This window comes from Aphis gossypii, unplaced genomic scaffold (genome assembly GCF_020184175.1).
Source record: "Aphis gossypii isolate Hap1 unplaced genomic scaffold, ASM2018417v2 Contig00124, whole genome shotgun sequence".
NCBI lineage: Eukaryota > Metazoa > Arthropoda > Insecta > Hemiptera > Aphididae > Aphis > Aphis gossypii.
Genome location: NW_026083023.1, coordinates 1 through 72,089, shown reverse-complemented (window position 1 = coordinate 72,089; position 72,089 = coordinate 1). Strand labels below are relative to the sequence as shown.

At 30.6% G+C, this 72,089-nt stretch overlaps 2 protein-coding genes and 1 pseudogene across 2 annotated transcripts; 1 reads left to right on the top strand and 2 right to left on the bottom strand.

The window, feature by feature from the left end:
* Positions 1-56,198: 56,198 nt before the first annotated feature.
* LOC126553288 (ATP-dependent DNA helicase PIF1-like) lies at positions 56,199-57,245 on the bottom strand. The gene has a single exon (XM_050208432.1). It carries the CDS (start codon positions 57,243-57,245, stop codon positions 56,199-56,201), a length of 1,047 nt encoding a protein of 348 aa, XP_050064389.1.
* A 3,420-nt stretch (positions 57,246-60,665) lies between these two features.
* Positions 60,666-63,616, top strand: LOC126553287 (uncharacterized). The gene is made up of 4 exons (XM_050208431.1): positions 60,666-60,917; positions 61,202-61,589; positions 61,800-62,262; positions 62,398-63,616. The coding sequence occupies exons 1-4, from the start codon at positions 60,666-60,668 to the stop codon at positions 63,614-63,616; spliced, it is 2,322 nt and encodes a 773-aa protein (XP_050064388.1).
* A 2,892-nt stretch (positions 63,617-66,508) lies between these two features.
* Positions 66,509-67,380, bottom strand: LOC126553286 (uncharacterized; annotated as a pseudogene).
* Between the last annotated feature and the right edge of the window lie 4,709 nt (positions 67,381-72,089).

Sequence of the window (72,089 nt, the reverse complement as noted above, 5' to 3'; positions counted from 1 at the left end):
TTTTTTCTTGATTCATTTACTGGATTTCTGTGATTGTGACTTGTGTTAAGGTAATTTTCAAATTAATTATTTATAATATTATATACTCTAATTATCAGCTAATTTTGTATTTTTTTTTTTTTTTGGTTGACAGAGGTAGCAGTTGTTGTGTTTTTTTTTTTAAAACTTTTAGTATTAAGGTTTTTTTAGCTGTAAGTTTATTTTTATTTATTATTTTTGTCTAATATATATATTTTTTTTTTTTAAAATGGGACGTCCGAGTAAACGTACACAAAATAAAAAAGAAGCAATAAAAATATCACGCGAAAACATTGTTCTTCATTTGCAAGAACTTGAAAAGGATAATTGAGAAAACAATTAAGCCGTGCGTCTGATGATATTGTTGCTACAAATCAAAGAAAATTGTTAAATTTAAAAAGTACAATAAAACGATTGAAAGGTTTCCCTTGTAAAACCCAGTTTTAAGAAAGCTAATCAGATCGCCAGTCGTAAGAGCATGTTGAAACGAGCAAGATCGGATTAAAAAAGCCACCAGATCGCCAGTCGTAAGAGCATGTTGAAACGACTGCAAGATCCGGATGTTAAAAAAGCCAACCAGATCGCCAGTCGTAAGAGCATGTTGAAACGACTGCAAGATCCGGATGTAAAAAGCCAACAGATCGCCAGTCGTAAGATCATGTTGAAACGACTGCAAGATCCGGATGTTAAAAAAGCCAACCAGATCTCCAGTCGTAAGAGCATGTTGAAACGACTGCAAGATCCGGATGTTAAAAATGCCAAACAGATCGCCAGTCGTAAGAGCATGTTGAAACGACTGCAAGATCCGGATGTTAAAAAAGCCAACCAGATCGCCAGTCGTAAGAGCATGTTGAAACGACTGCAAGATCCGGATGTTAAAAAAGCCAACCAGATCGCCAGTCGTAAGAGCATGTGAAACGACTGCAAGATCCGGATGTTAAAAAGCCACCAGATCGCCAGTCGTAAGCCATGTTGAAACGATTGCAAGATCCAGTTATAAAAAATGCAAACAAGGTTGCCAGTGTGAAGAACAGATTGAAACGAATGGAAAATCCAGTTTTCAAAAAAACATATCAAATTCAAAATGTTCGAAACATGAGAAAGCGAAGATAACCATCAGATAGTAGCCTATGTCAAAATGTATCTACTAAAAAGAAAACACCTAATTCAATATCTTATAAAAAACGAGAACGGCAAAAATTAAAAGAAACCAGGCAGAAGGAAGATGTTTTGATATCTGAATATATTTTGAAAAGGTCTCAAGGTTTATCAGAAAAATGTTATTCGTGTCATAGATTACGTTTCCCATCCAGTGTCAATAAATGCAACTCTGATATCTCCAGTCGATTGGGGATGTCAATTCCAAGTGATGCCAAGAATACTGTGACGATATGTTCCAGTTGTCTTCCGCATATAAAAAAATCCAAAGTTCCTCCGTTGTACATAGGAAATGGTTATGAGTTAAACAGTGTTCCGTCTTCAGTTACGCAATTAAATCAAATAGAAAAGCAAATGGTTTCCCTTAGATTACCGTTTATGAAAATATTCAAATGTCTTCGCAGTGATGGACAGCTAAAAATTAAAGGTAACGTTATCAATGTTCCAATAGATCTGACTAAGACTACATCTATTTTGCCAAGGCGTGCCGAAAATTTAGCTACAGTTAAGATGATGAAGGTAAAATTAAAAAGAAAATCGTGCTTTAAACAGCATTATCTTTATCAAAATGTCAGACCATCATTAGTAGTATCAGCATTGAATGATTTGATTAAAAAACCTCTATATAAAGATGCTGTAATAGACAAAGATTGGCTGGCGCATGTGTCAGAAACAACAAAAAGTTTAGAAAACAGCTCGGATCACGAAAGTGAAGAAACAGACGATGAAGACACAAATATTGAACCAATCAATCCGGGATCAATAGACACGATGATTGAAAACTGTGATTTTGTTTCTTTTGCACCAGGCGAAGGCATGAAACCGTTATCTATTCTTATTGATGACCATGCAGAGGAAAAAGCTTTTCCTGATTTGGTGGTCATCCACGTACAAATAAATCACCTTTAAAAAATTACTCAAAAGTAGTAAGGTCTGAACTGCTGAACGTAGATCGAAGGTTTGCATCGGACTCATCTAACTGTTTTTTAAATGCAAAGTATTAGTTCAAAAACTCATTGCAAGCAATGTGCAAATTGTTTTACGAAAAAACAAAAAAGGAAACACAACTGCGAATGACGTAGCAAATCCAGCTGTTCTAAACAAAATGATAGATAACGATCAAGGATACCGAATGTTACACAACGTACAAAATTCACCTTCATATCTTGCAGCGATGAGAAAAAATGTTTTTGCCATGGTGCGTCAAGAAGGTCAACCGACATTATTCTTAACATTTAGCCCTAGTGAATCAACTTGGACTGATCTGTTAAAGATTTTGTATAAACAGCGTTACTCCAAAACGTTGTCTGATGAAACTGTCCTAACTTATGCACAAAAATCAGATTTAATTCGACAAGACCCAGTTGTTTATGCTACTTATTTTGATCATAGGTTTAGAGCACTTTTTAAATTGATCAAGTCCAAAAATGTTATTTTCAAAGAACACAGTGTGAAACATTTCTTTTATCGTGTCGAATATCAATATAGGGGCAGTCCACATGTACACATGCTATTGTGGTTAGACAATGCACCTGTTTTCGACCCAGCCAAACCAGAAACTTTTGGTGCATGTGTAACACTTATCAACAAATACATTACGTGTATGGTAGACGATGGCAGTCCGGCCCATGAGTATTTGCATAAAAATATTCATAGTCATACACACACTTGTTACAGAACTGACAAAGACAAACAAATGAAAAAGTGTCGCTTCAACATACCATATCCGCCAATGAATGAAACCTGTATATTGACTCCGCTAATAGAAGACTTAAGTAATCCGATCACAAGAAAAATTCGTATACTACAATATGAAAAACTTCTGCAATACCTCAGGGACTTCAAGGACAGTGATTCATCTTCAGATCCAACATTAGAAGACATTTTACAAAAATTGTCAATTAAAGATGTTAATGAATATAAATCCATTATTCGAACTGTTATCAGACGGCTAACAGTTTTTCTAAAACGTACAATAAAACAACGAATGGTTTCTGGATTCAATGAAAAATTATTTCCGTTATGGCAGTCTAACATGGATATACAGTTCATATTGGACGTTTATTCTTGTGTTAGACATGTAATCGAGTATATTGGAAAAAGCCAACGTGGTATATCAAAACTAATGAGAGACATTGTCGAAAATCTTAAGTCTTCTACTGATTTATCGGTTAAAGAACAACTGAAAAAAATAGCGTCAACTTTTTCAGGGAGTCAAGAAATCTCTGCACAGGAAGCAGTGTACACTTTCTTAGGTATGAAGCAATGCAATACTTCAACTGGGTATATTTATAAACACTAGCCATCCTGATAAAAGAACTCGAATGTTGAAACCAATGGCAGTTAGAGGAGAAATGGATCCAAAATCTGATGACATTTTTTTTGACGGTCTCAATGAATACTATTCATGTAGACCACACAGTCTTGAAGATGTAACTTTAGCAGAATTTGGCTCCAATTATGAAGTCCGCGGTAAAAAAAAACCGGCTAACAACAGTTCTGATTCTGACACTGATAATGAACCTGATACCACTTATCCGATTGACTCCACTCTAATCGGAAAACCAAACAAGTATATACATAAACGTAAAATCAGAAAAATCATACGGTATGTTAGGTTTAATGTGGATAAAAATGAACAAGACTTTTACAGAGAAAATATTATGTTATTTTTACCATGGCGCGATGAAAAAACCGATTTGTTAGATATTAACTGTAAACAAGTGTATGAAACAAACATTGATCAAATAAAAAAGTTGTACCAACAGTTTAATAAAGTAGAAGAAACCCAATTAGACAATAATGAAATCCAAAGAGAAGGGGAACAAGGCCGTAAAACAATCAGCTTGTAGACGATGAAGATTGGGTACCAGACGATGTACTAATAAACGATGTTGGAGATTATGTTGAAAATACAAATACATCAGATGTAGATTCACCTAAAGATGGTGGTAAGATAATAGTGCACCTCATAGACAATGAACAGTTTAAAGACTTAATCGGATGTCTAAATGACGGTCAACGCCAACTCTTATATCATACAACTAATGTCATAAGAAGTCAATTATGGGGAAAAGGTCATACTACGATGAAAGTATTTGTCACTGGACCAGCGGGAGCTGGAAAGTCAATGCTTATACGAGCATTAGCACAATCTGTAATTAGGATAGACGATAGCAAATCTTAGACCAGATATAGATGATCTGTCACTTCCTCCCGTATTGCTGACAGCACCAACAGGTAAAGCTGCATATGAAATAAAAGGATTAACACTTCATTCTGCGTTCAAACTACCATTGAATCAATTTGCCGGATTATTACCAAAGTTAAGTTCAGATATTTCAAAATACTACGTTGTCAGTTTGCCAATGTAAAACTTTTGATAATTGATGAAATTTCCATGGTTGGCATAAAAACACTGGGATACATTGATCAACGATTGAGGTCTATATTAAGAATAAATAAACCATTTGGGGACATAAATGTAATAGTGTTTGGCGATTTCTTTCAATTAGCACCGGTATTAGCAACACCATTGTACGATAGTTTTGAATAAATATTGTCTAAATTTCTAAGTGTAGAAATAATATCGATTAAATCTATTTGGGAAACATTCAAGTTTTATGAGTTGACTGAAATAATGCGCCAAAAAGATGACAAACAATTTGCAATGATGTTAACAAAGTTGGCCAGAGGACATTTGGAGGAAGCTGATGTAAAATATTTCCAAAAACTTATAACACACCTAGACATTACTTTTCAACCACAAGTAATGCATCTTTGGGCTACTAATAACGAAGTCGATGAAATGAACAAGAGAGTGCTTAACTCTATGAATCAAGTTAGTTTCATATCCGAAGCCATTGATACGTCTGCAAAACGATCGGATATTGAATCTGCCAAGAAACTGCCACGACAAAAGACTATGGGTTTAGCTTTAAGGTTAGTTTTAAAAGAAACAGCTAAATACATGGTGATAGCAAACATTTCAACCGAAGACGGCATAGTGAACGGTGCAATCGGAGAACTCATGCAAATAAACAAAGGACAGACTGCAAAAAGAGTTTGGATCAAGTTTGATGAGCCAGATGTGGGGTCACTAACCAGACAGAAGATAAAAAACAAACTAAAACCCGAAGGCGAACACACAGATGATATGTGCAAGTGGACACCAATTGAAATTATAAAATTAGAATTTCAACTCGGTAATGCAAACTGTAAATTAACTAGAATGCAATTGCCCTTAGTGGAAGCTTTGGCATTGACGGTACACAAAAGTCAAGGTGCCACATATCAATCTGTAGCATTTCATATACCCCAAAAATTCTTGAAGTGCAATATGTTATATGTACGATGTAGTCGAGCAACTTCTGCTCAAGGTTTGCGTATAGACTACTTTCCTGCAAAGCCACCAAAACCTTCTGCAAAAGTTGAACATGAGATGTGCAGACTCAGGACACCAAGTTGTGCTCTTTTTCCGCGTTTTTCTAGAATTATGACACACAACATGCCACTCTCCTGCATGTCACACAATACAAGGTCTTTAAAAAAATATGAAGCTCACATTAATGCGGATATCGTCCTTTTACAATCTAAAATAATGTTCTTCCAAGAAACTGGTTCAAAATCATCTGACACATATACGATTAAGAACCATACTGAATGCTGTAGAATAGACAGTATACATGCAAATGGTAAAAGTGGTTCAATTTGTTTTGTTGGAGAATCCATTAATCTTAAAGAAATAATCTGCAGCACAACATTGCTTCAAGATCAAAAGAAAAAGACACACTTAGAAGCAATTGAAGTTATCATTGAAAATATTACCTATATTGGGATATATTCATCGCCAAATTTTCCTGTACAGAAGCTTTGTGATTTCATTGAAACGGTAGCTTCCGCCAAAACAAATGTTATTTTTATTGGTGATTTCAATATAAACTTCAACAAACCGCCAAAACAACTAGTTCAAATATTATAACATTTCAATTACAAAATATTGGTTGACGGTATTACTACAGATCAAGGAACAACCATTGACAATGTCATTACAAATGTTGACATTGCGGCTTTGGTGTACGAGTCCCTCATAAGTGATCACAGACCTATTTTGGTTATGGACATAGATACTTTCATGGAAATAGAAAAATATTCTGAGACTGTTGATGACCAAATTGTACAAGAAGAAGTCAAAAACAATTTTATTAAACCAAACGTTTCTGCAATCGATGGATTTCCCGTGGAAAAATCTAAAAAATCGATTAAATCAACTAAGGTCCTGAATAATAATAACTTGGACGATATTGAGTTCATACAGGTTGATAGTGACACTATTTTGGTTCCAGAAACTAAAACTAAATCAACCAAAATAGTTGATTATAATATCATAATTAATGATATTCAATTATTCAGGTCAATAGTAATACTCTCAAAGTTCCAGAAAATTGCAACATAAGGTCAGATTCATTATTAGAAACAATAAGTGATAATGCAACTGTGTCAAAAAATCCAAAAACAATAAAAATATCAAGTAATATGAATAAAGTTGAAATAACATCAAGTAGTATATTTTGTGGCTTTACTAACACTGATGGTGTATCATGTTATGCTAATTCTGTCATACAGGTTCTTTTAATTGCCAATCTCTTGTAAATGAAATTCACAATAATCAACTCGGACCAACACTTCAACATAGCTTACACGAATATACAAGCAACAGTGGTCATGTGATACTCGAACAATCAGAGAATATTTGGACAACGAGACAATATTATATACTCTGCAACAGCAACAAGATTGTATAGAATTTTTAGAAGCACTTATGGACCGTAGTAGACCTACATTTGAATCTTTATTTGGATTTCAAGAATTGTATACCATTCGTTGCAATACTTGTAATCATACAACGGCCAACAATGCACCTACAAGTTTGATTCTACATTTTGAGATTCCACAGCACAGATCACAAACTTTGCAAACATTATTTTCAACAAATCAAAATGTTTGGAATACATTAGACGACTACAAATGCAATAATTGTAATAACATCGGAGGTCTGAAGATAAACATCAGATAATAGAGGCAAATGAGTATATAGTAATTCAACTAAAACTATTTATTCCAACATTTGTAAATGGTCAATTTGTTCCCAAAAAGATAACAGATCTAAAACTTAATGGCGTACCCACCTCTATTTTGGAAATTGCTGGAGCACAATACAAAACTCAAGCTGCAATATTACATATGGGAGAAAACACGAGCTCTGGCCATTACATTGCATACCTGAGACAAGGAACTTCCAATTGGGTTTGCGCTAATGACACAACAGTTGCAGAAAAAAGATGGCCAAACAACAGCAAGGATGTATATGTTATCATTCTAAAAAGAATGTAAAAATATTCCAATTGGAAAAAAAAAAACATAACACAGCTAAAAATAAATTATAAACTTAACCTGTATACAATCTGACTGTTATTGGATTAAAAAGGAACGTGTAAACCGCCAACTATTCACTTAGGTACATAATATATGTATAAGTTGCCAGTCCCAAGCCTGGATAAAAAGTGTGAGGGCACTAACCTTATAATAATTGTTATTTTTTAACATAAGCGGAACCTAGATTTTATTTTTATTTAAATAATATTGAACTATATATTATTATTCTCACTTCTGACCTTAATACCTTATACTATGTATGTTTGTATTCAATCCTCCAAATACAAACTACAATTTTAATTGTGCGGTCTTAAGATTATCAACATTATTATGTATTCGCCTAGGATCATAACATATTTTAATAACTTATAATATCAGTTCTACAGCAAATCCTATCTTCCAGTGTTGAGTATTTAGATGACTTAAGCCTGTATAATAAGATGTTATTTTCCATACATAATTTAAATTGTTTAGGACATGATATTTTGTAATTTTGTGCCAAGTAAATAATTATAATATACAGTGACTAAAAATAAATATATCAGATTTTATTAAAATTTATTTATTCATAATACTTCATATTATTTACATTGTACATTTAAACTATGATACAACTCGAATACTAACAATTTATTGAATATATTATAAACCTACATATATACATTAAAGGTAAAAAGTAAATATTTAAAAAGCCACTTATTATATATGTTTATACTAATTTATTACATTAAATTTGTTATTTTTTACAGATTCAAAATATTTAATCAATTTAACGGTTGAAAGTACATGAATCTTTCATTTCATGGCCTTCATTCGGTTTAACAGTGCAAACATTTTTATTAGTTGATATTGTTGATGTACTAAGAACTATGAATCTTATAAAGAATTTGTCATTACACAATGTGCTGTGTGATACAAAATCTTACTCAATTCTGTATCTATTGAACTTAAAATTTAACAAATGTATTAATCCACTGTTAATTTTATGAAATATAATAAAATATAAAAAAAAAAAATCTTTATTTAATGATTTAATTTGAATTATTAATATTGTAAATAGTCCATAGTAATCTGGTCAAATTTATTTGCAATACCTCTATACTAAAGTCTACCAGTTGAGAGGCAAATAACAATTTGTACTACAATTCACTGAGTATAACATCAGCTGAGCTTGGTTACACTATAATAATATGCACATTTGATGATACAATTCAGCCATTAGTAATATAAAACAATAAACAAAATACATAATTTAAGTAAATATTAAGTAATTTAATGTGATAGGTACTTATTAAACTTACATTAATGAAATCTTTAGGAAATGGCTCGTCTTGATGTTAATATGCAATTGTTACACAAGGAATCAACACGACGTAGAATTATATAATTTAAAACGATTACAATTATTAATACATGGTTAATTCATAATAGAAATAAAATTTTAAAAACCGTAATCAACCAACAACGTCAACATATGAAATGTAAACAAAACATAAAATATCACAGATATAGATAAAGTTTATTATCTATATCGGCAGCTGTGTACAATATTCATAGATAATAAAGATTATTTTTAAAATAAAGATCTTTATTATTGTCGTATACGCCGATTACTCGAACGTATACCAAAATAAAGTTAAACACAAAATAACGCAAATGAAGAACTTTATTTAAACACGACGTCCGGTGGTGCTCGAGTCACACGATCACCACCACTGACTGCCTTTGCTGTCTTCGCCATCTCACTTATATATTACACTTACAATCGAATTACTTATCGATTGTTCTACATTTTTCTATTACTACGTTAAATTTACAATTATAGATACTATGATTATTGTGTAATTGTTATTTTAACCCGATTAGTAAATTATTAAACAAATTTATTTACATTCCTATTATTATATCTTGCTTACTATGCTAACTGTAATATAAAGTTTACTGGCACCGAATTGCACAATTGTTATTTTAACCTATTTCTGTGAATAATTAAGTATTGCTTAACTTATTGAATTTTACTATTTTACTTATTATCTATAGTTTTTCTTAACTTATTCCTTACGTACTAACATCTCTTATAAAATATTCATACATATAATACAACAGTCCCCGAAATTACAAAAAATATGACCTCATATTTTACACCTGTGCCCCGTATATGGAAAAATTTAAGTTGAATAGCCGCATTTATGTCTGTTGGTCACGCTGTTTAGTTATTGATGACTACTGACTACTGACTATGGAATTATGTAGTTGTGTTGTCTGAAATATGTTGACGTAGAAAATGCTTGTTCTTCGTTTATTGTTTTTGTGTTTGCTGATGTGTTTTTTTTTTGATGGTTTAGTAGCTGTTTTGACTTCTTTCAAGTCATTCCATAACCCCGTCTAGTGTGTCTCTGATCCCCATTGTTTCTACCTCCCGCATCATGCCAGCAATTGGAGAAAGTACGAGCATTAATTATGTGTTGTTTGGTATGTTGTATTTTATTGTTTTTCTTCTTTTTTTCTTCTTTTTTTTTTATTCTGTATATTTTATTAGCTGACCTTTTTCCTATAACGGTCACCATAGAATGGCCGATCGGTGCCGAGCCGCCGCCGTATGACGTGGTCGTGGCTGCCCTGGAGGCGGGTGAGGAAGAGGAGTAGTGAAACCAGTGAAAAAAAAATTTTTGCTTGTTTTTTTTTTTTTCAAATAAAATTTTCCTTTTTCTTTAAAAATGACTTGTTTAGTAATTTAGTAACATATTCTTTGGTAACCTATGGGTCTGGGGTCTTCTGTTGTTTTGAGTATGAATCCTGATCTGTTCCATACATGTGTAAATAACTCTTTCTATAGATCTAAATTCAATAATAAAATTTCCACATTAGGTACGTCAGCTCCATTTTCCGTCTTTTTATTCCGGCGAACATGTCGGTGCTGATTGTTGGCGAGAATATCATACAAGTGTAAATTATGGGTTTTTGCTTTTTGGTTTTTTTTTTTTTTTATTTAAATATTGTTAAAAGGGATAATTACAAGTTTTACTTACATTATATTATTTATTATACAAGTGTTAAAAATGTTGTGTCGAAAAGGGGAATTACAAGTTTTACTTATGTTATGGTTTTAAGGTTTAAACAAAGTTTGATACTCTTACATCTCTATCCGTATCATTGGTATTACAATTTTAGCTTAACTTATTACCGAACTATGGTACAAGGTACGTTGTTTAAACAAGGAAAAAAAAATATATATATATATATACTGTGCCGTTTTTTTTTTTTATTTAGGTCGAGAATTATGGACTTGCGTATCTGTGCTGTTCGTTTTTGTTTCGCAGATCACTTTTCGTCTACTTACTTATGGATATCCTGTGGAACGTCTTCATATGCAGCGAAAATAATTAATTAAGTTATTTTTAGTTTATTTTAAGTGTTAGATTTATTGTTTTGGAGGTATAGGTGGGGGTAATGTATGTGCTGTCATAAGCAATTGTACTGTTATGACCACTGGGTATATCTTATAGCAAATAAAAATTATGCTTATAGTTAGAATGGTTAGCCAAGTTATATAAATAATGTCTCCTAAAAAGTCATCTATTAATCTGTTCGGCATCCCGTCTAATGTAATGTCTTTGAATGATTGGTCATAATTTTTAATTTGTTTGTTAATGTGGAAATTTGGTATATCTTTTGTCCAGTCTGTGTTTAATATTTCTGTTAGGTTAGTAAAATAAATGTTTTCTTTTTGTTCTTCATGTATTATTTTTAGTGATTTGATGTTTGTCCATGATATGGGTAGCACTCTCTGTATAGTTAATTTATTATTGTTGCTTAGTTCACAAGGGTACATTTTGGGAATAAGTATCTGTTCATTTCTAAATAATTCGTGATTGCATGGCAATTTTATTTTAATTTTTGTTGTGACGTTGTGGTGTTCCCTACTTCTTTCCTAATAAATAATGTTGGTTGTGGGTTAGTTATTGCGTATGTGTTAACCCCGATTTGTTTAATAACTGTTTCTTCATTGTTTATTTGCGTTACGCATTGAAAGTAACAATATTTGTTTATTTCTTCCAGAGGCAAATTTTTGAAAATTGATTCTACGCATCTCGGTGTTAGTGTTAAGTCTGAGGGGAACCTGGGTGTGTAACATAGGTCTGTTAAAGGAGGGTCACAATGTTGAAGTCCTATTCCAGCTATTATCCTATGTTCGTTATTGATTGTATTTACTGCCATGTATGTTTTTCAGAGTGTATTATGCATGTTGCATTTTTATATTTGAAATGGGCTGGCACATATTGAAATAATTTCCAGTCTGACTTATATTCACGAATTGGAATTTTTAATTTTTTAAAACTTGTGTTTTTGAGAACTGACATTCAGTTATTGGTATATTGTAGTATAATGAGAGGTTATCTATTTTTATTGCTAGTTCAAATCCATCTTTCCTTAATATTTCCGAAAGTTTCTGTAAATCGGCGTGTAGGGTGTCTATAGTGATTAGTCCTGGTGGTATTTTCCAATTTTACAATGTATTTGTGTACTTGTGTCTCTTTCATAATTTATAATTTTCATAACTATTGCTAGTGTATTAAAGATTATTTCTTGCATCCCTTTTATCTCTTTATCAGTTTTAGTATTTTCCATTAATTCATTTTTTTTTTCTTCGGTAAGGTATGTTTTAAAGATATTTTTTAAATTTTCTAGTTTGTTACTAGTTGCAGCTGTGTAGTTATTTAATTGTGATGTGATCTGGTTTAGATCTTTGTGATCTGATACGAATACGTCCCTTAGTTTGTCAGCTTGTTGTTTTAGTTTGTCTTCGTTTGTATAAAAATTTTTTATTTGTTTTTCGGTTGCTATATCACAGCAAAAATTGTAAAAATCTCCTATGAATTGTATGCCTCTTTTCTTGTTTTTTTTTTTACTATCTCCTACTATTTCTGCTAATTTCTCCAGATTCTTGTTTTCATTAATATTTATGTTAAGGGTTTTTAATAAGATTAGGGATTGTTGTACAATGTAGCAGTAGCTATTTTTCTTTTTTCGCAGTAATTTTCTACTTCTAATAAGTTATCTACGTTATTTTCCTCTTCTATTATTGTTTTTTGTGTATATATAAGAGGTATAATTTTCATATACTATTACTTCTGGTACTTCATTGAAGAAAGCTCCTGAGGATATTGTTATGCTTATTTCTCCTCTGCGATGGCGCTTGCTATTATTAATATCATGAACTGAAACATATTTCTAAAACAAACATGTAATTATATCATTTGATTATTATTAGTTTTTATAGTTTTATTTTTAATATATATTAACATGTGTTTTTTTTTCTGTCTGTAAAAGGTTTTATTCTTTGTACGTGTATGACGTCCGTGGTTGTTTTTCCATTTAATATTAGTTCTATCTCATAATTTACGTCAGATATCTTTTTAATTATTTTAAAAGGTCCTCTATACCTATATGCTAAATTTTGATTTGTTTGCTTCCTGAAATTGGAATTTTATCAATACTTTCTGACCGGGTAGGTAGCTAACAGTTTTATGCGTTTTATCGTAATTTAATTTTTGTGTTTGTTGTTCTTTTTGTATTATATTTGGTATTTCTTTCCTAATTTCTTGCAATGTTTCTAATGATTTTGCTAGATTAAAATTGTCAATGTCGGGTATAATCTTATTATCTAACGGTTGGTTGGCCTCAATGCCATGCAATAGAAAGAAAGGGCTTACTTTTAGCCTTGAGCTCGGGCATGTATTGTATGCAAAAACCACTAATTTATAATAACAACACCCAGTCTTTTTGATTTTTATTAACATAGTGAGTTAAACTATTGCATATTATTTTGTTCATTAGTTCTGTCATTCCGTCGTTCTCTGTGGGTGATATGCACTAGAAAATATTTGAACAATACCTAAACTTTTACATGCTTCCTCTACTTCTTTATTTTTAAAATGTGTGCCTCTGTCGCTACAAAAATATTTTGGGACCCCGTATGATGTTATTAAATCCATAAGAAATTTATTGTTTCTGCTCCCGTTGCATTTGCTACTGCCTTTGCAAAAGCCATTTTTGTTGCATTGCATGTTGCCACAATTAAGTATTTCTTTCCGTGGGATGGTGGTAGTGGTCCTAAATAATCGAACTTTAATCTTTGTAACGGTTTTCCTGAATCTATAGGTATTGGTTGTAGCAATCCTGATGTTTTACCGACCGGTGTTTTTAATAGTTGACAAGAAATACAAGACTTAATAAAATCTGTGGTGTCTTTTATCATTGTATTCCAATGATATTTTTGTTTTAATTTTGCAATTGTCTTGGTTATTCCGAAATGCCCACTAAAAATTGATTCATGATATGATTTTAGTACAATGTTGACTAATTTTCTTGGAATTACTAGTAGGTTTAGCTGTATATTTTTATTCCATTGTTGTAATATAGTATATTTTTTTTTTTCACAGTATCTTCGTGATTTCTTTTTAAATTTTTCTTCTCCTTCCCCTTTTAGTGTTTTTAACATATTTGAGCAAAATTCATCTTCTGCTTGTGCTAGTTCAATATCCTCCATACTGATTTCTACATTCGTATTTAGTTTTTCTATCTCTGTTAAATTTATAGGAAACCTGGAGAGGCTGTCTGCTGCTAAATTTGCTGATCCTGCTTTATGTTTAATTGTGAAGTCATATTCGATTAATTTAAAAATGCTTTTCGTTATTCTTGATGAAGGATTTTTCATTGTTTTGAAATATTGTAAACTAGAATGATCACTGTATACAATGAACTCTCTTCCTAATAGGTATTCCCGAAAATAGTTAATTACAAAAACAACTGCTGCCATTTCTAACTCTGTAGTGGAAAAATTTTTTTCCCCCCCTTTTAATTTTCTAGAAGTGTAACCTATGGGGTGTTTTTCCCTTGTTCGTCCTCTTGTTCCAGTATTCCTCCTAGTCCTTCCAATGATGCGTCAGTTGTTATATAAATTGGTCTTCCTTCTTTAAAATGTGCCAATACTGGGGCTGATATTATTGCATGTGTTTGTACCTCAAAGGCGTTTTTTTGTTTTTTTCCCATTTGAACCCAATATCTTTTTTTGTTATGTCTATTAAAGGATTTGCTATTTTTGAAAAATTTTTGATAATTTTCGATAGTATGAACATAATCCAATAATGCCCTAACATCCTTGATTTTAGTTGGTTTGGGAAATTTTTTTACTGCTTCAATGTTTCTTTCTAATGGTTTCAATCCGTGCTTAGAAATTTTGTGCCCTAATAAATTAACAGCTTCCTTACTATAGCGATCTCCCCTGTATCGTTCTGCTGTTTTTTCTCGACTATGTTCTCTGCTGTATTGATGTCTGTTGCTGTAATTGTACTCTCTAGAATTGTCTCGATCTCTGGAATGTGATCTGTTTCTGTAACCTCTACCGTTGTTTGTATTTATGTTAGGATCTCTATCACGTGAATTATCTCTGTGTTCATAATTTTTTTTGAACGTATCTATAACTTGGTTTCCTTTCATAATCTTGATTTGTGTTAGTCTCATTTTGTATATTATTATAGTAGTGTCTCTCTCTAGAAAGTGATCTGTCTCTACCATATTGTCTATTTCTGCTGGATTCTCTACTTCTGTAGTTAACTCTTCTGGGTATGGACTCTTATCTCTGTATTCACGTCGTTGTCCCCGATAGTTTGTTTCTGTTCTATAACTTCTTCCCCTGTCTTCATTATAATTATAATGTTATTATTATATCGATTATTTATTTCTTCATCGTCGAAATTTACCGATTTATTTTTCCTTCCTGTAATGTTGATTTGTTGAATATTTTCCCTTAGCTGGTTTATCTCTCTCTTGTATTCTCTATCTCTCTCTATTAACTGTCTTTTTAGTTCATCAATTTCTTTTCCCTTTTCTCTTGTTTTTTGATTTAGTTGAGATACATGTTCATTAAGAATTTCAGTATAATCACTTAATTCTGTTCCTCGATTATTGATTCGAAATTGCATCAGTTCAAATTTCTTTAGATTTTTTTTTAATGCTTTTAAATTACTATTGTCATGTAATGAAATCGCATGTAAGACTGTTTCTTTTAATCCTTTTAAAATATATGTGCAAATTTCGTCTTCATTCATATTTTTATTTAATTGTCTACATATATTTTCTATTTCGGTTACAAAACTCATTATAGACTCTGTATCTCCTTGTCGTCTAGTTTCTAATCTAGCTTTTAAAATTGTATCGTACCCAATTGGTTGAAATTCGTCGAGAAAACTCCTGTTTCAAATTATTCCATGTCCAATTATTATGTTTGTCCTCCAAATTCTCCAAAAATGTACTAGCTGTACCTTTTACGAAGGCTGATAAAAATCTTACTTTATCCTCGTCCTTCCAACCATTTACATCTGCTGCTTTTTTCATATTGCTTAAAATATTTTCTCACATCCTCATTACCTGAGAAATGGTCTGGTCTGATCATTAGGATTTTATCGTTCATTTTTTGTGTTGTTGTATTCAATGAAATAGAATGAATATCGGAATTTAAGTTATTGTTTGTTTGTTTATTTGTTATTATTATTGTACTATTGTCATCGAATATTGTTGTTTCACTTGTTTCATTAGAATTAAAATTGTTTGTAGATTTATTTAAATTTATTAGTTGTCCTCCTTATTTTCACTATTTTCTGTTGATTGAAAATTAATTTTTCATATATATTATTAGAAGTATTGTCGGTGTTAAGATCTTTAAATGTATTTTGATAAGTCTCAGGTTTTTCTATTTGTAAATTTTTTGGTAAGTTGTATTTGCGTTTTCTAATATACTTTCAGTTTTATTTAAAAATGAACTTGTACTGGTATTTAGGTTATCATATAACCTTAAGTTATCTTTTGTTATATCCGAAAAACTGTCTGGAATTGATTTATTGTCTTTACTTATTATGTCAGGGCTTGAATCGCTAGATTCGGATATTTCTGCTGCTCTTTCTAATTGCTTAAAATCGATTTTATTAGCCCCTGCCTCAATTAAAATTAAATTACGTTCCTCTTCACTTAAGGTATTATCTATGTCGTTCAATGTTATAGTGCCTTTCAAATATCTACTAAGCCTAGCTCTCAATTCATTAGTGTTACCAGTTGACTTTAATTTTTTATTGATACAATATTGTATTAGAAATGGTTTCTTTTTTGTATATATTTCTGTTGCTATATTAATTGTAATTGAAAGATCGGATTTGGTGTTTTTTAAATCATTCATCTAAAGGTATGAAAAAAATTATATATATATAATATGTACTAACCTTGCTGCGTTGTCTGAAAACATGTACTGTAGATCCAGACGAAATTGTGTATAATCACTCCACACACAAATGTACACACATACACACACTCTCGGTCTCTCGAAAAATTGTGTATCTATAACACACACACACACACACAACTGAAAAAATTCGCGTGTACTCAACGCACACAACTGTAGAAATCTAAAAAATTTCGCGTGTACTTAATACTCAACACACACACTGATCTCTCGAAAAATCATGTATAATCAAAACACACACACACACACACACACACACACACACAAAAGAAAGCCGTAGATTAACGAGCCACGAGTTGGGCGCCACTTTGTCGTATACGCCGATTACTCGAACGTATACCAAAATAAAGTTAAACACAAAATAACGCAAATGAAGAACTTTATTTAAACACGACGTCCGGTGGTGCTCGAGTCACACGATCACCACCACTGACTGCCTTTGCTGTCTTCGCCATCTCACTTATATATTACACTTACAATCGAATTACTTATCGAATGTTCTACATTTTTCTATTACTACGTTAAATTTACAATTATAGATACTATGATTATTGTGTAATTGTTATTTTAACCCGATTAGTAAATTATTAAACAAATTTATTTACATTCCTTATTATTATATCTTGCTTACTATGCTAACTGTAATATAAAGTTTACTGGCACCGAATTGCACAATTGTTATTTTAACCTATTTCTGTGAATAATTAACTATTGCTTAACTTATTGAATTTTACTATTTTACTTATTATCTATAGTTTTTCTTAACTTATTCCTTACGTACTAACATCTCTTATAAAATATTCATACATATAATACAACATTATCTATGACAATATTATAATAATATGTGATTATATCTAATTCCGTGTACTATACAAACTACATAATATTATGGTATTCCTTTTTGTGTAAACCACGATTGTAGATAATAATATATAATATAATATAATATGAGATAACTACAATCCTAGCTACAATCATGCTTGTAAACCAGGACGTTTATGTGAATTATATGATAACTACATGCAATGTATTGGAAAAATTGATTAACAATGCCCACGGACTTATCTTATTCCGTGACCATGCCATATGCAAATGTGTCCTACCTAGTGGCAGACGCGGAGGGGGGGGGGGGGTTCAAACCCCTCCGAAATGAATGGATGATTAATTTCAAACGTAGTTATTCTCACTAATGAATCTTCAAAAAATTCTAATTTGTTCAACCCCCCCCCCAAAAAAAAAAAAAAATTTTCTGCGTCCGCCCCTGGTCCTACCTAATTGAAAAATAAAATATTTGTTTCAAAATAGAATAAATGACAATTTTTAAATATAATATATCCTAAACTGACAAATCATCTCCGTTCAGAATCGTTTTTCGTATACAATGATACCTATCATTGCATTCAAATTTAACCTACCCTAGTCCGAGGTCCACCCAACCCCTTAATGTACAGCAGAACGGTACCCACTTGCCCGCTTTTTTTATTTAGTAATAATAATTTATTTATTGTTATTTAATGGTAAATTTTATATTATTATTATTATTATTATGTATTTATTTTTAATTACAGTAAAATACAACGAAATGTAATATCAAAAAGAACACGTATGAACGTAATAGGAAGCGGACTTATTCAATTAAATCGGTTTAAAAAATGTTCAAAAACGTTTGTTTTAAAAAACGATTATAATTTCATAGACTTTAATCAATTTTTTGACTACGGTTTTGAAATGATTGTTTGTAAATTAAAAAAAATGACACAACAAACTAGTATTAAATTTAACTTATATCTCGACTGTGTTTATGTACATGTGTTAACACAGGAATACCCAGATATTTCATTTAAAACAGTGAATGTGTTGGCATATACAAATTCAAATTTCGAAAATTTATTAAAAAAAATGTTTGATAAAATTAACAAAGAGGAAAGTAATTTTGTAACTAAAGGAAGTGGTTGGAGTTTATATTCAATTGATGCATTACAATTAAGAATCAATATTGTAAACCCTTTAACCGGATCTTCTTATGTAATTTTACCAGAATGTATAAGGAATAAGAAAGCTGTTATAAATGTAAAAAATAATGATAACAAATGTTTCAAATATGCAATTTTAACAAAATATAATACTCGTTCAGATAAAACTAAATTTAGTAATCAATATTTTAAAATACTTGAAAAAAAAGTAGATTAAATTTTTATTGTATCGATTTTCCGACACCAGTTAATCAAATTAAATCATTTGAACGTTTAAATAATGTATCAGTTAATGTTTTTAGTTTAGATAATAAAAATGTTGTTTTCCCATTATATATGAATAATGTGGAAAGTAAAAACCATTTCGATCTGCTTTTAATTAATAATGGTATAACGTCACATTATTGTTTTATTAATGATTTTTGTAGACTTATTCGTAATCAAAAGACGAAACATAAATCTAAATTAATTATATGTAAAAGATGTTTTACAGTTTTTAATAATATTCCTTGTAAATTCAAACTTTGGGGTATTGATGGGTTAAAAAAACATAAAAAAATTTGTGGAAAACATAAACTTGGAAGACCTGTAATGTTTGATAACGGTGATGACGATACTATTTATTTTTAAAATTTTAAAAGATCTCAACAAATACCTAAAGTAATTTATTCTGATTTTGAATGTTATTTAAAACCTATAATAAACAACCAAGACATTAAAACTAAGACATTGATAACTCATAAACATAAACCTATGAGTTATGCATTTTACGTAAAAATAGATTATGACATTATACCTAAATATTTAATAAAAAAAATATAAAATTCCAACAAAACTTCAAGTTTATAGAAATCGTAATGCAGCAAAACATTTCATAAAGACAATGATAGATATAGGTTCAAAAGTGTGTAATCTTTATAAGATAAATATACCCATGGACAAATTAACTGTTGATGAAGAGCATAAATTTCAAAATGCTAGATTATGTGAATGCTGCTTCAAATCATTTAAAAACGATAATTTATTTAAAGTAAGAGATCATAATCATTTTACAGGACGTTTTAGATCAGCTGTTTGTTTAATTGTAATTTTGAATTAACTAATGTTTCATTTATTCCAATATACTTTCATAACTTAGTCTATGACAGTCATTTTATTGTTCGTGAACTTGGTTGTAATGAAAATGATATTCATGTAATACCTAATTCATCAGAAAAATATATATCATTTAGTAAAACTATTCAAGATAAATTCAATATAAAATTTATTGATACATTTCGTTTTATGTCAGAGTCTCTTAGTTCACTAGCTGATAATTTATCTGAAGACAAAACTAGATTTAGAGAAACATTAAAAATATTTTCTTTGTCGACATTAAATTTAGTTACACAAAAGGTGTGTTTCCTTATGAATATATTGACCATCCTAATAAATAAATGAAACTTGTTTACCACCAAAACAGTTTTTTTATAATTCATTAAAAGATGAAGATATTAGTGATGAAGATTATGCGCATGCTTATAAGGTTTGGAAAAAATTTAATATAAAAACATTAGGAGAATATAGTGACTTATACTTAGCAACAGATGTATGTTTACTTTCTGATGTTTTTGAAAATTTTAGAGATCTTTGTTTACAAACACTTAAACTCGATGCTTCACATTTTATGACCGCTCCAGGATTTGCATTCGATTGTATGTTAAAACATACTAATGTTAAATTAGAACGGCTTAAACAGTATGATATTCAAATTTTTCTGGAGAACGGATTACGTGGTGGAATTTGTCATTCAGTTAAAAGACATGTAAAAGCTAACATTCCTAATATTCAAAATATTAATTATGATTCAAACAAACCTGTAACGTGGTTAGCTTACTTGGACTGTGTAAATCTATATGGAAAATCAATGCTATCTGCTTTACCTCATAAAAATTTTGAATGGTTTAACGATTTGACAATAGATATAACACAAATTGAAGATGATGCTGAATATGGTTATATTTTAGAAGTAGATGTTATTTATCCAAAACAATTACATGACAATCATAATGATTTCCCATTTTTACCTGAGAATAAATGTCCTTCCAATTCAAAATTAAAAAAACTATTAACAACATTAGAATCGAAATTTAATTATGTAGTTCACTATAGAAATTTGAAACAGGCCATCGTTAATGGATTAAAAGTGAAAAAAGTTCATAGGATTCTGCGTTTTTCACAATCTCGTTGGATGGCATTATATATAAATTTATGTACAAATATGAAGGTTAAGTCAAGGAATGAGTTTGAGCGACAATTCTGAAAACTGTTAGTGAATTGTGTCTATGGAAAATGTATGGAAAATGTAAGAAAACGTATGTCAATGTTTCTAGTATCTAACGAAAAAAAAAGCACATCGATTAATGTCGAAAACAACATTTAAAGATCGAACTATATTCACAAAAAATTTAATGGCCATTCATATGAATAAGGAAAAAATTAAATTTGATAAGCCTATTTATGTAGGATTTGCAATATTGGATATTTCAAAGTCAATAATGTATGATTTTCATTATAATGTAATGAAAAATATGTATAGAAATAAAATTAACATTGTGTATTCAGATACTGATTCGTTAGTTTACGAAATAAGAACTTCAGCTAAAAAAAAATAATAACAGCTAGTTAACAATTATGTAAATCTATGAATTTTATACAATCAAAACACCATTTTGTTTATTCTAAATCTATAGATAAAATTGCTCTTAGTGCGAATGACGATAAAAGGATTATTATGCGTGATGGTATTAATACTATTGCATATGGTCACTATCGTTTAAAAAATAGTTTTTTATTTTTTTTTTAATTATGTAAAATTGATATAGTATTCAATAGAAATAATAATATTAATAAAATAAAATATAGGATAAATACAATTTAAAAAAAACAAAAAACGTTATTTATTCATTATTTTTATTTTTATTACTAAAATGCATGTTTAAACAATTAGCTAAACAGTATAACATTTAATTTTTCAGAATGAACAAACCTAGAATATTCGTTCAAAACATATAATTCCAATTAGAAATCGATATTGAAAATCTGAGTGAACTCTATTTTATTTTAGACAAAGTTTTACATCGATTGCCAGATTAGTAGGGATATGGTAATAAAAAAATTAACGGATTTAATTTAATTATAACATTCGGTAATCAATTAAAAAATAAATTAACATAAAAATGAAATAGATCCAAACATTGTAATAATAAAATGGTTTATACAATTATAATAATAATATTGATTGATACATTTCGTTTATTTACTATTTTAAAGTATCGTTTACATCAATCCACGAATTATGACTGTTGTTAAAACCTAACCATTTAACATATAATTTGTTTTTATTTTTTTTTATAATACGTTCAATGAGAAAGGTGTCAGGAAAAAATGTTTTTTTTAATTCTTGTGTATAAAAACAGCCTAATATTATATTATTTGAACTATATTTTAGTTGATAAGTTAATGGATCTGTATTTAAAATTTTAGAAATAGTGAACACTTCTGTTGACCAATTTGGTGTATAACCTTTACTGAAATTATGTTTATACTTAGATATTCTTACTTTGTCATTAATTTTAAATTTAAGTTTATTTGATGTATTAATTTGTAATGTTTTTCTTTTAATTGTAACCGGGTTGATCCGAGCTTCGTGTGGTGAATATTTTATTGTTGAATGTTTTGTATTATTATAATTATATACTAATTTAAAAATTGAATTTCCAATTCCATGAACCTGTTGATGTAAAATATTTGTAAATTTTATTTTTTATTGTTCTTATAACGCGTTCACCCATACCAGCCTTTATACTGCTGTATGTTGAATAATGTTTAATATGATACTTATTCATTATACTTTGAAATTCATTATTGTAAAATTCTGTTCCGTTATATGTTTGTAATAATTTTGGTTGATTTTTTTTTAATATTTTATTATACCTTTTGTACGCCCCTTTGCTGTTTATTTTTTAGTGCTTCTACCCACACATACTTGGTAAATGTATCTATAATAATTAAAATGAATTTAAAACCATTATTTTGTCTAGAATGTGGTTGCATGTCTATTAAATCAGCTTGCCAGAGATCATCTTTAAACCGTGTTACTACGCTTCGTCTAGGAAATATTTTTTCGCTGGTCCATGTAACTCCTCAGATAAACTGGTTAAGATTGTCATTATACTATAATATTTCTCTCGCGTAATTCTTCTAAAATTGATATAATTTCATTATTGACACCAGTATTACCAACATTTTGTGATGATGTTAGAAGATTTAATCTAGTTACTAGTTCATTCGGATCGTCATAATAAACTAATTGTGTTTGAGGTATTACATCTTTATATAAACCAGAACTTCTCTTAACCTTTGGGGTTGCAGTAAAATTAAACATTTTTTCATTTTTTGGATCTGTAGTCATAGAACTGTTTGCTGTTGGACGAAATTCAAATGGATCATTTGGTATAGTTGTATTATTATGAATATTACTACGTTTAGTGTTAGATCTAGATAAATGATCGGTAATTTGTGCTAAACTTAATCGAGGAGTTCTTGAGTTATTAATTTTATCTATTTCTTCGTTTAATTGCTTTTCCTCATTTTTCATTCTATCGTATAAAGGTTTTACAACATTCGTCCATTTATGAAACTTTGAGGTTTTAGGTTTCCCATCTGCTTTTAAATGAGCTCGTGAAGTTTTTAAAATGTCGTAATAAGATTCCATATCTTGTAGAGTTGTATTTTTGGTTCTTTCTCACTTAGTAAAGACCATAGTCCTTCAGTCCATGGATAGTATTTATTAAATAACTGTAAGTTACTATGACTAAAAGTTACAGAGTGGCCTCCTATTTTATATGAATCACTGGCTTTATCATAATACATACCATATGATTTATCATATCGGTTTGATGTAGGACATTTATTGAAAAAATTTGAAAATGATGAATTTAATTCGTTATCATTATCATCATCACTAACGTCTGAAGTTTCCGGTTTTATTTCATCAGCCGGTTGTGTATTCTTTTGTGTTTGGTTGCTCAATGGTTCTATTATTGGTTTAAATGCTTCACGAAAATAGTTGTCGGAATCTATGATACCACGTTTCATTTCCATTATTTTTCGTTTTATATTTTTTTTTTGAGGTTATTAAATTTTCCAATAAAACTTTTTCTTTAATCATTTCAAATAATAATGTGAATATAACTGTATCGTATGACTATTGACAACACAATGTATATAATTTCAGTTATACTTTATATTTATAATTATACTTACATTTATTTTATTTTAATAAAAGTATGAAAACCACATATATACCACATAATAAACGCAATGAAAGCTAAAAGAAAAATAGGAATGGGTTGTAAACGTAAACGGAAACGTACTACAAAAATAAAAATAAATGGTATAATGTTAGCGAAAAAAAAAACGTTAAAAAAAAATGTTGGTAAAAGGTTGATTTTAACACCAGGTCAGACAGGTGGTGCAATTCCCTTATAGCTATTTTTGCAGGATTATCAGCACTTGGTAGTTTAATGTCTGGAAGTGTCAGTGTGTATAATGCAATACAAAATTCAAAAAGAAAGAAAGGTAATGGATTATATTTAAATAATAATGGATCAAGGAAAAAAAACTGATGAATACGCTACCTAACAGACCACTAACTTCTAGAGATATTATAAAATACGTTACAAAGTTTAATATCAGTCATTTCCGCGGAGTATTTTCACGTGATAACTTACCTAAAAAACCTCTCGCAATCGAATGTGGTATATTAAACTTAGACGTATCTTCCGGTAATGGAAGTCATTGGGTAGCGTTTATAAAAATTAAAGATAAGGTTGAATATATTGATAGCTTCGGTGATTTACCTCCACCGATTGAACTACAAAACTATTTTAAAGGAAACAAAATTAAATATAACTACACAAATTATCAAGATTTTAATTCATTTAATTGTGGACATTTATGTCTTAATTTTTTACAATGCAAGAATCAGTTACTTTAAGTTTATCTGGTAATACAACCACATTAGCTGTACATTATTGTCCACCAATTGATGTAGGTATACGATGACTCGGAAATTGCTTTGTTAAATTTGCAAACATATAATACATTTGCAAACATAAACGAAACTAATAACAACTTCGAAATATATTTAGAAAACCCCGATCGTTTACTAAATAATAATAAATTTCCAATCTGTTCTATCACACTGAAAAAGGGGTGTTACGATATTAAGGATATTAAAAATCAAATTTTGACCCAAATAGATGACTTTAATAATGATAACGATTACTTTAGAATAAAATCGACAGAGAAAATGACTTTTGATATCGGGATTGATCAAATAGATTTTAGAACAACCATATTCAGTAATGGTATAATACGTTTTAACGTAAAGAACAGTATAGGACCTTTATTGGGGTTTGAAAAAAAAAGTTATGAACCACACAATATGCACATTGAGGGTCATCGATCACAGAAAGTGACAAATTTAATCAGTGTTAACTCAATAAAAGTAATGTGTAATATAGCTCAAGGTTCATTCAACAACCACATGTCAAGTCATTCAATTTATGAGTTTTCCCCTAGTGAGAACATAGGGTCTAAGCTGATTCAAACACCAAATAACCTAACATATTACAAATTAAATAAAACAAATATCGATTCAATAACTATACAATTAGTTGATCAAGATCATAATCCGATAAACATTTAGGTGAGAAATTAATAATCAATCTACATATTAAACGTTACGGATCTTAATATGGGATTAAAATTTAATATAAGCCCATTACATAAAATAAATCTTGTTAGTCAAAAGACTAAAGCGGTACCGGTAACATCGAATAAAGTAAAAAATAACAACGAAAAATAAAACAATTTTAAAGGCTTTAGGTTATAAATTAAAGCAGAATGCCTGAAAGTGATAATTTAGATATAAGTTCGCCGTTTGAAACCGATTCTAAAATTACGAAAATCGAATATCATTCATATACACCGTATACAACTTCATTTAATAATAGCGATGAAATACGTATATCAATTCAACAAACAGATGTTTATCCATATCTGAATGAAAGCTTTATATATTTAGAAGGTCAAGTATCAGATGCTGGAAAAGTAAAACTTACTAATAACGGTTTTTCCTCCTATCTCTTGATCAAATACGACTTGAAATCAATGGGATAGAAGTAGATAGTACACGTGTACTTGGTATTACCAGTTCGTTAAAAGGTTATCTATCAGGTACACCTGATAACTATAATTGTTATGAAAATGCTGGTTGGATTTTTAAAAATAGTTCAAACCCAGCAAATAATAATAGAGAATTTAGTGCATGCATTCCGTTGAAATATTGGTTAGGTCTATTTGAAGACTTTAAAAAGATATTAATTAATTCTAGATTAGAACTAATATTAACTCGATGTCATAGCGATTTAAACGCTCTAAAGGTAATAACCAGTGCAAGTACAAATTCTGGAAAAGTTGTTTTGAATAAAATAGTTTGGAAGGTTCCACATATTACTGTTGATGATGAAGAAAGGTTAAAATTATTAAACTTATTGAAAAAGAAAAAAGTTTGTTTATCCCGTTCAGATCTTTTGAAACTTTTGAATATCCTGAACTCGGAACCACAAAAAAAGTAGTGTGGAACTTGAAGACAGCATCAAAATTAGAAAAACCACGATTTATCATAATTGGATTACAAAGAGGACGTAAAAATTCGTTAGAAAAAGATTGTAGTATATTTGATCACTGTAATATAACAAACGTTAAGTATTTCTTAACTCAATAGCTTATCCAGTTATCCATATGATAATTTGAATTTAGATTTTACGAAAAATAATTTCACCTTATTATATGATATGTATACATCGTTTCAAGAATCGTACTATGAAAAAAATATACGAAACCCCTTATTAAGTCCCTCTACTTTCTATCGAACGCACCAATTGTAGTTATCGATACTTCAAAACAGAACGATTCGGCTACAGCATCATCAGTAGATGTGCAATTGGAAATTGAAGCATCGGAATCTCTTACAGGTGTAACTGCTTATTGTTTATTAATTCATGATCGCATTGTTGAATATGTACCTTTTACTAGAGAAGTAAGAAAACTAGTGTGAATAATATTAAAAAACTGATTTATTTAAAATACTTGATGTTCAATACTATTAATTAATTTAAAATAAATCAACAAAATGATAATAAAAAAAATGATTTTATTTATTTCAGAAATTTAAACGAAAATGATTCGTTTAACTAATAACTAATCATGTTTTATTTTCAGTAAAAGTAATAGGGAGATTTTTTATACTGAAAGAAGGACATTCCGCTTTAAACATTTTTCGTGTCCCTATAAAAATGGAGCCAAACGCCTCATGGTTTCCCTGAAACAACGTGGGGCGACTGACTCCATTTAACAGCGGGAATTTCTTACACTGCAAGGGGACAATACCTCCTCAAATTTTTTTCATCTCCGCTGAAAAATGGAGCCAGACGCCCCATATTTATACTACTTGTAACAAATGTAGTAAATGAGTTTGACTATGGCGATATCACGTCAGATACCACAGAAGGAATAGAGGATAGAACAAATATAACTAGTAAAATAATTATTAATAACACCAGCACACAAATCGTAACAAATCCAGAAAATCCTAAATTTAAAATACATTATTATAAATTATAATATGTGTAGGAGTAAGCATTCTAATAATGACCATTGTACTACTAATTATTAGTATACACCATAATTGTAGATGTGTGAACAGATACAGATACAGATATGTAGTAAACTTTATACACGAACAAGGAACAGAGTTAAACACGATGAGGGAAACTAGTATATAAAAAAATATATAAAAAAAAAAATAAAAAAAAAAAAACTAAAGATAGTAAATCAGATTTATTTTAGTATTAAGGTATACATGTTACGCAAACTCGATAACGTACACGAAATGGCCCACTCGCTAGACGATGTAGAAAAAATGATAGACGAGGAAATACTCAGACAGTCCGGAGTGGAAGTACAAAGTAATACCAATTCATTAATGATGTATGCAATTATGGCATTATTAGTATTCTCCATGTTTCTTTTGGCGTTTATATACATAAGTTATAAATGCAAACTGACCACTATGAGGGCCATAGGCCATCGAACAAGAACTATGGATAACGATAGATCGAATAAAGAAAGAGAAGTCATACATGTGACGTCATCGGCAAAAGGGAATGGGGTTAAGGAAAAGCTACTAGGTGACACACCAGATAGACTAGCCCTAAGTAATATGCCTCCCTTACTAAAAGAACAATAAAAATGTATAAATTGAATATATAAATATTATAAAATATAATAAGGAATAATATTAATAATATAATATAACTTAGTAGTAATTATATAAGTTATTAACAATCACATAAATATATGAGTATGTAATAAATGTATAAATAATAAATATAAAAATATAATCATTAACACAAAAATGTTTAATTATACAGAAAAGAGACACTTAAGTTCGTAATTATGGACTTCAAGTTCTCAATGGTGAACAAGACAAGCATGGTTGTCATCTCCGGAGCTATATCCAATAGCTTAGACCGATTTAAGATTAGGAAACTGGAAGGACGACCTCTTTTGCTACCAGTTAATGAGGAAGCTCGACCTATGGGTGATGTGGAGCTTCAGGTGGCAGTGAGATAAATCAAGGGAGTTTTCAGGGTCAAGACCGATTTGAGAGATGCTTGTTTAGACCAATTGAAACAAAGTTTGAGTTCAATCAGGAATAACTTAACACGGGGATATATTGACAGTTATATACGTAGAGGTAATAAGGAAAATGTAATAGTAGTGTGGAACGGACATTCAGACAAAAATATTTTAAAAAGATTAGATTTAGACCATTATCCTATGCTAAACATAACGTGTTACGACAAATATTTCAATAAAAATTTTTATATTCAGTTTGAAAAATTAGGCAATAGAGAAATAATTTTCGAAGTAGATATCGGTACATATAATAAAACAGGAAGGCTACTTAATTTAGTAGAGACCCAATGACCCATGATATAATATGTAAAAAGAAACACCATACTACGTATGCGCATGATCCCGAGAATGGATGTCAAATATACTAAATGTATATTTGATTATGTGATACGGAAACAGCGATATGAAAATCTAGTAAAGCATTTCTAAAAAAAATATAATATAAACAATAACAATAAAATAACAATAAAACAAAAACAACGGTTACATTAATAATCAAAATACGAACGTAAAATTTCTTTTTCAAAATCCATAATTCTATAAATTACAAATCAACTCTACGAAATAAATAATAATACCCAATAATGGATAGAATGGAGCAATTAGCTTCGGCAATATCGTTTAACATAGAAACGCAATTTCATATTAATCCAACACGGGAAAATGGCATAATTACACAGCTTGTTTTGATTTTCATATAGTTACCGCTAATGAAAATATACTCGTACCTTACGAGGACGAAACTATATTGGAAATGATTGAGGCAGCCAAAAGATTTTTGTATGATATAGCGATAGACAGAGAATTTGGTGAACTATACTGTTATGAATTAAACTATTACCTCGAAATAATACAGAATCCACGAGATATATTGAATTACAGTAGATAAATGTATGTCTAGAATGAATTGATCAGGTAAAACGAAGTGGTTGAGGCTGTACGAAACACCTATCGACATAACATTTGACATATGATCGATGGGGTGGATTCTATCGCATCCCCAATGAGTAAAGAGTGATCAAGTAAACGTATTAATCAATTAGGGTTGTTGTCAATGTGGACGACGTACTTCAAATGATTAGTATGTCATTCCATGGGCAGCGAATCTTGATTGAGTAAATAAAATAAAAATAACATACAGACTGGAATAATAATAAATATATATATATGCACTTAGAGTTAAGAAAACATACTGTACGAATAAGTTACTATTGGGATATGGAAATAAATTTGAATTGTGGGGAACTTTATAGATTTTGTATTACTAATATATTATAATAAGTAAAAATATTAGTTGTATTAATTAATTTACCATATGAGAAACTATTTTAATCAACACATTATACTAACCACATATTTTATTGGAACTATCAAATCAATTATAAATTATAAGAAAACTAACCAACATATTTAAACATTGAATTATACTATAACCAAAATATTTAATCAAACTATTTAATCATTATATTATAATCTTTAATCAAACAATATTTAATCAAAACTATGTATAAAACATATACGTCATATTATATAACGAAAAAATTTTTAAATGTAAAAGCATACAGAGAATTGTAATGTATGTCTTATTTCAATAACTTGTAATTGATTATTGTAAACACTATAACATTGTAATGATTTGTAACTTAACCATTTTGTACTAAACTTTGAAAGATTTCTGTCCTTGAAGACATAAACCTTTTTTTTCGTAGGGAGGTGCAACGTGCTCTGATGTCTCATACATTAAATATAATATACAAAGGTACTAAAACGTCGATAATAATGACCAAATCCAAATTGGGAAGTATTCCTAGAACTCATGGACGGGTTCGTGGTAGATAAAGACCAGTAATTGTCAATAATTGTATGCCTAAAAGTGAAGGGAAAAAACCACTCAAAACCATAGTTAAATTAATAGGCGAAAGGCGCTGTAGGCCTATAACGCTTATAAATTAGAAGCAGCGGAGCAAGCAGCTTTTCTTGGAAATACTGGCCCCGCATCCGTAATAACATAATATATTATCACACACTGTATAGCGGGATCGTTCATGGTCATACGCGACATCATCATACGCGCGCTTGCGATTTCACAGGAAATCATCGATATATGATTGACGCACAACACCGCAGAGATAATGCAGAGGCGTGGGAAGAAGCGGATGCAGGTGCAGATGACCAGCAGGGACCTGAAGGACCGCAGGGGCTTCTGGACGATATATAAGGGGGTCCAGATTAGGCACATTTTAGACGTGATCCACCAGAGTTAGAGCAAGCACCTTCACGTCACCCAGTTTAATATTTTATGTCTCCTGGACTTAGAATATTTTTCACAAGTTTAATTAAATTAATTAATTGGACTTAGAGTAATTTTTAAATAAAAACACTTAGAATAATTTCGAGAGTTTCATTTATTTCACAAAACCTTTCCGATTCGACATCATTCAACTGATTGAACGTGGCACGTTACATTATATAGAATTGGCATTTTTAACGGGCAATGAAGTGCACGTAGTCAGCTAGAATACTGATGATTACTAATGAATACCCGTTCGAATTTAAACGAGTCCAATTTCCTATAAAGCTTTGTTTTGCTATGTCTATTTTTGTTGTTATAGGTGGTTGAACTTTAAGATACCCAACTAAATTATTTTCCAACCTTGCCAACTTGTTGTCCAACAGCTTCTCAATTTGACTTAGAGTCATTGCCTTTTCAACATCCTTTTTCTGTATTTTTTGTTTTATTAATAAGTATTAGTTTAAGTTATTAGTATTAGTAGATTATTAGATGTTAAATTTATCTTACCAATTTCATAACTTTTTGTTTTAATTGTTCATTTTCATTAAGCATGATATCATGCTTATGTTGTATTGAATGATTTTTCTTCTTCAAATCATCCTATAGTTATTAAATATTTAATGTCAAAAGTTGTTTTAACAATTATAATGTTAGTTTTTTTCAATGTTGTTAGATATACATATATGTATAAAGAAACCAAGTTTTGATAAACTGTAGAAACATTTCATGTATAGGTTCATAAATATGACAGCAGCAGTTGAGATAAAACACAGTTAAACGTATTTACTGCTGCTGATTCAATGTATGTTAGTCTTATGAGGAAACAACATCTGCATATGTTGTTTTCTCTATTTTACAAGTACGTAACAGAATATAATATATGCTCAGCAGATTACGTTAAGCTCCATTAGTTAAAAAATTAGTGTTTACCTATTATGAAACTTAATGGTAAAAACATTATCTGTGATTTGTATATGTGTGTATTTTTTTACGATTATTCAGTTTTTATGTGAGTTATTAGCTTTTGTTAGCTGTAAAATTAAACTATTGTAAAAAAAAAAACAATATACAAACACAGATAATTTTCTTACCATTGAATTTCATAAAAGTTTCATTCACTCTAATTTTTAAACTAACGTGTTCTGCTGAGGGTAAATTTGCTGTTAAGCACTTGTAAGACGGATACATCACATGCGGGTATTGAATCCTCTCAAGTAAAAATTATTAAAATCTGAATTATTTACCAATTTTAAAACACAGTTGCTAATTTCCTCCTTAAGTTTTTCGCTTAATTCAGTTACTTCACTAAAGTCTGAGTGCAAAATATCATTTTTAATTTTAAAATTATGTGCTTTCTATGAATAAAACATTTTAAAGTTTAAATTGATATTTTTTAAATAATAATAAGCATTAATTAGCTAATTTTAAGTAGCAGAGTAGGAAATTAGGAATACTTTACCTGTTTTTTAGCTTTCAAAGAATCAAATAATAATGAATAATGAATATCCGTGCTTTTAAAACTCCAACTCTGATATACCATCATTGGAATTCATATTTTGATATTCTTCATAAGTCTTTGGAAATTTATCCATTTTAATTTAAAATTTCAACCGTTATAAGTAAAATAAAATTTAATGACAATATCAGAAGTATATTTTAAATTAAAATGTTCGTTTATTGTAGTGTAGACTTAAGATACTAAACCATTAAATATCATATATTAAATGCATAAGATAATTTGTAAAATAGATCATTTTTTTATATTTAGGGAAAACCTAAACTTTAAACCTTATCTAATCACATATATTTTATTTCTCTGTACATAATACAATGATGTTTAATTGTGTATTTATATTGTGTTAAATGAAATATACATGTACCTACCTATACATTATTAATATACTATTCTTATTGTATATTAATATACATATATATTTTTTTATTGATTTTTTTGTTTATTATTGTACACAACTTTTCAAAATAAAGTTGTGTGAAATAATAAAAATTGTAAAAGCTTATATTATGTTTCAATCATTTAAATTTAATTTAGATATTATAATGAAGAAATCATAGGAATAAAGGTGTATCACTACATATTATATCCAGTCCAATTATATTGGATTGCATATATACAATAAATTCTAAGCAATCACAACCGCAACAATATTTTCTGATGATTATAGAAGTTGGTATGAAGATCTTTGTTTATGATTAATGAAATAAAATGTAGGTACTTATTAAATTATTTATTGTGTTAGATCTATAGGCTAAACATTATTATTGAAGCGTCTTACTAAAAGACCAAATATTTTTTTGTATATTATTGCATAAGGTGTTCAAATTGATGCCCAGCTTCTTGTATACAGTTTTCGAAACGTTCCATTAACTTCCTTTCAGTAACATGTTTTAATGTTTCTTTGGACAAACTTAAACATGCAGGTCTTATTTTTTCTTTCATGTCATTGATGTCTACAGATTCAGTTTCATACACTTTATCTTTAAGGTAACCCCATAAGAAAAAGTCTGGACATGTTAAATCTGGAGACCTTGGAGGCCAGGGAATCGGTCCTACTGTTCCAATCCATTTTTCACCAAATGTATCATTTAACCTTTGATAACGCGCGTGGGGTAAATAATGACCCCAGACAAGTTAACTATTGCAATACCATCGTTATCGCAAAAGATATCACTTAATGACTTCATATACCTTCCTAAATATAGTTTGTCAATAGTTATCAAATAATTCCACTGTTATTTTATCTTTAGTGTCGCCGCTACGGTCAGCCGTTACAGGTGAAACCCGAATCCGGCAATTATTTACCCCACGCGCGTAGTTGTGTTATGGTTTTTGTATTAGTTCGTAGTTCGTATTAGTAGTATTACAGTTTAGTTTTACCGCACGCACGTGTTATTCGTTATTGTATTAGGCATGGATGATTTTGAAAAAAGACGTATTGAGTTCTATTTAGAAGAAACTGACCAAATTACTGAAGTTTGGGGAGGTGAATCTAGCGGTGACGAAAATGTCGTTGAAAATGATAATCGATCTGATCATGATACCGACTCGGAACAATCTGTCTATGATTTAGAATATGATCATGAACGTGATGAAATAACGGTAAACGAGATGGACTTCGACAACAGTTATAATGAATCAGATGATGATGTCCCTTTGAGTATGAGAGTTCAATATTTCGTTGGTAAAGATGGTACCAAATGGTTTCGTAAGAACCCTACTCAAAATATTCGCACTATAAAACAAAATTTAGTAACTGAAAAATCAGGCGTAAAAGGTGTGGCCAAAAATGCGAAATCAGAAATGGAATCTTGGGAAATATTTTTTTCCAATCCAATAATTGAAACAATTGTAAAAGGTACAAATATATATATCGCTAAAGTCCGTTGTAACTTTTCTCGAGATCGCGATGCCTTGGATACCAACAATCGTGAAATAAAAGCACTAATCGGTTGCTTGTACATTATAGGTAATTATAACATATTTATCCTAACATTATAATATTTTTGATTATTTGTATTTTCTCGAGACAAAAATTTTACTTGTAATAATTTGTGTTTAGGAGCTATCAAAGGTGGACATCGAAGTACATTAGATTTGTGGAAAACTGACGGACTCGGAGCTGAATTAATACCATGTGTGATGTCCGAAAAGCGATTTCAATTTTTACTAAGATGTATTCGTTTTGATGATATTCGTGGTAGAGATGAAAGAATCAAGGTGGATAAAATAACACATATAAGGTGGGTATTTGAACATTTTGTTGATAATTGTAAGAACGCATATTCAGTTTCGGAATATATAACAATCGACGAAAAACTACAAGCTATTCGAGGTCGTTGTAGTTTTAAAATGTATATTCCCAACAAACCAGCGAAATATGGTATTAAAATTTTTGCCGTATGTGACGCCATAAATTTTTATACAAGTAACTTGGAGATATACGCAGGAGTTCAGCCAGATGGCCCATTCAAACTTGATAACTCAGCATCAAGTGTAGTGAAACGGTTAGTACAACCATTTAGAAATACTGGACGCAATATTACAACTGATAATTGGTTCACTGGTGTACCACTTGCAATTGACCTCTTCAATAATTACAAACTTACTCTAGTAGGAACAATTCGAAAAAACAAACGACAGCTTCCAATTGAATTTACATCTACAAAAAATCGTCCTATTTACACGTCTTATTTTGGTTTTAGTGAAGATAAAGTTACAATAGTATCATATACACCTAAAAAAAATAAAATTGTTTTGCTATTGTCTACTATGCATCACAGCTCAACGATTGATGAAAGTACAAAAGAAATAAAAAAAACCAGAAATAATCACTTTTTATAACTGCACCAAAAGTGCTGTAGACACCATGGACAAAAAAACCGAAAATTATACAGTCGCCCGAAAAAGTTGTCGTTGGCCACTAACTGTATTTTATTCAATACTGAATATTGCTGGACTTAATTCACAAATAATCTTTCAAGAAAATACAAAAATTAAAATGTCACGCCTAAATTTCTTGAAAACTTTATCTCGACAATTGATGGAAGAACAGTTAAAATATCGCTTGACAATAGATTTATTGCCCAAGACCATTAAGTTCAGACTAAAACAATACGCTACAAAAACTAATGAAGCCGCTGGTACCAGCCAGCGAGTTCGAGCATCAGGAAGATGTGCATTTTGTGAAAGGGCCAAAGATAGGAAAACCACTAAAGTTTGTACGAACTGTGCGAGATTAATTTGTCGTGATCATTTAATAGAAACATGTCCGGATTGCTTTATAGATATGTAATAAAATAACCAATTTAATTTAATAATTTTAGTTTTTGTTAGTTTAAAATTAACATAGAGGATCTAGTTAATATTATTTTCAGCTTCATTTTTTAATATAAATATTCTATTTATACAATATGTATATAATATTAATTGAAATAAAATATATAAAAGTTCATATGTAATGTATCTTTGTTAAGTAAATTATTTTTGTAAATTGCGTAAATTTTCAATTGATTTTCATATGGGGTATAAAATTACCCCACGCGCGTAGTTACGTTTCTAAAAACCACGCGCGTTATCAAAGGTTAAGAATGATTTTACAATATTAGTATTATGAGCTGGGCAACCATCTTGTTGGAAGTACATATCATCCCGTATGTCAAGAGGCACATCTTCCAATAATATGGGTAAAATATTTTTTAAAAAGTTTAAATATTTTTCCCATTTAATATACCTGAGTAAAAAAAATTAACGTTTAATATTTTTTTACAGATTCAGCTGTTTAATATTTTATCTAAAAAAATTATACCTTCAAAAAATATGGCCCTAATAAAGTTTCACCTACAATTCCACACCATACATTTGTACTCCACATAACTTGAAAATTACTTTCCCTCATCCAACAAGGATTTTTGTCACTCCAATAACGAGAATTTTGACGGTTCAATATGCCATATTTTGGAACTTACATTCATCTGTCCATAATACTTTTTTTAAAAATGAAGGATCATCTTCCATTTTAATCTGTTTAAATTAATTATCGATGTAATAATGTACAAAAAGATAACTAAATGTTATGAATGTTCTAAATAAAAATGTAATGAAATTTTTTTTTTTTTTTGATTATATTATGGTTACTAACCTTAAACCAAGCAATGAAATTCATACGCCTATCATAATCAGTTACACGGAGATGTTGAACTATATGTATTTTATAAGGAACATATTTTGCCTTTTTAAAACTCTATGTATCGACGTTTTAGGTATACCAAGATCTTTAGATGCTTTGGTTATACAATTGTTTGGAAACGCTATAAAATATGTAACAATATTTTCTTCTGCAGGAATATTAGTAACATTTCTTGTGTGAAACTTGTGTTTTCCATCTGGAAAATGTCCAGTTTTCCTTAAACTGTCTACCAAACGTGAGAAAATCATCCGAGAAGGTTGATTTCTGGTAGGAAATTTTTCCTTGTATAGCTCCAGTGATTTCCGACAGTTATTATTACACTCCCGGTATATAAAAATCATGTCAACTTTTTCATTGGCGGTAAATAATGACATGGTAGAATTTAATTAAATTAAATACAAACTTTTGAAATTAAGTTGTGTAAAATAATAAATATAAAAATAAATAAAAAGTATATATTTCATTTAAACTAATATCAATACATCATTTTATTATTATTGTGTTATTGTACAGAGAATAAAGATTATGTATGATTACATAAAGTTTAGGTTTTCCCTAAACATAAGTAAAAATGATCTATTTAACTACATTATCTTATGCATCCAATAGTGGTTCCCAACCTTTTTGACACTACAGACCACTTAGAATTAATGTCACAGAACATCAATTTTAGACCTATTTTTGTCATAATCAACCAGTTATCTGGTTCATCAGTACAGTTATCATAGGTTGGTAACCTCTCGCCTAATACAATGGTTTAGTATCTTAGGTCTACAATGTATGTACATTCTAATTTAAAGTATACATCTCATATTGCTATTAAATTATACGACATAGTACAACAGAATTGGACTTATAAGCACAGATTTTCATTATTATTCCATTCATTGGAAGCTGAGGAGGTAAAGTATTCCTACTCTGCTACTTAGCTAATTAATGATAAGATTTAACTCTAGTGATAATCTTAAGAACATTGGAAATTCTATATTGAAATTGGTATACAATTCAGATTTTATAAATTTTTAATTAATTCTAACACACATTGCAGCTGTAGCAGCAGCAGTAAATATATCGTACAAGTTGTATCACAACTGCTGCTTCTACATCATGTATACCTTAATACACTTAAAATGAAATGTTTCTACAGTTTATCAAAACTTGGTTTCTTTCATATCTAACATAATTAACAAAACAAAAAAAAACTAACATTGTACCTAATTATTAAAACTACTGTAATGAGAATGATCATTTAAAACAAAAATGTGTGGAATTGGTAAAGTAAATTGAACATTTAATAGTCTAATCTTTTGGACAAATAAATTGGCTATATTGAATAACAATATTATAGGATTGTTTCAACCCGATTCTTCCTCTAAAGTGATTCCCGAAGTGAAGTGTACAAACCGTTACAAGGTCATACCAACAGAACTTCTGCAACCAGCAATGGAAAAAACATTTAATGTAGATTGTATGGAGTTAGCGAAACAGGTAAATAGTTCGCATTTAATAAATATCAACACCACAAACCCATTTGTACTAAACATGTTAAAAAAAAAAAAAAACACTTAAATAATATTTAACTATAGTGTCCACGGAATGTTGGTGTCCAATCTCCGAAGCATTCAGATTTTAAATCTGGTAAAATTGATCAAACCGACATTCCGAAATGTGCTATATCCAGTCTGTGGATCTAGAAAAACTTAACAGCCAATTTTTCAAAACTACAAAATTAAGAGTTAAAAATGATAATCTTATATTATAAAATATAAATACTTACTGGATACTATATTATGTATACGTTGTTCTTCAGATAATAAAATTTAAAATCTAATGTATGTTGAATCACATTTTTATATGTATATGAGAAGATATCTTCTCTACATCGTGATGAGAACCAACAACCAACGTTTTAAACGTTTCTAAGGTTGGAATTCGTAAGCGCTTGATACGGTATGGGCATTAACCGTGGTATAAGCCATAATAAATAATTTATTATATTACGTGATAAGTCCGCGATTAATAATAATAATAATAATAAGGATAAATGATTACTGTTTAGGTTTCATGTGGTGGTTTGTTGATAAAATGATAACACATTTTTTTTTAACATTTAGTTACTGACTTCTGAGTCCTGACACCTGAGTTTCTGACTTCATAATTTTTATGACATTTACAATTTAAAATTTAAACTAAATTTAAATAGTTATTAGGTACATATCTAATTGTTTCAATCAAGTTTATATTTTTGAATCATCATTATGTGAATTTTTGTCAACGTGTTATTATCGTCTGGAAATTGTTGCGTTAGTTTTAAACTGTCATCAGAAATTCAGAACATGTAATTTTGATAATTTGGTACATTTATCTATAAACACTTAAAAGGTACTTTATAATTATTTAATATTTTATTTAAAACGGTTATAGGATGTGATCAATAAAGCAAAATGTTTAATTAGTCTCAGTCATTGTACACCATTTATTTTGTACCTGTCTAAGATTTCAAATTTCAAATTAGCTTTTTCATCATAGTTCAATATGCATTATTCAGTTATTTAATTTTTACTTAGCCTATTGATTTAAATTTAAACTTTTATTGCATATGATCTATTTTCTTGAATCAGTTTAAGACAAAAGTTTATTGAAATATAATATGTATGATAGGTAACTAATAAGTTAGAATAAAGCAAAATATTTAGTTGGTCCAAATGTCATTGTACATTTGTACCTGTCTAAGACTTAAAAATAAATGTGACATAAGTTTTTTTATTACCTAAATTATATTTTTTATTGATATTTTAAAGTTTGATAATTGATTTTTATTTTCAGCAAATTTCAGCACCTAAATATTGAAATTTGCTATTATATTTGACATTATTTTACCTTATTCTGATTCACGGGCAATCGCTCCATAGAATTCAACAATTTATTTAATAAATATTTTCATTTATGATTTTTTGTTAGTTTGTGTCAATAAAATTATAAAATGTATAACTTTTAAAAGTCTATATTTTATAAAATCATTCATACAAAAGCTAACACTGTGATCTTATGAATGTCTCATTTTTTTCTACTAATTTGTTTAAACACTGTTCGCATGTAATGTTGCATTAATATTTGGCTTGGTGTGGTCGGTGCTTCCGATTAATCACGCAATGTGATTCAGAGTAAGCTCCGGCCGCTTCCACTAGTTACCTTGGCATGACTTGTCATTATATTAATAAAAACAATTATAATATATGCTCTTATGTATTAGGATGTAGACGTGTCAAAGGTAGCCATACATATTTAAACATTGCAAAAGGTATCATTGAAATTCTAAAAACATTTAATATTAAAAATTCTAAAATTACACATTGTGTGACAGATAACGCTTCCAATTTTGGAAAAGCTTTTCGAACATTTTCTATGCAGTCACAAAAACCATATGTAGCGCCAACAACAATCTCTTTAGAAAATTTTAATGAAAGTAGTTCTGACATAGGATCTGAGGAAGATGACACAAATTCAAATGTTGATGTTGTTGAATTATCAAACATTTTTTTAGATTCTAATGAACTAGTGAATGAGTATGATGATGATATTAGTTTACCAGAACATTTAACTTGTGCTGCACATACACTAAGCTTGATTGCCACTTCAGACATAAGTAAAATTTCAGATATATCATATAAAAAAATATCAAAATCTGTATTTGAAAAATTACAGTCATTTTGGAATATTATAAGTAGGAGCTCTGTTGCATCAGACAAAATTTATGATATCTGCAATTGCAAGTTTCCAGTACCCATCCTGACAAGATAGAATTCTATGTTTAATGCAGTTAAAAAAATTCTAGCTAACAAAGAAAAATTGTTGTGTGGGTTTGATGAGTTGAAAATAAATAAATTAAAAATTATTGAATGGAAATTTCTTGAAGAATACTGTTTAGTAATGGAACCTTTAGCATTAGCCCTCGATAAATTACAAGGGGAGAAATCCATTTTCTTGGGTTATGTAGCTCCAACAATAATTGCATTAAGACTCAGGTTGATACAAGCTTCGCATTTAACACATTGTAGACCATTATCTTTATTAATTATTAAAAGTCTTGAAAAGCGGTTTGATTATATTTATAAATTAGAAACCCCCCCGAGTAAAACTTTTATCTTAGCTTCTATCAGTCACCCTAATTTCAAACTTAATTGGGTGCCTATAAGATATAAAAAATTATGTAAGCAACTATTTCTTTCTGAATGCGATAAAATAAATGCAGTTGAAAAAATCACCGAAAATGCATCTGAAGATGAGAATGATGGTGCTAGTGATAATGAATTCTATAATATTCTAAATGGGGCTGATAATGATTTTGAAGGATGTAATTCTGGAGATACTGTAGGAGAAAACAGAAGGGAAAAAAATAATTTGGCTAGTGTTCAAGCTCTTTCTTATTTGGACTGTAAAAATAAAGAATTATCATTATTAGATAACTTTCCCATAGTCAAACAAGTTTTTTTAAAGTATAATACGTCCCTCCCATCGTCTGCTCCTGTTGAGAGACTATTCAGTAGTGGTTCTCAAATATTAACTCCTAGGAGGAATAGACTCAGTGACACAGTATTTGAAATGCTATTATGCTGTAGATGTAATCAAAATAAATGATATTTTAAGTTCATTACATTTAATCATTTGTAGATTATATACAATTTAAATCTCTAGGTTTTTTTTTTAATTTTAAAAACATCACAATTGTTAATTACATTTGACTTAAATGTAGATTTTTAATATACTTTTTAATACTCCACATTTCTATTATTAATTATTAAGATTATATAATTATCCTGATAAGAAGAGATTGTAATTTTATAAATTAATGCTTAGTTTTTTTAGTTAATTTGAAAAACATTACTCCTGTTAAATTGTAATTCAAACAACTTAGGTATTCAAGTATGTTTAATTTAGTTTGCTACTTTGTTAGTATATATTCATTTATATCATTATTATATTATGAACGTTTCAAAATTATCAATTTTATTATAAATTTATGACCTGTTAGCTATCTATTTCAAAATTACAGGTTAAGTATACTGTTCTGTATTTGTTATTTTATTTATTTATTTATTTGTATGACTTTACAATGAGGCATGAGCGGTTTATTTGTTATTTCATTAACAAATAATAATAATTAATACATAAATATAATAAAAAATACATGGCACATTTAATCTGTATTAGGCACTTAGGCTGTATCATACTATAATATAATATAGCTAGGTATAGAAATAATGCTGTAGACTATATGGCAACAGTAAATAGAATAATAAAAGAAAAACTATATTGTTTGGTCAGATTATATTAAAACCATTTAAAAAAAAAATTGTATCTTTTTTTATATCTAGATAAAAAAGTATTTATCTTTATCTTAATCTAGATAAATATGAGTTAAGTTATCTTTTATCTGTATCTAGATACATTTGAGTTGCATTATCTTTATCTTTATTTAGATACAAAAATACTTATCTAATCCGAACACTGGCAGTTGTGTATAAAATGTGCAGTTCTACATAAAAATGTATAGTTCTTATTTAAATGTTGTGCAGATCATAAAAAATATTATGATTTGAATTTTCAATAATTAATTTTATACTACCTATGTCTATGAACTTGTAACATATGACATAGGTACCATTTGACATTTTGTTTCCTGAATTTATTAGAAATTATGATTAAAACATTGATAGTAAATATTTATCTATAATTATTAAAAGATTAAAATTACGGTCATAAAACGGTTCTAAAACCGTGGTCATGACCGTTACGTTATGCCGCCAAATATTGTGATTGTGTTCAAATTAAGGTCAACCTACACTATGAATAATTGTGATAACATATAAACATTCAAAAAAATAATTTTAACGTGATTACTGATTCTGTTCATGACAATAAGTAGATGCAAATTTTAATCTTTTTTTGAAAAAATATTGTTCATTGATTGTCGATTGATCAGTCTTCTGTGTTCTGCTATTTACAGTGCCATTATGGAGTCAAAAAAGGTATGTAAAGCAGTTTTGTTTTCTTAGATAGTTAGTGTTTTTTTTTTTTTTTTACCAAATCATGTATAAAGACGTGTATTATCATGTACCTATACATTATATAATACAAATTAATGATGAAGTTATGGTTAATATTGTACACACTATACACTATTCACTATTGTTTATAAAAATTATGTTTTATTATTTAGTGTACCTATTTAATTCAATCCAAGGATTTAGCTTTGATGATTAATATTTTTTGTTTTTATATCATAATACAATTTGCAACATTAAATATTATATTGTGCACTGTACAGTACAATATTTTAACGGAAAGTTTGATATCACTTTTCATTATTTTGGCATGTATATTATTTGCTTTTTAGGCTTTAGCATATATTAGGTACACCGTCCTTTCATCGTCGCTATTTCATCGCGAGCCTATTCATCGTGCGTCAGTTCATCGCTCAAAACATCCTCGCCATCATTTCATCGTGTAACAGTTTATCGAATACATTTAATCGCATGGCATATCATCGTGTATGATACTTCATCGCAATATCCATCATCGTATTCCTACATAATTTGATTTGTCATTCATAAATGATTAATTATTATTAGATTTTATTATAAAATGTTAGTTAATTTATTAGCTTTATTAGTTCAATAATAATAAAAAAAAGTTAAATTATTAGGTACAATTTTAAAATAAAAAATACTATACAATTCTAAAAATCACTAAAAATCAAATATATTAAAATAAAAAATATTATACAATTCTAAAAATCACAAAAAATTAAATTTAAAATAAATAGTAATAAAAATATTCAATGTTTTTAGATATCAAATTTGAAGGCCAATCCTTTTAAATAGAACCAGATTGGTTTATTTCCATAGTCATCTACAATCCTAATAATTCTTTCTGCTGTGTTGCGGTATGTTTTCTGCCCAATCCGCGGAAGTCGACCAGCAGTTAATTGTGTTTGCGTCTTTCCGTTAAACTTTGGGATTCCTTTATTTTGTCCAAAAATTTCCAAATATTCGAGTGGTGACAATCCAGCAAAGAAGAAAATTTCTTATGCCAACCTTCAATATAATTATTGGTTTTTGGAAGTTTTTCCATTGTTCCTTGGTATTGGTTCCACATATCCAAAGGAAAAAGAGGAGCACTTCGTCCTGTACCACGACGATTCGGACGACCTATCCAGGTATCTTCGAAGTAGTTCACTAATGGGCTTAGCAAATTTTCATTATCCTCGAAGAAAGAAGTTTCCAATAATTCCATAAATTTTTCGATGACATCTGGTACTGGAACAAAAGCGAGAGACATTAAGGTTTTTAGGTGTATTTGAAAATCTGGATCAGTATCGTCACGATATTTAGCTTGAATATTTGGTTCTTGCTTAATTCTTCTCCAAAAACATTAGTGAAAGTGGTAGAAGCAGCCACGAATTCGAACTCCGGGAAAAGCCGATTGGAACGCAGAATACTACGCAGTTTCGTAATCTGTCATTACTGATACTGGTTTCAGTTCTCTTTTTAAATCAATAAGTTGTGTCAAAATTCGATGGTAAGTAGACCTCTGTTTATTTGGTACCAAAACATAAACCATTGGAAGCACTGATTCATCCTGCATTGAATGAATGGTAAGTACTTGTGTAAATAGTGGAGGAGTTGACTTGAAAGTTCCATCACCAAACTAATGATCCGATTGTGCCAATGTATCTAAGTTTCTAGCTGTAGAGAAAATAAAAAAACGATTCGCATCATATACTCCACTATTAAATTGAAGAAATTTTTCTCCGTTAAGTGTTTCTGAATATGGTTCTTGGATAATCAGTTCTGCTAATGATGATGGTGTTGTGGGAGCTTTATTTATAGTTTTTCTGATCCGTTGTGTAGTTTTAGAAATAGCACGATCTGATGGCAGTGCTGCTTGTGCGGATTCTGAAATTCCAAGTGATGCTACTGCAAGGATTTGTTGAGGCTTATCATTTGACTTAATTGTAGCCTCTCTGATTTTTGACATCACACGTGCTGCTCCACTTTGACCGCCCCTTACTTCATGGTTATGTTGGAAATGTGTGTGGTCCCTCACTACTTGACTCAAAGCTGTATGAACACGACCTTTGCATCTCATTGTGTAATATTCTATACATTTCCAATAAGTCTTATTTTTCAATTCTCTCTCTTTGTTGTAAATAAAACCGCGATAAATAAGTTGATCCTTTCCTTTCGTATTTTTGACAAACTCCAACTCCATACCTATCATTAATAATTGAATTAACTTAACTTAACCTCGTGAAATTCAAATTCAATCAACATTTAAGTTTTTTTTTTTTTTTTTATTAAATAAACACATTTTTATGCATGTAAAATGTAATAATCGTGTAGTTGTACATTTTTGCTCAGAATCTAAAATTAAATTAAAATCATTTTAAGTACATTTTATACCTACTATAATTTTTGGCATTTTATATTGCATTTTTTTTGCATTTTTAGTGCATTTACACCCAATTATGATTATTTGACTTATTTTAAATTTTAATAATTATAATTTTCATACAAAGAATATAGGGGTTGATATAAAATTAGTTAAAAATTATATAATTATGTACTTACTTAAAATATATTTGGTTACTTTTTTATAATACGACGAGTTGACGAAGATGAACAAATAAAATACACGCTGTCACTATAATACGTACCTACATGTATAACTCTAATAGTCTGATCTATACCTACCGAAGTAATGAATTGTAATCTTCCTATAGGTAATTTTCCATAATGATATCGAGTTTTTTTTTAAATTTTTATTATATAATAGTTATTTTTATAATATACCTAGGAATTACACTTCGTATTTGATTTTACGTATAATACGAATAATACGATGATAATCTTGCGATAAAGTGAAGCACGATGAAATTAAACGAGCGACGTTGTGTTCACGATTAAATAACTACGACGAAATATTTATAAGATACTGCACGATTATTCAGCATGCGATAAAACGTCGGAGATGATTTTTCGCGCGATAAATTGATGCGCGATGAACTGTCGCGGAATCAGTATATTATGTTGCAATTGTATGTACACTTTATTGCTAGTTTAGTAGGTATTATTTATTAGAAAAGCTATATAACCTAGTATTTAATAAACATATTTTTAAGCATTCGGTCAAAGCATGCACTAGAATAGTTAAATGAGGTTTTATACTTGTATAGAACTGGGAACTTCAGAAGAATTTAATTATTAAAATTATTAAGTTTGTTTTGCTTAGTTATTTGATTATTAAAAGTATATACTTACACATTTTTTGAAAATTGTATAGACTAATAAAAAAGAAAACAAATGTACTTCAAATCTGTTGAATGCATGGCTGTTGAAAACAAATACACATAATTCTGAAGATATTCAAGGTATAAATACAATAGCTACTTACATATTACCTAGTGAATATTTTAATTCTGTAGTATATAAATTTAACAATATTAATAAATAAAAATGTAATTATTGTTTATTTTAGTTGATAATGCCGATAAGCCTCATACTGAAATCGATGTACAGACCTACACAACAACTACATCTAATGATTCAAATATATTAGAACAACATGTGTCTCCTGTAACCACTGTAACCGATAAGTGTATTGAAAGTGTAATATAAAAGTCATCATTAAATTGCACTACTAATAAAAAATATTTGTTTTTTAAACATTTTTATATCAAAAGTAGACATTACATTCGTTGTACACCATGTTATGAAGAACCAAACTTAATAAAAAAATACACAAATAAATCAAAAATTCCTGAAATTGCTCAAGTCTCTGGAACAATATACCGCGAAAAAATTGTTAGTGAACATGTATCTACCTTGTATCATATTGAAGCAGTTAAGGTAAATAAATTTAAAAGTTTAAATACTTCTGATTAAATGGCTGTAACACCAATGGGGAAAGCTATCAACTATTCTAATGAAAAATTGGCTAAGAAAATAGGTACTTTATTAATACATGTTTATAATGATGCAAAAAAACTAACATTATCTGCATATTAATTTCCTAGTAGAGTTGTTGTTTCCCTTAACGCACACTCGTTTTGTACAAATGGAGATATGGCTGATACTATGGATGAATATGAACTCCAGTATCTTACTCCACATGGTCATTATGATTTTCTTCAATGTATTGTTGAAAGTCATCGGTCTAGATTTGTCGAAGAAATCCTTAATGATTCGTTTGCATTGTCATTAAGATGTGATGGGAGTGTCGATCGTACTCAAATTGATAAAATGTATGTATTGATTAAATCAATATCATTAAGAGGAGAGGAAAAACTTTATTTCCTTGGAGCTACAGAACCCATTGAAAGAGGAGCTAAAGGTATATATGATGCATTAAAAACAGCATGTATCAAAATTTTAGATACTGAAAATGTTAATGAAGTTTTAAAAAAAAAACAACATCTATTGTTACTGATGGAGCAAGTTCCAATATTGGAGAAAAATCAGGTTTATGGACTCTGACAACAAATTTAAAAAAAACTCTTTGTGAAAATGAAGTTATGTCTCCTTTAATTACGCTATGGTGTGCGGCCCATAGATCTAATTTAGCTTGGGAATCAGTAAGCTCTTCAGTATCAGAAGTAAATTTACTGTTTCAAACACTGATTGGATTGACAACATTCTTCCGAAAGTCAGGTTTGCGAACACGAGAGTTTAAGAATATTTCTTCTAAATATAATCTTCCATTGCTAAAACTGCCTAAAATATTTGAAGTTCGATGGTCACAGTTCTCATACACTCTTCTAAACAATGTATTAGTTTCCTGGTCTTGTTTAGTACACTTTTTTAAAGACTCAAAGGATAAAGTTTATATTGGCCACTCTAAGTTTCTTACTCAAGAGTATAATATTCGCCTCATAGCATCTTTTTCCGATATTTTATTATTATTTTCAAGATATCAACAGCAGTTACAGTCAGATGATTTAAATATAATTTCAATGGAAGAAAAAACAAAAAAATGTATCAATAAAATCGAAATATTAAAATCCAGCTCACTAATAGGTGGATGGTTAATGGCTTTAGATAATCAGTTGAAAACTGATGAAGACGGATCAATTAAACTAAATTCAATCAGCATAATAAAAATGAATACTCAACGTCAATCTCATCACAAGTTCATAACACAATAGAGGAGTCTAGAAGCTGTAAATTATAAAATATTGTGTTCTCTTTGTAGTGATCTCTCACTATCGTTTATAAATGAGTGCTTGACGTTTGCAGTTGGACCAGTTTGGTCGGAAAGGATTAGGTTTTTAAAAGTGAGACAAGACACAATGTTAATAGAAATGTTTATTAAAGTTAAAGTTAAACTTGTTAATAAAATTGTATATAAATTTGAGGACAGCACGTTAAGTAACTGCCCGAGAAAATAGTTAATCTAAAATTTGGTCATAGACTAGTTCTGTGTAGATGTAAACTAATTCTAATTCTAAGACGGACAGAGACCCGTATTTATATGGTTCTCTGTACCCCCTGGTTGTACATGATAGAGATTAGGAGATGGACAAAAAGGCGAGTCAGTGATTGTTGTTATTGTAGCTGCGAAAAGTGGTTTTACACCTAAAAGTTAATTAACCCTGGGTTGGACTTGTTGTGCTATTACGCTAAGGCGTGCGGATTTGTAATTTATGCGTACGGCTTGCTTGTTAAATCAACTTCTTAAATCGAAAGGTTGTTTCTGATTGTTTTTCCCATACGCCTTGATTCTTAAAAATCGCCAGCAAAATTAATTACGTATGGCTAAGAGTTTGTTAATAAAGTATTTACATGCGAAGGTCATGTAAATGAATTAAAATAGAAAAAAATAGTGAAACGACTCCGTCAGTTTACTACATCTTCAAGAATTTTTAAATCAGCGTTTTTCAATCGATGAGAATCTTCTTACAACTATAAAACCATTTGTCCATATTTCACCACATACAAACATACAAGATGTCCATAAATCTATTGGCGAAGATATAGATTTACAAGAATTAGCCATAGAGTATGAGGAACTACTATCTGTCGAAAACATTGACCAACTCCGAACTATGAATCCAAAAGAACTATTAAAAACATTATACAGGGTGATTTTTTTATCGTGAACCAGTTAATATCTCGGGAAGTATTAGGAATTTTGAAATAATTTTTTTTTTTAATTTTCTAAGTTTTACTATTTTACACTTTGTTACAATTTTGATAATTTTAACTTCCTCCCTTATTTGATAAAACACTATCAACTTTCGATTTTCAAATTGCAATACCTATTTTCGATAACGAAAATCTATAAACATACTGAAAAAAATAATTTTAACATTTATAGAATTTAATTTGAGTAATCCGTTTGCAACTTATTAATGCTTCAATATTCGTTTAATTTACTGCTACTGGACAATTTCACAAACCCAACAGTAAAAACCAGAAGTCAAAACGAAATTTTATCTCAATTTAACAATACCTATAACGGTCATAATCGATAATAACACAATAGATAAACAATACTATGTCCAATCTTCACTCCCACCGGAACACCGAGTGTCAGTGAACGACTAGCCAGCAGCAGCTCGGCTGTATCAGCTATAAAGTATAAAAATAACATTTTATAATTTACCATCATGGTTACACATGGTTACTGATTCGTGGTATAAGTTCTTATCACTTATATTAATTCATATGTATTATGTATAGTTAACAAATAATAAACTTAAATAAATTAACAAATTATACAATATTATATCTTCTTCAATATGTATAAAACATAAAGCATTGGGTTTTCCAAATTTATATAATTTTTGTTATCTATATACATGCTTATATGTATATCTACACATCACTATAAAACATAATTGATTGAATGATGAACATGACATGTTTCACATAGGTAAAAAAGATAAAGATACCCATCCATTTCCTATATTTATAGTATTATTGGTTTTTCACATTTTATCTGTTCTCCGTTGAGTTAACATCTCACAGAATTTCTTTAAAATACAGACAGTTACTGTTTTAAATTTTATTTCATTTTAAAATATGGGTAAGATGGATGAATTTCCGAGTTCATATGAACAATTTTTAAAAGTTCAAAAAAAAACTGTATCGGATGTGTCCGAAGCAAAATTTTATAAACAGGGCTATTTGTCCATTGTTGTTCTGTTGGAGTCGACTATGCAAGTAAGTTTTATCATTTTATTTTATCATCAATAGAATTTGTTAGGCTATTGACAATGCTACTAATAAGTGATAAGAACTTATACCACGAATCAGTAACCATGTGTAACCATGATGGTAAATTATAAAATGTTATTTTTATACTTTATAGCTGATACAGCCGAGCTGCTGCTGGATAGTCTTTCACTGACACTCGGTGTTCCGGTGGGAGTGAAGATTGGACATAGTATTGTTTATCTATTGTGTTATTATCGATTATGACCGTTATAGGTATTGTTAAATTGAGATAAAATTTCGTTTTGACTTCTGGTTTTTACTGTTTGGGTTTGTGAAATTGTCCAGTAGCAGTAAATTAAACGAATATTGAAGCATTAATAAGTTGCAAACGGATTACTCAAATTAAATTCTATAAATGTTAAAATTATTTTTTTCAGTATGTTTATAGATTTTCGTTATCGAAAATAGGTATTGCAATTTGAAAATCGAAAGTTGATAGTGTTTTATCAAATAAGGGAGGAAGTTAAAATTATCAAAATTGTAACAAAGTGTAAAATGTAAAACTTAGAAAATTAAAAAAAAAAATTATTTCAAAATTCCTAATACTTCCCGAGATATTAACTGGTTCACGATAAAAAAATCACCCTGTAGTTTTATTCGCCTTAGTTAGTAGACGCAAATTACAATTTTTTATTTGTAGACATTGGGTGTCAAGGTCGAATTTCCGACGGTGGATTATTTAAAAATACAGAACTCTGCAGAAGAATGGAAGATAAAACTTTGAATTTACCCGATCAACAACCTCTGCCTGGCAGGAATATACCTATACCATATGTATTCATTGGCGATAAAGCTTTTCCACTAGGTGAAAACCTCATGAAACCATATTCTGGTATTCAACCTAAAGGGTCAATTAAAAGAATCTTTAACTATAGATTAAGTAGGGCAAGAAGGGTAGTCGAAAATGCGTTTGGAATTGTATCTTCAGTTTTCAGATGTTTACGAAAACCATTATTATTACAACCAAAAACGGCAGAAATTATAGTTATGGCTATCGTCCATTTACATAATTTTTTAAGAAAAAGCTCTGCTTCAACCAATATTTACTCGCCATCAGGGACTTTTGATTTTGAAGAAAATGGAAAAATTATGTCGGGTAACTGGAGGTTGAACGAAGAAGGAATGACATCAATGTTACCTCTAAGAAATGTACCACGTAGAAATACAAATGTGGCTGAAGAAATAAGAGATGAGTTCGCCGATTTTTTTATAACTAATGGTAAAGTGACATGGCAAGATAATTATGCTTAATCTATATTAAATTTGATTTTGATTTGATACCGAAATTTTATATATAAAATAATGTATTTTAAACAATACTTTATTTGTTTTTTTTTTAATTTGTAGTCGTTTAATTTTATACGTGAACAATATACTGAGGAAGATTATTTTGAATTACTGATAGGTTTTATTTTTGTGTACTTACCTTACTATAGATCTAGTTCATAATGTTACATAAATAATACGTACTACAAATTACTTTACCTAATATTTTAAATTTTAATTAAATTAAAATGTGTATTGTAAATGAGGAAATGTCTATACTCTATACCTATATAGCATATATATATATACCAATATAATATAGGTACTTAACTAATATTACAGTATTATTATAACTATGAACTTACATTTATTGTTTTCCTTGGTTCGTCTTTGTCGTTTAAAAACTGCATATGCATAAATCCAAACCATTTTGTCTTATAAATATCATCTCGACCTAAGTTAACAATATTGATGTGAATAAAATTTAAGAGCGTCTTACAATAATTCAAGCATTACGTTACATTATTTCTTAATAATTATTTTAATACCTTGTTATAATATAGAGTACAGAGAAAATTATAAAACATTTATTATCTTTTCCTGTACGTAATGAATTTTTGATTTTTGATTTTTCTAGCCTGAATAACCCCAATAGACTGGTGTAGTAAACCGACGTTTTTAGTATAAAACCGTAGTTCCGAAGTCCAGTGGCCTATGACTATATCACGCCACCGAGTCGGACCACTAATGCCGTTTCCTGATTGGATTAGACACATCACGCCACTTCATAGACGTAGATCATCCGATTCTCCATCACGGCATGTTCCATATAAATATGAGTCCTCATCATAGATTTAATTAGAGTTAGTTAGAGTTAGTTAAGAGTCAGTTAGACCAAGTTAGTGTTGTCACTTGCTCTCCGGTAGCTAAGTACTTGTGCTTACGCTAACGAAAGCCTTTTCATGATTGTTTTATAAGTTAATAAACGTATCAATTGTCTTATTAATTTATTGTTAACTTATATATACCTCAACTCTCCAACCTACGACGGAACGTGCATTCGTCGTAAAAGAAGCGTGCAGTAACTATCACTGGTTACTACACTGGTCATTTTTTTTTTAATTACATCTTCATCTTCAGCCATTTCTTTTCCTATGCTTTTCCATGCGTCGTTTTTCAAATTTTTATTATAATGTTGCACATTTTGAGCATCCCACAGTATGGGATTGCGTTCATATAGCTGTATTAATTTTATATATTTATCTTGATCCCAATCAATAGACATTATAATTTATATAAATCTAAACTTCAGATTAATGAACTGTATAACACTGTATTGTAACACGACTGAACACTGAAGTTATACTAAACTGATATAAACTATTTCACAATCGATTTTGTCAAATTATTATTAAATATAATATATAAATGACTAATCACAACATTCACAATACACCACAAAATTATTTAAAAATAGAACTGTTTACAAATATGTTTACTATTAATATAGGACTTATATTAACTATTATGTACTAAAATATTAATCAAAATTTATATTTAACATTTAAAAACTTATACCAAAAATTATACATTAAATTTATAAATTAAATGTTTATTTAAACAATTATAAAGGTTAATATTTTCAAAATTATATTTGTAGTCCCTGTGTGGCAAATACACTGTCTTACAGGCAATGGAATGCCCATGTTATTCCTACTTATTATTTAATTAAATTAGGTAATAATAATAAAATAAATAAATACAACTGTCAACTAGTAATTATTTCATTATATTTAAATGTAATAAATCTGTTATAGCTATTTTTTATGCTATATGAAGGCATTTGAATAAAATAAAATAATAATTCAATACAGTAAAACTCTATTTAGCTCTTAAATCCGTTCGAATATGACGAGCGAATTCAGCTCAAATATCAATTAAATCCTTTGAGCACAACCATGATACCGACAATCTTTGGCTCGCGGTTATTGTGGTTCGCGAGCGAAAAAATTTAAACTGAGCCGCTCAGCTCACCGTTTACACACACGAGCCGCTCAGTGCTCACTCGTGCTCGCGCTCATATGTAAACGCAGCTTAACATAATTTTAATTCAATACAATTTTTAACGATAAAATACTATGTATACTATAATAACACTATGTATACCAATTACTAGTGTTCTATTTATTATTTTATTATTAAATAATTACAAAATATCGATATTTTATTTTGTGGTGCACTCGTGAATTGTATCTTTGAAATTCGTAAATTTTATTGTAGGTAGGTATAATTGGTATAAAAGTATTAAATAAAATAAATACTATAGTAAAAAGGTAGAATATTATAAATAATTCTATAAAAACTAAAACGTTTATGTGGTAACAGGTACGGTTAGGTTAAGGTTAGGTTAGGTAAATAGCGCGGCGGAACAGAATTTTGTGATTGGTAATTGTCTATAATACGGGTGGCGCCGCGCTGGCGGAAAGACGAACCGCTTCACGTTTTCTTATATAACTAGCAGGTCAGCCTGCTAGCCGGGTGTGCCTCGCTCTGCTGTGAAATTCGATCTAAATGATATTCGGTCTAAGTGATATTCACTCTAAATGAGTACCCTAGATCGGAGACGGGACTGTAAAGAAAATATCGTAAAAAGTCCAGTAGTCACAATTTTAGTTAACCTAACCTCCGGTGGTTTGGTAGGAGCCGAGGGGGTCCTAACCTAACCTTCGAGAGGGTCGGTGTGCCTCGATTTCTGGGCTGGTGGAAGCCGCCTTCGGCGCCTTCGAGGGGGTCGTGAGAAAATCGTGCTATCAAGAATTCGGTCGGAAATTATAATCGGGTGTCTAGAAAAGAAATCATACACTAAAAAAGTAAAAAAGTACTGAAGTCGAGTAAATAAATACGAAAAATGGTAATTGAGTGTCTAGCTATCAGTCCTTAACTGGTGTAATACCGTTTTCCATTGCATGCCCTGTTCTTTTTGTATATAAAAAAATGTATTTAGCGAAAATGATAGTCGAGTGTCTAGCTATCAATCATCACATCACGTGATGCCTGCGCCTCCGACGTCGAAAGTCTAATGTTGTATTGTAGGATAATAAGTATAAAGTCGAACAACATGTGAGCATTCAAGTCGAGTTGCCAGTTATCATTGGGAAAAATCGAATTAAACGCCATTAAACCCACCACGTAGGCAATCCGGACTGCGTCGGATCGCGGACGATGTGTGAATAGTAGGTTATGATACCAATATAGTATAATATGAACAATCTGATACCGTGTCCCGTACTCCCGTCGCATGCCTGATTCTTTTTTTCATATTATAAAATTTATTTAGTGAAAATGGTAGTTGAATGTCTAGCTATCAGTCATCATAATATATGATGTAAATCGATGTCCGAAAGTTAAATCCATAATTTTCATACCTCCTAATGTCAAAGTTCAGATATATCAGATATATCAGATGTTGTTTTTGATATGTAGGAAACTATATAAAACATATCAAATGTCATAAAAATTCAAAATGTACTCCATTAACGCGTTGTAGTACTACACTTTATATTATTATACTAATAATAATCGTAATAATATGGTATTAAAAAAAAATCGTAGACGTATGTATTTTATCGTATAAGAGAAAGCAATAGCTTTAATTTTCAAAATTCAAATTAAAAAATCAAAAAATAACTTGAAAAGAATGCAATAAATTTAGAGCGTTCAGGTGGCCGTGTTTATCAAATCGCCGCAGTAGGATCGATTATAATATGTATTATGAAGAATTATTAAAATTGGCATTAGTTACAATGAATACAACAATAAGTATTTGAGTTGACTTTTCTACAATTTTAATTTATTTTTTTATTTTTTATTGTAGGTATTTGAAATATTTGAAATTTGATTTCAGAATAATTTTGAAACGCAAAAGAATTACACGATAGAATAGAAATTAAGTATTTGAGGGGGGGTCTAGCAATCAGTCATCACCTAAAGTAAATCTTTGTAATATGTACTTTTAAATACATCATCATTTACATAATACATTTTAAAATAATGTAATAATATTTTACATAATTGACCAGTGTCACGTATTCGTTATATAGTCAGTATTATTAATATATGTGAAGGAAAGATAAATAAAATAAAGAATTGTTTGATAATTATAATTTATAACTCAGCATTAATCAAATATAATAAGTAGTTAAATAAAAATAAGACAATTTATTGTAATAAAATGTATTGGTTTATTCAGAACCAATTAAAATCAATAATGCTTTGTAAGTGAAAAGATGAATGAGTATGTATAATGTTTAGATAACTGGTTTACATTAAACCAGCATTTTAAGCATAACGTCTCATAATATATAAGTTAAAAAAAAAACAGTAGTACAAAACATACATGGTGCTTAGATGACAGATGTTTTGTGATGTACAAATTAATTACAATATCACAGAGTCAAACCGATCAAATATTGTATTATATTATATATTATAATGATAATAATAATAATAAACAATTAGTTATACAGTTGAAATGTGAAATACTTGTTCGACTATTAGATACGAATCCGCTTTGTAGCTGATTCGCATCCAGATAGAACCACGTGGAGGTTGTCGAACTTTCTCCCCACAGTGCACAGTGAATAGCAGCTACATGACTGTAGAAAGAACCCAACTGTACATGAAGTACCTAAGAATATACGGATCCCTAAGGATTAGGTACTTCAAATGGCCATCGCTCGGTGGATCAAAGAACCATGATCGGTATACAACCAAGTTGTATATAAATAATGCTGTAGTCTCCGGCTAGAAAGTCTCAAAAAAAATATATCAGAAGTAAAATGTATAATTAAGAGTGACCAATACTAAAGCGATGTTTAATGTTTAGGAACAGAATACTATATTTAATTTATTTTAAATCTGATATGGTCTTTTTGTGAAAAATTTCACCGTCGCTAATACCTACTACCGTGTTAGTAGAACTTCCCTGTGCACAATGTTCTTTGTGACGAATCGACCGTTACCATCATCGTACATCCCGACTTTGACAGATTGAGCGTTTCTGACTCTGGAAAATGCAACGTACAGTTGCCCGTGAGTGAACACCGGCGACAGTAGGAGCAATCCAACTCGGTCGAACGTTTGACCCTGAGACTTGTTGATTGTCATCGCAAACGACAACCTTACCGGGAACTGAATCCGTTTCATTTTGAAAGGCAGGTCGTCCTCACCACCGGCAGTCATCGGTATCGCTGGTATGATAACGTCGTCTTGCGCACCACCATCACCAGACAGCACCCTCGCTCTGAAGTTGTGTCGCCGGAGTTCGGTGACCACTAACCTCGTACCGTTGCACAGTTTTCTCTTTGGATCAAGATTCCTCAGCAACATGACGATGGCGCCGACCCTGAGCGTCAATTTGAACGGCGGCAGTCCGTTCAGTTCCAGCAAGTTGAGAAACTCGGTAGGAAAATTGGCTTCCTCGTCGGGATCGTCGATCACCACGGTGTCTATGGCAGTATACGTCCTCTCAGCGCCCTCAATGCGCTGTAACACTGTACGATTGATTTGTCTGCATTCGTCGTTTCTGGGACACAGAACAATTTTCCGAGCAAAATCGTCAACGTTAGCCAACGATATGTGCTGCGGGTAAACAAAATCAATTAATTCGACAACGTCACATACCATTTCCCGTGGGATTTCAACGGTGTCTTGAACACCGTCGACCGTTGGCAATTGACCGCTGCCGAGCAGGAGCAACCAATCCGCGAAGTCCGCATCATTACCGGCGCGCATGTTTCGCGTCAATTCAAACTTCTCCGAGTTTTGCCACAAAGAGTTGTGCTTAATCGACGACATGACGATGACACTCCTGCTTCCCCGGCGGACGACGGGCAATATTTGCCTGAAGTCGCCCGCGAACAGGACCGGTTTACCGCCGAACGGAGATTCCGATCCCATGATGTCCCTGAGCAAACGATCGACCACCGCGAGTTGTGGTCCCGGTGACATGGGCACTTCGTCCCAGACGATAAGCGCATAACGTATCCTTTGCGCGCGTTTAGACTGCATGGTGATGCTGGACGTCTCGTCGTCGTTGAACGTACCAAACGGCAGTACGAACGTTGAATGCACTGTTATGCCGCCGTCCATGAGCGACGCCGCGATCCCAGTGAATGCCACGCACAATACCGACCGCCTCCGGTTACGAAGCGACCATATGAGGCATCCGTACAGCGTCGTTTTACCCGTTCCTCCGGGTCCGTCGACGTAGAACACCTTTTGGACGTTTCGGTTGTCGTTGACGGCCGCTATCACCCGATCGTACACCATCCGCTGTTCATCGTTCAGGTCGTCCACTCGTCGTGTCCATAACGCCGCCGCGTCTATTGTCCCGAACAGTTGTTCGTCCGGTTCGGGTTCCAGTATAGCGATGTCCGGGTTGGGCAATCCGTATTCGGCAAGCGTTTTTCCGTGCGCACGAAGAAGGTCTCCAATGGCGTCCAGACTTGCCGCCCTGCTACGGTCAACGTCTTGGAAACGCCGATTGAAGTCCTCCATCATGGTGGCCTCGCTCGCTTGGTAGAGCGCCAACGGTTCTGCGGGATGGTACATCACCAGTATCGTGACGAAGAGATATCGCAACTGTCGAGGAGTGTCAAACATCGCAGACTCGTCCATCGCGAACCACGCTCTATCGGATTCGATGAGTCCCATCGTGACGGCGGCAGCCGCGTAGCTCTCATACACGACTCCGTCGACCGTCCTCATGTTTCGGAAAGACTGTGGGCCTCTCTTGTGCAACAGCAGCATTCGCAAGTCGAACCGGTCTCGGTCTAGAGGGTTGACCACGTACATCCGAGCCAAAGTGTCGTTGACCATCCGCCTTCGCCTCCGGGTCCATCTTCTATGTGACACTTGCCACGCGTATTGGACCGGTATCTCGTGGTACAGATACTGTCTAGCTTCTGCGTCGTGTGCATTGAGCGAGAAGAACTCGGTTAGTTTTGTACGACGTTGAACATCGTCGTGTACTCGCCGTTCGGCTTGTCCCGGAGCGAAGTAAACGGTCTGTTGATTTTCCAAGTGGACCGGAAGCCTAACGATCGTATGACTTCTCTTGTGCATTTCATATGAAAACAACCGCCAAATCCTTTCTGGCGGTGTCGTATACGCCACGCAAAGGCTTGGTGTATATAACAGATATGTTTCGGTTTCCGATTCTCTAACCGTCAAACGAGTAAATTATCGACACCTGCTGTATGAGTTTAATTTAAGTTCTCCTTTTGGTGACCACGGTAACGAGTGCTGCGCAATAGGATAATTAAATAAAAGTCCAACAGGATTTACATTATACAACTCTAAGGTTATTTTACTCCCGAACAACTGACCACGATAACGAGTACTGGATGTTCGAGGGTGAGTTATCTTTTACCTAGACAAGGTCTTACTCTTTCTCGACTGACCACGATAACGAGTGCTGGCCGAAAAAATAAGTACCACAATGTCTTACTACCTGTTTTTTAAAAGTGTTATTCACCACAACGTCTCTGTACCCACTCGTAAGAAAAAATATTTTTCTCCTTTGAAAAAAGGAGTAAAGAAAAACAGTGACGCTTTTTTTTAAAAAAAAGAAATCAAATATAATAAAATATGTAAAAATAAAATAATATAAAGAAACGTAAAAGTACTGTAGCTCGTTGGCTACCACAATAAGCGAAACAAACAAAACAGCCCCCATCCCGTTGCAGACGTCGCCTTAAGTAGTCGTGGCAATTTTGCTGACTCGGTTTGATTGACTTTCTGCTTCGTATGTTATTTTAATATTTTGTAATTTCATTATATATACAACAGCGGGCTGACGATACGTGAGTTGATGTAACTGAAACCAAAATGAGTTTTGATTATGTAATAAACAATAATAATAAAAATAATGTTAATAGTGCTTCGCAAATATATATATATATATATTATACTAGCTGACCCCGTGCACTTCGTTGCCCGTTAAAAATGCAAATTCTATATATATGATTCGAATTTTGATTAATTTTTATTTACTATTCGGTTTAACGGTGTTCAAACTTAGACATTTTCATTGACTGTTTTAATTCTCAAAAATCTTGTGAAAGCACCACTTTAATATGCGAATTTTGTAAAATGCTTTCTTATTACACACTAAATTTGTGATACGATTTTACGAATGTACCGTGTAAATTGTAAGCATCGATCTATCATTGTTCAGGCTCTACGTTTATCAGTCAGTGAGTTACTCAAGTCATAATATTATAGTCATTCTGCTTACCGTTGCCGTGAGACTCTCTTATGATTATGAGAGCAGTATATTATCATGTAGGCAATCCACACGTGGTGGATTGCGGACCCCGCGAGATGTGTATAAGAAGTTTATAATTTCTAACACTTAAGTTTCAAGGTATGTCATTTTTTTTTTTACTACAGTGGGTAAAATACAATAATGTGCCATCTCGTGGTTTTTGTATTGTTGCCTGTTGGTAAAACAATAAAACTTAGTATAACTTGTTATGTTAGTCTATTGCTGTGAATTTGAAATTTACTGTGACAACGAATCATCAGTTCCAGAATATTATCGGCGCACGCCCCATATTATTAATAATAAATATTGAAAAAAAAACTATTCTATCTTTTAAGTTGGACCAAATTACACGCGTTGTAAAAAATTTCATCAAAATCGGTTAAGTGGCTTAGGAGTCCATTGAGGACAAACATTGTGACACTAGATTTATATCTCGATTTATATTCAGATATATAGATATAGATATACTAGCTGACCCCGTGCACTTCGTTGCCCGTTAAAAATGCAAATCTTATATATAAAAATGAATCGCAAAATGTGTTGGTATTCGCATAACTAAACAACCCCTGGACCGATTTGGCTGATTTTTTTCTTCAACTGTTCGGAATTGCCAGGAGAAGGTTCTTACGGACGAAAAATTTGAAAAAGTTATCAGGTTTGAGAAATATGACGAGATGGTGATGAAATTACAGAGGCGCCATCTGTCCAGGTTTCAAATAGTAAACTAAATTTTTTTTGGTAGTCAATGGCAACCATTTAAATAAAATAAATAATTTATTTAAAATGTTATAGCAAGGTTTTGATTTGAACCCGATACCGTCAAAATATAAAAAATAAATTAAAACTATAATATTTTTGTGTTGCCATGGAAATATTATAGACAATATTTATTCAATTTAATTGTTTGAATAAAATATAATCCTAATATAAAGTCCTCAAGAACGTGACGACCGAAATGAACGTGAAAGAATTCGGATATCACAACGCGTGAAGCGCGAACGCGAAATTCAACTAATAATCGCGCAAGTTTGAATCGAGCTGCTTTCAGTTACGATGTGTCAATTGACTACAGTAACTACCAGTGTGTTGTTATTGGTTCTATGAACTCGGTTTGCTCACACTGTAAGGCATTAAAATACAAAAACGAAGCCAATGGATTGTGTTGCGCAAATGGTAAAGTGAAATTGATACCATTGGATCCACCACCAGAACCATTGTACTCATTGGTTTCAGGAATAGGAACAGATTCTATACACTTTTTGACAAATATTCAACAATATAACAATTGCTTTCAAATGACTTCATTTGGGGCAACAAATGTAGTTCGGGAAAATGTTATGCCAACTTTCAAGGTATGTATTATAGCAGTTACTCATAATTATTAGCGAACAAAATTTTCTGTCACCAAAGTTAAGATGTGTCACTAATCTTCAATTTCTTAATCATAACGAAATATATCACTTAGTCATCATATTATATGGTGTTTCAGTTTCAGTGTCACTTTTATTATATTTAAAATTTGATAGATATTAGTTAAAACTAAATATATACATTTTAAGATCAAATATTATTTAAGTTTGATCACCGACAATCCATTAATTTATATCACACCATAATATTTTATTTTTTTTTACAGATACAAGGGCAAATATATCACAGAGCAGGTTCACTGTTACCAGTGTCAGATAGAGACAACAAATTCCTGCAAATTTATTTTATGGGCAATTCACCACAAGAAATTGATCTGCGTTGTGCACATAACAATTTAGTAAAGAGGTCTATTGTAGAACAATTACAAACTTTATTTCATCAACACAATCAATTGATTATATTGTGTAAAACTGCCCTGGATCTGATGCCATCCAATAATCACAAAATTGTAATCAAAGCTGATAAAACACCTGCAGGTCAACATGCAAGACGTTTTAATGCACCAACAATTGATGAAGTTGCTATCATTGTAGTTGGAGAAAACTTGGAATCCCGTGATATTGTTTTACATCGTCGGAATGATCGATTACAACGTATAAATTAAACACACCGCTCATATGATGCACTACAATATCCCATTATATTTTGGCAAGGTGAAGATGGATATGATTTCTCAATAAAAATGATAAATCCAATTACAGGTAATTAAAATATTAGTTTAGCTATGGCGATAATATATCAGTAACCATATTATGTATTTTAATTTTATATTTCAATGTTATAAAAACAAAATATATTTACAGGTTCTGAAACAAACAAAAAAGTCAGCTCAATGAACTATTATTCATACCGCCTAATGATTCGGGAAAATGAAGACAATCACATATTGAAATGTCGGCGATTATATCACAAATATGTTGTTGACATGTATGTTAAAATCGAAACGGAGAGATTAACATTCATCAGGTTGAATCAGACCAAACTCCGATCTGAAGAGTATATTCACCTTCGAGATGCGATTAATACTGATGGAAATGCACAGAATGTTGGTCGGATGATTATTCTTCCAGCAACATACATCGGAAACCCTCGACATATGCACGAATATGCTCAAGATGCCATGTCGTATGTTCGTCATTATGGTACAGCAGATTTGTTCATCACATTTACATGCAATCCGCACCGGATAGAAATCAAGCAGGAGTTATTCCCTGGGCAATCACCCATTGATCGTCATGACATTACAGCCAGAGTCTTTAGACAAAAGTTGAAATCTTTAATGGATTTCATCGTGAAACATTATGTGTTTGGTGAGACACGCTGCTGGATGTATTCTGTGGAGTAGCAGAAACTAGGGTTACCACATGCACACATTTTGATTTGGTTGGTTGAAAACATAAGGCCAAATGAAGTTGATGCAGTGATATCAGCTGAAATCCCTAATGTACAAGTAGATCCTGGATTGCATGAGGTAGTTATCAAAAACATGATACATGGTCCCTGTGGAACTCTTAATCAAAATTCACCGTGTATGATGGATGGTAAATGTTCAAAACGATATCCACGGACATTAATATCGGAAACAATTACTGGTAATGACGGTTATCCATTGTATTGTCGCAGATCGACAGCAGACAATGGAAAATCAACAATTGTCAAATTAAATCAACAAGATATTGAAATAGATAATCGTTGGATTGTTCCATATTCACCAATTTTATCAAAGACGTTCAAAGCACACATAAACGTTGAATCTTGCCATTCAGTGAAATCTATTAAATACATTTGCAAATATGTAACCAAAGGGAATGATATGGCTGTGATTGGAATTGGTGCAGAGAATTGCAATGATGAAGTTACCCAATACCAAATGTGCCGCTATGTCAGTAGTAATGAAGCAGTTTGGCGAATATTTTCTTTTCCTATTCATGAGAGACACCCTTCTGTTGTTCACTTAGCTGTGCATTTAGAAAATGGACAAAGAGTGTATTTTACAGCACAGAACGCAGTACAAAGAGCTGCTCAGCCACCATCTACTACATTAACCAGTTTTTTTGAGACATGCCAAAACGATGATTTCGCACAAACATTGCTATTTTCTGAAATGCCAAAATATTATACCTGGAATCAATCCTCAAGGAGATTTATACGACGGAAACAAGGAAAACCAGTTCCAGGATATACAGATGTATATTCCACCGATGCGATTGGCCGGATTTATTCAGTACATCCAAGCAATGATGAATGTTTTTACTTACGACTGCTATTAGTCAATGTACGTGGCCCAACATCATTCCAACAGTTACGAACTGTTGATGGTGAATTGTGTGTATCCTACAGAGAAGCCTGTCAACGTTTGCAATCGCTTGAAAATGACGCTCATTGGGATCAAACTCTCAATGATGCTGTAATATCATCACACGCTCATCAAATACGAACATTGTTTTCTATAATCATATCTACATGCTTCCCATCAAACCCAATTGATTTGTGGATCAAGTACAAAGATTATATGTGTGATGATATTTTGTATCAAATACAGAATAGAATGGGAAATCCAAATATACAAATCAGTGAAGAAATTTACAATGAAGCATTGATTTCAATTGAGGACATGTGAATAAAAAATAATTAAATAAAACTATAACAGTTAAAACTATAACTACTTACTTTTAAATCATTATATATGTTTTATTTAATTATTTTTTATTCACAACGCCCTATCACCAGGGTGCCGGTTCTGTTCAGGAGAATTTTTTAAAATACGTAGGCACAAAAACTGCCACATTACAAATCTTTCGTCGTGAATTCGACGTAATATTAGCACTATCAATAAGATTAAATTAAAAATTAACACACGGCATACGAAAATGCAAAAAAAGAAAGTAACACACGGGCAACGCCGTGTCGAGTCAGCTAGTTCTATATAATATGATTCGAATTTTGATTAATTTGTTATTTACTATTCGGTTTAACGGTGTTCAAAACTTAGACATTTTCATTGACTGTTTTGATTCTCAAAAATCTTGTGAAAGCACCACTTTAATATGCGAATTTTGAAAAATGCTTTCTTATTACACACTAAATTTGTGATACGATTTTACGAATGTACCGTGTAAATTGTAAGCATCGATCTATCATTGTTCAGACTCTACGTTTATCAGTCAGTGAGTTACAGTAGTATATATTTGTATGTTCTGAGCACTTTTTTACAGGGAGATTTCTTCATTTCAAGGGGGCATTTCTACATGCTCCACCGTGTAACAAAATTCTCAAAAAACCCTAATGTATGTTCTGAGCACCTTTTTTTTACAATGAGATTTCTACACACGTTCACTGTGTAACAAAAAAATCTCAAATTTTTTTTTGTTTAAATGTTACGCTAACTCAGATTTACCGTGTAACACAATATGGTGTTAACATATATATTGTCCACCTACTGAAATAATTATTTCAAGAAAAGAACGCAAAATTATTAAATAAACTTTTTTATTATTATAAATTGTATTTACACAAGTTTTCTTACTTCTCTAGTAAAAGGTACATATTCTACAATACGATCATGAATCAATAAACAATAAGCAGTTACACCTGTAAGCGATTCTGAAGCTTCAATTTCTAATTGTACATCCACTGCTGAGGCTGTGGCTGAATCGTTCTGTTTCGAAGTATCAATGACTATAATTGGAGCGTTTGAAAGAAAAGTAGAAGGACTCAATATCGGATTTCGTATACTTTTTTCATAGTACGATTCTTGAAATGATGTATACATATCATATAATAAGGTAAAATTATTTTTTGTAAAATCTAAATTCAAATTATCGTACGGATAAGCTATTGAGTTCAGAAATACTCTAACGTTTGTTAGATTACAATGATCAAAAATACTACAGTCTTTTTCTAACGTATTTTTACGCCCTTTTTGCAATCCGATTATTATAAATCGCGGTTTTTCTAATTTCGATGCAGTTTTAAAATTCCATACAACTTTTTTAGCGGTTCCTAGTTCAGGGTATTTAAAAGTTTCAAAAGATCTGAAAGAAATAAACAAACTTTTTTCTTTTTCTACAAGTTTCAATAATTTCAACCTTTCTCCATCGTCAACAGTAATATGCGGAACCTTCCATACTATTTTGTTTAAAGTAACTTTGGCTGTAGTAGTATTTATACCACTTTTCAACCTTAATGCATTTAAATCACTATGACTTCGAGTTAATATTAATTCCAATCTAGAATTAACTAATATTTTTCTATAGTCTTCAAAAAAACCTAGCCAATATTTCAATGGAATGCAAGCACTAAATTCACCTTTATCATTTGCTGATTGTGTTGCGTTTTTAAAATTCCAGCCAGAATTTTCATAACAATTATAGTTGTCTGGTGTACCGGATAAGTATCCTTTCAACGAGCTAGTGATTCCAAGAACACGCGTGCTATCAATTTCTATACCATTCATTTCCAACCGTATTTGTTCAAAGAGATAAGAGTAACCGTTATTAGATAGTTTAACTTTGTCAGGTTCCGAAAACATTCCTTCCAGAAAAATAAAGCTTTCGTGTAGATACGGATAAACATCTGTTTGCTGAATTGATATACGTATTTCGTCGTTATTATTAAATGATGTAGTATACGGTGTGTATGAATGATATTCAATTTTTGTTATTTTAGAATCCGTTTCATACCGTGAACTTATATCTAAAATATCACTTTCAGGCATTTTGCTTTAATTGATAACCTAGAGCTTGTAAAATTTTTTTATTTGTCAACGTCAATTTTTTTACTTTATTTGATGTTACCGGTACCACTTTAGTCTTATGACTAGTTGAACTGATCCGAAGTAGCGGATTTATATTGAATTTTAATCCCATATCAAGATCCGTAACGTTTAATATGTAACACGATTGTCAATGCCTCACCAAAATTATCAATCGGATTATGATCTTGATCAACTAGCTGAACGGTTATCGAATCAATATTTGTTTTATTCAATTTGTAATATATTAAATTTGGCGGTGTCTGAATTACTTTAGGTCCTGTCCTCTCACTCGAGAAAAACTCGTAAATCGAATGACTTTGTAGATGGTTGTTGAATGATCCTTGAGCTATATTACACATTACTTTTATAGAATTAATTGTGTTTAAATTTACTGCTTTTTCCGATCGATGAATTGCATACTCTGGTTTATATTGTCTTTTTTCAAAACCAAATTCAGGTGCCATACTAAATGGAATCTCAAAGTGTAGTATCCCATTACATTTTATATATGATCTGAAATCATTAGGATCAACCGAAATATCGAATGTTAATTTGGTTAAGTTTTCACTATTATAGTCATCTATTTGCTTCTTAACTCGTTGATTAATATCTTCAATTTCATAACATCCCTCTTCCAATTTAATATAACACATCATAGGAGTATTATTGTTTTCATCGTCAACTATTTGTATAGAAAATTTATTATTATTTTCATTAATATTTGGGAATGAATTAAATGACGGTAAACATAACAAAGCTATTTCTGAATCCTCGTAAAGGTTTATAGACGGAAAATAATTTACGGATAATATGGTAGCATTCCCAGTTAAACTTAAAGTAACTGACTCGTACATTACAAAATCTAAGATATAAATTTAATAATGAGATCCGTGACGTTTAATATGCAGAACAACTGTCAACGTCTCGTTAAAATTGTCAATTGGATTATTGTTTTGGTCAACTAACTGAACAGTTATTAAATTAATATCTGTTTTGTTTAATCTGTAATATATAAGGTTTGACGGAGATTGAACAACCTTTGTTCCTGTTCTCCCACTCGGGAAAAACTCATATATCGAATGACTTTGAAGTTGGTTGTTGAATGACCCATGTGCTATATTGCACAATACTTTTATAGAGTTAATCGTGTTTAAATTGACCGCTTTATCCGATCGACGAGCTTCATGAAACGGTCCACATCTTATCTTTTTAAACCCAAAAACAGGTGCTATACTATATGGAGTATTGAACTGAAGTATTCCATTACATTTTATATACGTTTTAAAATCAACAGGATCAATACGTAGACTGAATGCTAGCTGTGTTCCGTAGTTATTATTAACTTGGGATAACTCTTTTGCAATTTTATTGTTAATATCTTCTATTTCATAGCATCCTTCTTCCAAACAAAATTCTTAAGTATGCAATTTATATTTATTTCTCTTTGAAGGAATTACTTCTATTTTCAGTCGGTTATTAATTGCATTTATAATATTTGGAAATGAATTGAACGTTTGCAAAGATAACAAAGCTATTTCTGAATCCTCGTAAACATTTAGAGATGGAAAATAATTTGCAGTCAATACAGTCGAATTTCCAGTTAAACTTAGTATAAGAGATTCATGCATTGTAAAAATTCAAGACATAAATGTCCACAGTTGAATGTATTAAAGTCTTGATAGTTAGAATAGTTATATACTATTTTAAACTTTTTAAAATAACGTTGTAATTCAATTGATGGAGGTAAATCACCAAAACTATCGAAATATATGACTTTATCTTTATTTTTATGAAACGCTACTCAATGGCTCCCGTCGCCTGAAGATATGTCTAAGTTTAATATGCCACATTCAATGACGTGCGGTTTTTTAGGCAAGCTATCACGTGAAAAGACTCCACGGAAATGATTGATTTTCAACTTTCTTACGTATTTTATAATATCTTGGGTCGAAAGCGGTCTGTCAGGTAGCGTAATCATTATATTTTTTTTCTCAACCCATTATTGTTTAAATATAAACCATTGCCTTTTTTACTTTTTGAATTTTGAATTGCGTTGCACACACTAGCGCCTCCAGACATTAAGCTACCAAGTGCTGACAATCCTGCAAATATAGGTATTAAGGGAACTACACCTCCTGACTGTCCTGGGATGGGAATCAACCTTTTACCACTATTCTTTTTCTTCGAGGTTCTTTTTTTCTTCGCAGTTAGCATACTATTGTTTTTTGTAACACGTTTCCGTTTACCTTTACAACCCATACCTATTTTTCTTTTAGCTTTCATCGTGTTTGTTACCGCGTACACAAACAATTTCTCTTTTCTAGGAGTGTCGTTTGCTTTATATCTTTCCCAAGCACGATTTTCTAACACTTTATCAGCTTTATGTCTATCGCCTAAATTTTTATTCCTTTCAATAAAAAAATAATAATATTTTCATATTCCTTTCAATATTTAATTTCGTACCAGGACCACAATATTGACTACAAGCCTGAAACATGGGCTTCAACTGGGAGACTATTTATAAGGGAGTTTACAAATTCTTTGCCAGTCTTGTTTGATTTTAACTTACGAGTTACTGAGTAACTGATAAACAATTGAAAATTCTAGAGTATATATAAGAAAAAATGGATTTGATTGATCAAAAAGATAAATTAGAGGTTATAAATGTAGATGTTCAGATGGCAAAAAAACCATCAAGACACGGTTCGTTATTACCTGATACTATACGTGCTATACTAGTCGGCCCCAGCAGATCAGGAAAAACTAATATAATGTACAATCTGAACACACATGCAAATGGGTTAAGATTTGAAAATATTTATTTATACTCTAAAACCTCCAATCAGGAAAAATATGTTTTATTAAAAAAAAAAATAGACGATGTAAAAGGTGCTAATTTTTTCATATTTACTAGCGTTGATAAGGTCATAAAACCGAACTTAACTAAGACATATTCTATTATAATTTTTGATGATGTTATATGTGGACCACAATCTGTAATCAGAGAATATTTCAGCATTTGCAGACATTCAGGTGCTAGCTCTGTATTTTATTTGGCGCAAACGTATTCTAAAATACCAAAACAGTTAGTAAGAGATAACTCAAATTTTTTAATAATACTGAAACAAGATGATACAAATTTACGACATATATTTAACGATCATTCGTCTGCAGATATGGATTTCTCAGAATTTCGGAAAATGTGTCATTTCTGTTGGAATCACAGTGATTACGGGTTTTTGGTTATCGATAAAACTCGGGAAATGAATGAAGGAAGATATAGATGCGGTTTCCATACGTTTATTAAAATAAAATAATTTATATATATATATATATATATATACACCATAGTACTGTTATACCGTACATAGTGCTATCAGTAGTCATCCGATACAGTTATATTGTGTTTATAATTTACAATGAACAAAGAAAAAGTTTTGTTAGAAAATTTAATAGCATCAAAAAAAAATATTAAAAGGAAAATAATGGAAATGAAACGTGGTGTTATAGATTCTGACAACTATTACCGTGATGTATTTAAGCCAATAATCGAACCATTAAGTACACGGACAGAAAAAAATACTTTATGTAACTCACAACCAACTGAATTAAAAAAAATAGAAACCATATGCTCTAGTAACGAAGATGATGACGATGAATTAAATTCATCATTTGAACATTTTTTCAATAACAAACGTTCTACAATAAAACGATACGATAAATCCTACGGTATGTATTATGATAAAGTCAGTGATTCATATAAAATTGGAAAACATACTATAACTTTTAGTCATGGTAACTTACAGCTGCTCGATAAATACTATCCTTGGACTATAGGACTATGGTCTTTATTATGTGAGAAGGAATCGAAAAAACAACTATAGAAGATATAGAAAACTATTACAACATTTTGAAAACTACTGGAGTTCATTTAAAAGAAGATGGGAAACCTAAAACCTCATAGTATCATAAATGGTCAGTCGCTGTAAAACCTCTGTATGATCGAATGAAACATGAAGAAAAACAGTTAAACGAACATATAGCTAAAATTAATAACCTTAGATCTCCTCAAATTAACTTAACACCAATTAAGGATCATTTATCTAGTTCGAACGCTAAACGTAGTAATGTTAATGATGATACGACTATGAAAAACGAACCATTTTATTTTAATCCAGAAGCAAACAGTTCTACACAGAAAGAAAAAACCATGGTGAAATTAACAGAATACTTTTGTTAAATTTTAACAAAAATAAATTTGCTAAGTTAATCATATATTTGTTGTTAAAACAAAATTTATATTGGATTAATCCTATTTTTATTGGATTAACAACGAAGATTTCATCAAATTGATAACGACTTGTTAAATTAACAAAAAATATTTTGTTATTATCCTGAACATATAATAAAACACAATTTATTATTTTAACAATTATATGTTATATTTAATAAATAGTTTTGTTAAACCAAATAAACGAATTTATAAAATTGACAAATTATATTGTTAATTTAAAGTAACTGTATTTTTATCCATATTTGGAATGGCAATATTTTAAAAATAGATACACATTACTGGAAATCCCATTTTTTTCAAATGTGTACTATCGATTTATCAATTCAACAATAACTCTATTAAATTAACAATATTTTTATTTCTGTAATCCAGACTGACCATGTTAAGATTATATTTTGTATAATGATATTTAATTTTAATTTTTACTCATTTGATGTGTTGTTTTCGTAATGTTCGTATCGCACCATCGCGTTTTCGTGTCGTTGATTTTTTAAAATTTACAAATATTTACATTGCTGTGTGTGTTCGTATCGTGGTTTCGAGTCGTTGATTTTAAATTCAAGTAATTTTACAATTTATATTTTAAATCGTCGACAAATCCAACCGTAAGTATCTGTTACTCTATTATTTATATTACATAATATTATATTCACAAAATGAAATGCTTCATTTGCGAATTAAATGTACCATCATTACCATCGCTTATTTACCATTATAAGATTATACACTTGTTAGGTCCGTTTAATTCATATACCTGTGTAGAGGACGATTGTTTAAAATCTTTTCAAAGTCTAAGTAGTTTAAAAAAACATATCCTTAACAAGCACGTGAACTCTGTAGAAGATAACTTATCTGAAATTACAGTTTCACACAGTGGTATTTTGACAAATACTATTAATTACAACAGTATTAGTTCTAGTAATAATTCTGATAATAATGATGCTAGCAATATTTTATTCGATCAACCTAAACGAGCCAAACTGAACGAGGAAACGTTTGACACAAACAATTGCATTGAAGAATTACATTTGGGGGCAGTAAAATTTTGTTTAAAATTGCATAACAATAATAATTTTTGTAAAAGTGATGTTCAAAACATTCAAAGTGATATTGAAAATAACATTTTAAATCCTATTATAAAATTATTAATGGGTGTTATTCAAAAGGAAGTACAAGAACCATTAATTCTATCTAAATTTTCCCAAGTAATAGTAGGTATAAGTGTATAACAGATCTATTTAAGTTTTGTAAGATTGAATATTTGTTAAATAACTGGCTTAAAAACAATGAATTTATAAGTGATCAATATAAGCAGTTTACTATTAACAATGAAGTAAACTTAATTTCTAATAATGGACAAACGACATATAATGAAATACTCACGAAGGGTGTTCTAGTGCCTCTTAAGTTTCAAATAAAAACATATTTTGAGCAAAATAATAACTTAAATACAGCAATTAATAAATATAATGAACTTATAAATTGTCCTGAATTAAACAACCACTCCATAACTAACTTTATTCAAGGTTCATTGTGGAAAGAAAAAATAATTCCATATCAAAATAAAATTGTTATGCCTTTTTTTATGTATATTGATGATGTAGAGCTCAACAATCCATTAGGTTCTAAATCTATGTGTCATTCATTATCAGCAGTGTATTATAGTTTTCCTCTCAGTGAGCATAGTTCAAAGCTTAATAACATTTTCTTAACAGCCCTTATAAAATCTAGAGATGTAAAAACTTTTGGAAATGATTTGTGTTTCAAACATATAGTAAATGAAATAAACAGTTTGGGTAATGATGGTATAACAATAAAAACTCCTTCTGGTCCAAAACATGTATATTTTATCCTAGGTTTATTATTAGGGGATAATCTAGGAATTAACAGTTTATGTGAATTTTCAAAATCATTTTCTGCTAATTTCTATTGTAGATTTTGCAAAGCTCATAAATCTATTATGCAAAATTTATCAAAAGAAAATGATTCTTTACTCCGTAATTGTATTAACTATAGAGAAGATCTAGAGAAAAATGATTTTAC

What these genes read in the sequence shown, in the direction of transcription:
- LOC126553288 (XM_050208432.1), bottom strand. Translation starts at nt 57,245, where the DNA reads ATGTCACCGGGACCACAACTCGCGGTGGTCGATCGTTTGCTCAGGGAC.
- LOC126553287 (XM_050208431.1), top strand. Translation starts at nt 60,666, where the DNA reads ATGAACTCGGTTTGCTCACACTGTAAGGCATTAAAATACAAAAACGAA. An exon ending in TCGGAATGATCGATTACAAC is followed by an intron (nt 61,590 to 61,799) that starts GTATAAATTAAA and finishes ATATATTTACAG; the next exon opens with GTTCTGAAACAAACAAAAAA. An exon ending in GCCAGAGTCTTTAGACAAAA is followed by an intron (nt 62,263 to 62,397) that starts GTTGAAATCTTT and finishes TGAAAACATAAG; the next exon opens with GCCAAATGAAGTTGATGCAG.